The 72,089-nt window shown below is 37.4% G+C and overlaps 1 protein-coding gene and 1 pseudogene across 1 annotated transcript; both read right to left on the reverse strand.

The window, feature by feature from the left end:
- Positions 1–6,352: 6,352 nt before the first annotated feature.
- Positions 6,353–13,653, reverse strand: ABHD12B (abhydrolase domain containing 12B). Its single transcript, XM_019939801.3, is given in 3 exon segments — positions 6,353–7,308; positions 7,311–7,489; positions 13,562–13,653. Coding segments are annotated over 3 exon segments (1,227 nt in total).
- Positions 13,654–15,498: 1,845 nt separating this feature from the next.
- Positions 15,499–45,286, reverse strand: LOC101329492 (uncharacterized; annotated as a pseudogene).
- Positions 45,287–72,089: the final 26,803 nt, after the last annotated feature.

Below are 72,089 nucleotides of genomic sequence, written 5' to 3' on the forward strand. Positions count from 1 at the left end.
TCTCTCTTCACAGATGATATAATCTTATATGTAGAGAGACCCCTCCCTAAAGATTCCACAAAAAATTGATGTTTAAACAAATACAGCAAAGTAGCAGGACACAAAGGCAACACAAAAATCAGTTGCATTTCTGTATACTAACAATGAACAATCCAAAAGGGAAATTAAGAAAACAATTTTATTACAATAGCATCAAAAGAATAAAATACTTAAGAATTATCTTAACCAAGGAGGTGAAAGACTTATACAATGAAAAGTACAATACATTGCTAAAAAATTAAAGACAATATCATGAAGATGTTTATAGATTAGAAGCCTTAATATGGTTAAGATGTCAATTCCTCAGATTAAAAAAAAAATCTCAATGATGTTTTTCGTAGCAGTGGAAAAAGCCACCCTAAAATTCATGTGGAATCTCAAGGGACCCCAGATAGCCAAAACAATCTTGAAAAGGTAAAACAAACCTGGAGGATTCACACTTCCTGATTTTATAACTTGCTGCAAAATTACAGTAATCAAAACTCTGTGGGACTGGTATAAAGACAGACATATATATCAGCTGAATAGAATACAGAGCCCAGAATTAAAGCCTCACACATACGGGCAAATGATTTTCAATAGTGTTGAAAAGTAGAATGAAACCCACAGAATGAGAGAAAATATTTGAAATTTACATATCTGATACAGTAGTGATATACAGAGTATATAAAAAGAATTCCTAAAACTCAGCAGGAAGACCCAAACAACTGGATTCAAAAAGGGGCAAAGTACTTGAAAAGACATTTTTCCAAAGAAGATACACAACTGTCTAACAATTACATCAAAATACGCTTGACATCATTAATCACTAGGGGAATAAAAATCAAAACTGCAATAAGATACCATCTCATACCTATTAGAATTACTACTATAAAAACAAAACAAGGGCTTCCCTGGTGGCACAGTGGTTGAGAGTCCGCCTGCCGATGCAGGGGACACGGGTTCGTGCCCCGGTCCGGGAAGATCCCACATGCTGCGGAGCGGCTGGGCCCATGAGCCATGGCCGCTGAGCCTGCGCGTCTGGAGCTGTGCTCCGCAACGGGAGAGGCCACAACAGTGAGAGGCCCGCGTACCACACGCACACACAAAAAGCCAGAAATTAAGTGTTGGCACAAATGTGGAGAAACTTGTACCCTTGAATACTACTGGTCAGAATCTAAAATGGTAAAACTGATGCAGAAAAGAGTATGGCAGTTCTTCAAAAAATTAAAAATAGACTCACCATATGAACCATCAGTTCCACTTCAGGGTATATACCCAATAGAACTGAAAACAAGGGCTCAAAGAGATATTTGTACCTCCATGTTTATAGCACATTTTCCACAGTAGCCAAAATATGGAAACAATCCAAGTGTCCATCCATAGATGAATGGATAAGCAAAATGTGGTGTATATATACAATGGAATAATATTGTGTAAAAAAGGAAGGAAATTCTGACATATTTTACAACATAGGGGGACCTTGAAGACATTATTCTAAATGAATTAGCCAATTGCAAAAATACAAATACTGTTTGATTCCACTTAAAAAATGTCCCCAGAGTAGTCAAAAATCATAGAGACAGACAAAAGATTGGTGTTGCCAGGGCCTGGGGGAGGGGGAACTAGGAAGTTTTGTTCAATGGGTACAGAGTTTCAGTTTTGCATGATGAAGAGTTCTGAAGATTAATTGGACTTTTTTATTGTACTTTTCAAATCCAGAATTTCAAGTTGATTTCATTTTTATAATTTCTATCTCTTTATTGACATTCTTTACTATATGATACAACATTGTCTTCATACTTTCTTTAATTCTTTAGTCGTGCTTGCTCTCCTTTAGTTCTGTGAACTTACTTATAATTGTTCTTTTGAGGTATTTTTTTCCTATTAAATCTGATGTATGTTCTCATAGGCAGTTGTGTTTTGCTCTTTTTTTGCCAGTGTACGTGTCATACTTATACTTTCATATTTCTTTGCATGATGATAGATAGATAGATAAAGATAGATATAGATAATATTTTTTTAAAAACTGGGCATTTTAGATAATATGTCAAATCTGGTTACTGGTTCCTTCCCCATCCCAGGATCTTGTTATTGTTTGTTTTTTATTGTTGTTGTTGTTTTTTGTTTCTTTTGGGCTTTTTTGGCCATGCTGTGTGGCTTGTGGGGATGTTAGTTCCCCAACCAGGAATCAAACCCAGGCCCCGGTGGTGAAAGAACCAAGTCCTAACCACTGAACCACCAGAGAATTCCCAGGGTCTTGTTATTGTTATTAGCTGGTTTACTTTTTACTAACTGGCTGGATTATTTTAGTGAAGTTTTCCTCCCCATCCCCCTCCATTCCCTACCCCCATCCTGTCCCAGCCCCAGTGTTAAACCTCTGCTGTTGCTTCTCCAGGAAGTGCAGTTTGGTTTATGCCTATCACTCCCCAGCAAGGCAGTGATACTGGTGGGCCTCTCTTTACTGTCTTCCCTGAACACATTCATTTGATGTATTTCTGGCTGATCCTGCTGTTGTTTTCACCAATGTCCCGGAACATTCATTGTTTACAACCTAATCTAATAAAGCTATGGCATATGTGAAGGCATTGTTTCTGAAGTCCAATTCAGTACTTGTTCTGACACCAGAAGGGCTCTTTCCAGCTGTCTTATTCCCCAGTTCTCTTCCTCAGACTATGCAGTCTATATAGTCTAGGCTGTATCTTCATTTAAACAAGGAATCTCCCTTAATTGCCTTTCACCATGACCTCCCCCACTGTTCTTGAGGTTACTCTTAGGTTTGAACTTCTTCATTCTCTCTCATAAATGAAGTCTTTTCCTTTGGGAAGAGAAACAGAGCTGTTTTACACCCTGCTTCTCCACCCCCCCAAGGAAAATCTTTGAGCTAGGGTTTTGGAACTAGCGATGCCATCACGTCAAGCTTCTGCCTGAGTGACACACTCACAAAGAAGATGACACCAGTGGAAGGTCTGCAAGCATGCAAGCAGACGGATGCCCTCTCAGGTTCCCTTTCCCGGGGGGCGGGGGGCACCACCACTGTGCGACATGGGCAAAGGCAATGAGTGCCCCAGTATTCTCAGCTGCTGTGCCCAAGGCAAAGCCTGTCTTGCATGAGTGGAGGGTGGGGGGAGGAAGAAGGCCCCACCTCTTGACCACACTCACCCAGGACTTGACCTTAGGAACAGGTTGCAGGGGGAGGGATAAGAAACACTGAAGTCCAGCTTCCTCCATGTAGAAAGGAGCTGAGGGGCGCAGGTGCCCTGTGCTCTTGCTGTTGCACTCTGGAGCAGAGTCTGCCTTGTAGAGCTGAGATGGGGAAAGAGAGAGTACGCTTGAGTCAAACGCCATACTCTCACTTCTTTTGCTGGAATTTCATAGATTTTCTTGAATTGATGTTTCTTCATCAGCTGTTTGTCCTTAGGATCATTTCAAGAGGATTTAGATGGTTGATTTTCATCCTTTCCACAGTTAAACTGGGGGCAGGTCAGCAGACATCCACAAGCTGCCTCCACAGATGTTGCTCTTTTTTTGCTATGGTTCTGACTTTTGCAGAATGCCATGGAAATGTAATCATACAGTATGTAGTTTTTTCAGAAATGCTCCTTTCACTCAGAAATATGTACTTAAGATTTACTCAAGTCTTGATAGCTCATTTCTTTATATCAGTGGACAATATTCCATTACATGGATAAACTAAAATCTTTTTATCTATTTGTCTATTAAAGATGAATTCTGGTAATTATGAATGAAGCTATAATATACAGTTAGCTACAAGTTTCTATGTGGACATAAGTTTTTAAATCAGTTTAGTAAATACCTAGGAGTATAATTTCTGGATCATATCGTAAGGTTAGTTTTGGCTATTTAAAAAACTACCAAATTGTCTTCCAAAATTGTTGAACCATTTTGCATTTCCACCAAAAATAAATGAGAGTTCCTGTTACTCCATAATCTTGTCATCAGTTGGACTGGCATGGAAAAAGAGAACAAGTAAGATGTATATGTATGTATGTATGTATGTATATTAATAATATATATGTATTTATATATATAATATCTTATATATAAAAGTAAGTTATATATCTTTTATATATATCTTATGTTGATATATATCATATAGATAAAATAAGATATGCCTTATTTTTATATATGTTACCATTTATCAATTACACAATAACAACTGTAATCTTATTACAATAAGGTATATATCTTACATATGTGATATATATATATACATATACATATGTGTGTATATATATATATATATATATATAGAGAGAGAGAGAGAGAGAGAGAGAGAGAGAGAAAGGTTATTTTAAGGAATTAGCTCATAGGTTTGTGAGGGCTCTAAGTCTGAACTCCATAGGGCAAGCAGACAGGTTGGGAATTCAGGTAAGAGTTGATGTTGTGGTCTCATTTCTGAAATGTGCAGAGTTGGCTAGAAAGGTAGGCAGGGTTTCTATGTAGCTCTCTTGAGGCCAAATTTCTTCTTCTTTAGAAAACTGCAGGCTTTGTTTCTAAGGCCTCAAACTGATTGGATGAGTGGAATCCAGTTCCTGGAGGGTAACTTGCCCTATTCAATGTCTACTGATTTAAATGTTCCTCATATGTAAAAACTATCCTCACAGCATCCTTTAGCCTAGGGTTTGACCCAACAACTAGGCAAGTAGCCTAGCCAAGTTGACACGAAGTTAACCATTACATTGGGATTTGATTTTAGCTATTCTAACAAGTGTATAGTGGCACCTCCTTGTTATTTTAACTTGCATTTCTCTAATGACTTCTTTCAGATTCTCTCATAGGGAGTTGTGTGTTGCTCATTTCTTTCCAGTGTATGTGTCATAATTCTACACTCATGTTTCTATGCAGGCTACATATTTTTTTAAGAAACTGGGCATTTTAGACAATATATTGTATCAAATGTGGTTACTGGCTATCACCTTAAAGATAATATTTTGTGCTGGCTTCTATGGTGTGTGCTTTCCATGCAATCACTGTTTTCATTCTCAGAACAATCCTTTGAAACAGGTACACTAATTAGGGTCATATTCCAGAAGACAAAGTGAGGATGAACGTGAAGGAACTTGCTTTGGGCTTCATACATGGTGATCACCCCATGCTCCACAAAGACTCCCACACAAGCCACGGCACCACACGGAAGTGGGAGGGTGGGGCAGGGAGAGAAGGCGAAGAACTTGGTTGTGAACACGCTAAATTTCAGAAAAAAATGTTCCCATAAATGGTTATTAAGAATCTCCCTAAAATAGTGTTTCACTGGACTGCTCAGGTGAAGCTAGGTTTTGCTGTAAGAACCACCCCTCAAATCTCCATGACTAATCCTGCTAGGGTGACTATTCGCTGCTGGTCTGAGCAGTAATCTAGGGCACTGCTGCTGGGGAAGGGGCTGAGCAATACAGCGTCTTTGATGCTGAGGCTCCAGAAGGTCGGTCCATGAACTTCCTTGACACTGTGGGAGGGAAGAGACGCCTGAGTGTCCTGTTCAGCTCTCTTGTTCTCCTGGACATGACACATCACCTTCATCCGTAGCTCACTTTCTAGAATTTGTCACTGGGTTCTGCCCAACCACAGTAGGACTGGGAGGTGCATGAGGACATGTAAAATGCTGGCTCAGCCACCATTCCTGCAACAATGGCAAGGAATACTACTTTTATCTATTTTTTTAAAGAGTAACACATAAGAATTTATGCCCATTTTATACAATAGCTACTTTTTCATCCCTTACTAAGAGTGCTTTTCACTTCGTGTTTCATATTATATCTACACATATGGCCTTTTATGACAAAAGGATCTATGGTGGAAAATTCTAGTGATATCACTCATTGAGATAGGTAAAAAAAAATGTAATAAAATTACAATGCATACGAAGGCACTAAACTGACATCTTTCGTTTCAAATAATATAGAAAACAAGATACTAACGTATTCAGAAGGAACTTGATCCTGGAAAACAACTAAACACTGCATATAACACACTTTTAATTGTACTTATGGGCTTGCACAAAGTTAAGGGGAATCTCCAAGAGGCAAAAAATAATCTGAATGAAAACAAGAGCTGAAAAAAGCAAATGTCAACATGAATCCTATAAACAAGAGTCTAAACATTGGGCCAACAACAAACTGACAGAGGAGAATTGAAATATTTTTATTTATTTATTTATTTCCAGCATCCATGCTTTCTTTTATTAAAAGGCAAGTGTCTTGTAGAAATGTCAGTAACTTCAGTTCATCCAAGCAGCACAGTACAGTTTTACATAAGAAATATACATGACAAGTGGTGTTTGGAGCAAGTCTTTGCTCTCCGTTGTACTCATACCTCATGCCCACTGCTGGCTCAGGAAATCTCTCCTGGTTTTTAACAGTGTGGAGCTTTTACAAAGGAAGTTGTGTTGGAAGCCAGGAGGAAAGATCACTGTCTTCACCCTCTCTTTGTTCCTATATGGATTGTGTGAAATTTCATAGAGCTTTTTTCCAAATTCCAAAGGCACCATTTTGTCATCCTCACCGTGTATGATAAGAAGGGGAGAAGACAGGAATTTAACATTTTCATCATTGAGGGAGACTAGTTCCTCTTTCCTCAGGGCATCCATAACTGTGCTTAAAAATCCTGGAAGTTTCTGGTAAATCTTTAACAAGGGATAATTGATACTTGCAACCCATATGTTGGTAAATGGAGCTTCCAGGATAATAGTATCAACTGGGAATCCTTCCCCTTCTAGAACTTTTGCAGCATTTGTTGTAACTCCTGTTCCCAGAGAGTGGCCCCAGAGACACACGGGGGTGGTACCACTTCTTGCCTTGGTCCACTCGTAGACACAAATAGCATCTGAAGTCAGCCCATCCTCCGTCAGCTTACCCGTCGAGTCCCCAAACCCTCTATAGTCAACAGACGAGACATGAAAACCACCATCACTCAGCACCTTTACTATCTCAAGTCTGTGAGGAGCTGTCCTGTGTTCTGCACTTCCATGAAGATAAACAATAATTGGGTTGCCATCATGGAGAGCTGCTTCATACCAGCTACGGCCCTTCCGCTTAGCATCCTCCCCCCGGCAGCTAGGAACTGTGTGCCAGATACCCAGAATCACCCTAGGTTCAACTTTGATGTAGAAGTTCACTGTGTGAGGAATCTTTAACTCTGGTTTCTTTAAATCCGCAAGAAATGGTGCTCTGAAAAGGTTGAAAACAATCAGCATGTTCATCAGAAGAGGGAAAATATGTTCTTTTAATGATTTACTTGTAAAGCTGGTACACAGAGTGGAAGTTTTTCTTCTGAACAGGAGTATGGGAAAGATCTCAGGCTCTGTGCGACCATGTACCACCACGCGGTCACGCAGCCCTGCTTGTCTGTCTCCACGCCGCATCGCAACCCGATCCACCGCGGCCGCAGCCGCGGGAGCTGCCGCTGTAGCCCGGAGCTGCGCCCGGCCGCCCGCCTCCCCGGCGGGGACGGCCTGGAATATTTGTAGAATAAACTAGAGATTCTGAAAGTTGGCCAGAGTGGTCCCGCTTGGGTAATACTCTGATTCCAGACAGAAGAAAATGCTCCTGGAAGAAAACAGCCACAATTTTTGTCCCTGGATTTCCACAGATTAATTTCAACCACTGGGAGATCAGAATAAAAGATCCTAAACACACAGGAAAAGAAACCACTATAAGAAAGAGTCACCAACAAATAACAGAGTTGGTTATCAGATACAGAATATAAAATAACTCTAACTGAAAATATTTGAAAAGATGTAGCACAAAATACAAATTTGTAAAACTCCAAACTCAAACAGTGCATTAAACATCCATCTCAGAGCTCATGAGAAACCTAGTGGATTGGCAGGTATATGTAAGGAAATAATCCAGAATGTAATAAAAAGTAACGAGATGATGGAAGAAAAGTTAAGAGATGAAACCCTAAGAGAAAGTCACACTGATATTTGAACAGGAGTTCAAGAGAGAGGAGAGCTGTGGCAATAATTGATTAGATGAATGGCTGAGAATTTCCTAGAAATGATTAAAAAGTACAAACTCACAAGTACAGAAAGTACTATGGTATGCCATAAAACAAAGAAAGAAAAGGAAGGAAAGGAAGAAAAAACAAGAAACCAGAAATTCTTTCTTAGACATATTTTAGTGAAACTATAGACAAAATAGCAAAGAAAAGGCAAAGTTAATTGAAGCAGACCATGAGAAATGATAGTTCACTTCCAAAGAAATGCCAGTGTGTCAAGCAACAGATTTACAACTGCAAAAATAGAAGCCAAAACATGGTAGAGTAACATCTCCAAGAGACAGTTAAGGAATATCTGTGAACCTAGAATTCTATATCCAGCAAAATAACTTCTCAAGAGACAAAGTGACATGAGGATATTCTCAGAGGAATACAAATAAACATTTCCTTTTAATTTATTTGTTGAACTTTAAGTTGAACTTTGTTGAACTTAACAAAGAAGAAAAGTGATCCCTAAGAAAAGGCAACACATTAGAGAATCTAAGCAAACATTGTATATAAAGGAACATTGATGATAACAATTAGGGCAGAATTAAGAGGACTGAATTGAAATGTTGTCAGTAGTAACATGTAAGATGTGAGGAGTTAAAATATTATAAGTACCCATTAAAATTTCAAAATTAACCACTAAAACAATAGAAATGAGAAATTGAGTAAATTAGTTCCAAGCCAGCTGATGGAAAATATGTAATAAAGAAAAAAAAATTAAATTGGTTTTTTAAAAGGCAAAAAAGAGGTAATAAAATCATATCAAGGCAAAAAAAAAATTTTATATACATGTCTATATATTATTACATATATAGACATATATGTGTGTGAATGTGTCATTAAAATATTATATAAATGGTCTAACTTGAGGTTTAAAGCAATTTTTCAGATAGGGTGCAGGAAAATTTTATTTCTATAATATTTTTAAGTGACATAATTGAAGCATGAGCACATGGAGCACCCAACGCTACGTACAAGAATATCAGAGCAGCACTGGTTAAACAGTCCAAGTAGAAGCTACGCATACTCCCATTTCCTGAGAATGGATACATAAACTCGGGTAAAAAGAGCAAATGCAATAGCGTTGAGGAATCTCACAAACACAGTGCTCAAGTTCAGTAAACCAGGCACAAAAGAGTACACACTTTGTGATCCCCTTTATGTAAAATTCAATTGCTGGCCAAACTAGAGTGTGAGGTCGTGATGGTAGTCAACCCTGGAGTATGGGTGGTAATTGAAACGGGGCACGGAGTGAATGCCTGGGATGCTGGAAGTGTTCTGTCTGTCTGCTTTTACTCTGTGTGGTGGTTGCTTGGGTGTGTTCAGTTTGTCAGAGTTTATCAAGCTTAAGATTTGACTGTATATGTGTTATACTTCAATAATATGTTTTCAAAAGTCATGAGAGTTTGAAAAATTCTGTGTGTGTATGATCACATCAAAAAATAAAGTCCAGAAAATCTAAGATGTATATTAATATTAAATCTGTATTGTATTGATATTGGACAAAAAGACATAGGACAAAGGCATCATTATGGGATAAACGCATGGAGAGTCTAAAAAAAAATGAAATAATGTAAATATAAAGCAAGTTGTAAGTGAAGCTGACAAACCCACTGTCAAATCAGGAGTGCTCAACTGGTTTTTAAAATATTGAAAGTTCAAAGTGATTAAAGTTTAGTTAGAAAGATACTTTGCATAAAAAAAATTAATGTCTTGATTTATTGGAATAATATAGATAGTACCCTGCACCCATGTGACATTTATAAAATTTAACTTCTTATTAGGCATAGGCAATATGTCAAGTGGCAAAAACTGGAAATATTTTATATTAATTAGTCCATATTATAATTAAATTAGAATTTTATAAAAGAGAGGATAAATGTAAAACCTCCATACAGTAAAAGGAAAACAATGTTTTTAAATACCACATAGATATAAGAAGAAATTACTGTAGAAATGTAAAAACATACTTGTAACTAAAAAGTAATGAAAGTAGAATACACTGGTACTTGTGGAACTCAGCTAAAACGATGCTTAAAGGAAAACAAAAGCATTAAAAACTACATGAGGAAGTAGGAATGAGGGAATGTTTGTGAACTAAGCATAAATTTAAGTTTTAAAAAATAACAGAATAGATATCAAAATAACTGATGATAGGGGAAAAAATGGAGAATGTTAACTAACGAAACAAAAAACTAACCACAAAATCGAAATCAAGAAAACAAAAGACAAACCTCTACCAAGATGGATGGAGATGAAGGATGATGAGGAGGAGATTTAGGAGCAAAAATCACTGCTATGAAGAACGAAAGGTGGGAAATGCATAGGACCATCAGATATTGATATTTTAATGAGATAATAAAAGCCAACACATTTGACAATTTTGTCAGAATAGAAAGATTTCTAGAAAAATATAACATCCTGGAAGTCTTATAATCATTAAAAAGCTGAATCAGTAGCTACAAGTCAACCCATGAAGAAAACATTAGTATCAAATGTTTTAAAACTGAATTCCACTACCTTTCAAGGAACAGATTATTGTAATATTGGTCAACCTCTCCCAATAAATCAAAAAACAGCAATTCACTCCATGAGAGCACTAAAAACTCAGTTGTCAAAGCAGACAAGGTGAGTTAGAGAACAGAGAATTTCAGAATGAATACCATTTATGTTCCTATATTTTTCAAAGTACGTAGAAGAACCCAAATACTATTAATGTTGATATTTATAGATAATCTTTATTGATCACATATTGTGTGCTAACGCCATTCTAAGTGCTTTATAGGCTATGTCATTCGGTGTCACAGCAGTGAATGGGATAGGTGTGGCCCTCAGTTTAGAGACCAGAGGTATGAGGGTCAGGGCAAGTACATGTCCTGCTTCAGGCTACAGGGGGCACAAGTGGAACATGAGTTAGAATGCGGTCTAACTCACAGTCCACACTCAGCATGACACTCCCAGGTGGTTGCTCAACTTTTGTCCTTCTAAAGCAACTTATAGTAACAGATTTTAGAATAGAGCCAGACATTCCCATCATTTATACTGATGGAAAGGAAACATAGCCATGTTTTACCCAAAATAATGAATACATTTTTTAATTCCTTTTTTTTAAACATGCTAGTTTATAGTCACTTGCTGGTTTCTTTATTTTTCAACAGTTTTGTGGTCTTCATTGAGATGGAATGTTATATTAACATATTTTTCCACATAAGATCTGAACAGAGATTGATATAAAAAATTAGATTGCTCTAGAAAGCAGATGCAATGATTACACTAAGGGAATGATTTGCTCATGAATGTGACATTCTTATAGTGGTCTATACACAACCACCATAAGCAAATGTTTGTGCAAATGACTTGAACAGTAAAATCTGATATATCAAACAGTACTCTTTAGACCTTGTAATGCATCTGTCAAATCACTTCATCTATTGTTAGAATATCTTTGATTCTATAAAACTCCAGGAATGGTAATTGAGAGAGAGAGAGAGAGAGAGAGAGAGAGAGAGAGAGAGAGAATCACAGGTAAGGACAATTGGCATTATAACCATGCAGACATATTTGTCCTGTAAAAAGTGGATTTGTACTGATTTCCTATTAGAGCTGTAAAAGTACATGGTTCAATTTTTAAAGATATTTGAATTATGTATTGCCCTCATGCCATTTTCAGGTGATCACACTGAAACAAAATAGAAGGCATTAAGCCTAGCATCTCTTTTCTGTAAAATGGAATTACTTTTCTGAAATCATTGCAATGGTAAAGTCCTTTTTTTCCAATTTTTGGACATTTCATTTTATAGTGAATGTTTCTGTGTGTGTCATGGAATTACTACATTAAAATCCAGTGAACATAGCAAGCAGTGATGAGGAGTCACACCAGTGTATAGTCTGATTTTATACATTTTAAAGGAAGTACGTTTTTCTACCCTCGAGCAATATATGGAGCTAAAGAAGAGGTATGTCCTCATTTGTATCAGTGAAGATGAAGAGCAATTAAACAGTTGTGTCAAATAATATAAGCAGATTTCCGTCAGTTATGTTCACATAGAAACTTAGGGAGTTTTTCATAGACAAAGTTAAATTTTCACTTCCTACTATTTTTGAACAAAATTATCTCCAAGTTTTTATTGTAGTACTTAGTTTTGTACTTGAATGTCAGTGATCAGTAGCTGGTATGTTTTTACTCCTTCCCAAGCTACTAGGAAAATAACAAGTCTTATAAAAGAGAAATGGGAAGAGTTACAGTAGTAGATGATGCTCCTATGATATTCTACTGAAAGTAGCCTGTACAAAGAACTCTGTCCATTTCCAAATGTACAGGCTCAAGCCAGGCTCTTATCTGAAGGTCATCCATAGGACCTGTACTGAATTCTACACTCCTAAAGTATCTCTCATAAATAACCACAAAAAGGATTTATGTTACCTTAAACTCTCTCATCACTGACCACCAAGATATATAAAAACACACATTAATGATTTATGTGCCCCAAATCTCCTTGGCAGGAAAAAAATAAGAGAACAAAAATCAGACAGAAAACTCATACTATTTTCCTTTAGCAGGTATGCTCAATAGACCAGGAAGGGGAAGAGCTACACTTGAAAAGTACTTGTATTAATGTAAGTCAAAACACCTCAGACCTGAGAACTTAAATTTCTGTTTTCTGAATCCCAAACCGAATGTTTTATTTCCGCATTCTAAATCCCATATACTAAATATTTGAGAAAAAGGCGATATCCACTTGATTACAATAGCTTTTTTGCTACACACAATGGGAGAACAATAGAAAATTCTGTTATTCATTCAATAAACAAAACTTTATTTAGTACCATCTCAATGCCAGGCACTATAGACTGTGAAGTTTAATAGTGAGTGAAGGACATTGATAGTTAAAAAGGTGATTGCAATATAGTTGGTTCACAATCTTATCTTAGTTTTCAGGTGCACAGCATAGTGATTCAAGATTTTTATAGATTATACTCCATCTAAAGTTATTATAAAATAATGACTATATCTCCCTGTGCTGCACAGTATACCCTTGTATCTTGTTTATTTTGTACATAGTAGTTTGTGTCTCTTAATCCCCTATCCCATCTTGCCCCTCCCCCCTGCTGCTCACTGGTAACCACCAGTTTGTTCTCTCTATATGTGAGTCTGTTTCTGTTCTGTTATATACATTTATTTTAGTTTTGTAGAATCCACATATAAGTCTGTCTGACTTATTTCATTAAAAAAAGAATGTGATTTGAATAAAGTGTGATGATCACTTTCCCAGACTATATGAACAGAGCACAAAGAAAGGTTGGGCTTAGGCATTGTAGAAAAAGCTTCCAGAAGGTTCTGAGGAAATGGGGATGAGCAGAAGGTAGAACTACCATGCCCCTCCCCACACCAGAGATGGATAATTTTATGTGTCAGCTTGACTGGGCTAAGAGTTGCCCAGATAGCTAGTGAAGCATTTTTTCTGGGTGTGTTTGTGAGAGTGATTCCAGAGGTATTAGCATTTGAATCATTAGGTTGAATAAAGACATCACTCACCAATGCAGGTCGCCAACATCCCATTCATTAAGGGCCTGAAGAGAAGAAAAAGCAGAGGAAAGCCAGATTTGTTCTCTGCATGAGCTGGGCATCCCGCTTCTCCTGTGCTCAGGACAGGAGTGCTCCTGGGTCTTGGGACTTTGGACTGGCACTGGTTCTCAGGCCTTCACGTTTGGGCTTGAACCGCACCACAACCCTTCCGGGCTTCCTGCTTGCAGATGGCAGATTGTGGGACTTAGCCTCCATAGTCATTCATAGCCTTACAATAAGTCCCTTTCTATGTATCTATATATGTCTTATTGGTTTGTTTTCTCCAGAGAACCTTGATCAATACATCCCCAAAGGAGAGCCACCAACTGAGGGCTGTGGGAAAGAGAACACACCAGGAACAGGTAGCTCAAAGGAAACAAATGTGGTCACAGGAAGTGTGAGAGAGGGAGCAGACCCCATCACATGGAGTCTCTTAGCCAAGCTTGGAACTGAGTCTGAGGAAAACCTTTGCCAGTTAAGTGTTTAAACAAGGACACTTATGATCTAGAAGTGTCCCTGTGGCTAAGATTTGGAAAATTAATTAGAGGAGACAAGGAGAGTGACTACAAGTCACGGATATGGGAAGGGCGGGATGGTGAATGCCTAAGGAAGAAGATATGTTTCCAGTTGTGAATGTGTGATTCGGATAAGAGTGAATAAATTGCTGGTGGTCTGTGCTGCATGTGAGGCCCACAGGGGAGTGGGTGGGAGGAGGGTTTGATTAACAAGGACGGATGCTTCCTGAGGGGATGAATCGCTGCATTAGTCAAAGTTCTCCAGAGAAACAAACCAATAGGATATGCATATATGTAGAGAGGTTACTTGTAAGAAATTGACTCAGGTAATTGTGGGGGCTGAAAGGTTCAAATCTGCAGTGTAGGCTGGCAGGCTGGAGACCCAGGAGGGACTCTGATGCAGATGACTTCTGAATGCAGTCTGCAGAGGAATTCCTTGTGCTTGAGGCAGCCAGTGTTTTTGTTCTATTCTGGCCTTCAACTGTCTGGATGATCCCTACACACATTATAGAGAACAATCAGCTCAAGGTTAACAAATTTAAATACATAAATCTCATCCCAAAACACCCTTTCAGTTGACACATAAAATTACCCATCATGAGGCCACACTTTGTCAACTTGGCACTCATATGCATCTCCTTAAACCATACTTAATCTCCAAATAAAGACAATAACAAAGTCATAATTTCAGCTAACATGATACAACTGTCCTGCATACACCTGAAAATGTACTAACACTTTCCCAGAGGAGGACGAAAAGTCCTTGCATGATGTTTATTCTTCTCCTTGATATTTCAAAACTACAATACTACAATGGAAAACTTACAATACTTAAATACTATGATATAAAAATCACTATATCTCATGTTCCTCAATAAAGGGTTAAAGAAGGAAGAAAGCCAAGATGCTTAATACACACACACACTCATAACAAAATAAGGATGAAATACTCATGACAGTTATGGTCCTCATTTCTGAAGCAGGTCATGTGCTGGAGCTGGTATTTATAACTACTTTCCTCTACTAATTCACTTTGCTTCAATAAGCACCTCAGCTGGTCATGGTTCTTTGCCTGGTGGGGTGACCCAAGCCTTCATTCCTGAGGGGACTGGGTCAATAGTAGTCCTGCCTGGATTGGGTTTTTGTAGTTTTCCATTGACCTTAACCACAAGGCATGGTAATACTAAGAAACACCCTAGGGATCTCTTGTATTCCAGACATACTTTTCATTACCTCCATTGTGGAGTAGACCTCCAATTTCCCCTTGGAAGACAGGATCAGTCATCCCATCCAGCAGAGTAACTACTACCTTTTTTGCCTGTTGATTCACAGGCATAAGGAATCCAAGGTGGCTGGAGAGAAGTCTTCACTTGTGGTTCAACTGAGCCTTTATCATGTCTCCTTCCCTTTTGTAACAAAGACATCTAGGCCATCAGAATATAAGGTAATGGGAAGAGGAAGCAATGATTGTTCTAGTAGGTGACCAGGGGTATAGCGAGTGATGCCACTCCCATTTCCACCCCTGGACCCATCAATCCTGGCCATTGGAGAAGTAACACTGTATTTTGGATGCTGATTCAGAGCATATACAGTCTCCTGGAGAAACTTTCCCCATTTATGCAAAGTATTTCCACCAGCTGAGATTGTAAATGAGTCTTCAAAAGGCCAATTTACTTTCTCTCAAGACAGCTCCTTCAGGATAGGGGGAAACATGGTAAGACCAGTGAATTCTAGGAGCAGAGGCTCATTGTTGCTCCTCATTTCCTATGAAGTTAGTTCCTTGATCAGAAACAGTGCAGGGTGGAATATAATGATGGTGGATAGGCATTCTGTAAGTTCACAGACAGTAGTGTTAGCAGAAGCATTGTGTGCAAGGAAGGCAAATTCATATCCAGAGGGTCTATTCCACGAAGAACAAAATGTTGCCTGTTTTTGGATGGAAGTTGTCCAATGTAACCAACTTGCTACCAGGTAGATGGCTGATCACCCCGGGAAATGGCACCATATGGGGGTCTCAGTGTTGGTCTCTGCTGCTGGTAGATTAGGCACCCAGCAGTGGCCATGGCCAGTGCAGCCTTGGTGAGTGGCAGTCCACATTGCTGAGTCTGTGCTTAATCTCCATGTCTGCCACCAGGGCCACTTTGTTCATGAGCCCACTGGGTGATGACAGGGGTGGTTGGGAAAAGAGGAGGCTCATATCCACAAAATGGTCATACCGTTTACTTGATTATTAAAATCCTCCTCTGTTGAGGTCACCCTTTGGTGAACATTGACAGGAAACAAACATCTTTACATTTTTGTCTACTCAGGTCTATCCACATATCTCTTCCCTAGTCTTCCTTGTCACCAATTTTCCAATCATGTTCTTTCCATGGATGTTTCCTTGACTCTTCAGACAAGCTATTGGTCACAGTCCATGAATCAGTATATAACTGTGCATCTGTTCATCTTTCCTTCCAAACAAAATGAACAATCAGTTTCAGTGCTTGATGTCCTGTCCATTGGGAGGGTTTCCCTTCACCACTCTCCTTCAAGATTGTCCCAGGAATTGGTCATAATGCTACAGTTGTCCACTTTCCAGTAGTTCTGGCATGGTATACAGAACCATCTGTAAACCAGGCCTGAGTCTTCTTTTCCTCTGTCAGTGGTCACAGGGAGCTCCCCATGAAGCACTAGGTGCAAGTTGGGAGAGTGAAAGCCGTATAACAGGAGTGGGGTCCATGGGCATTTAGGCCACTTCCTCAGGTAACTTACTTGTGCCTTCAGGCTCTGTTCAAGCCTGATTTCATACACACCACTTCCATTTGGTGATGGAAGGCTGCTATCACCCCCAACTTCATGGCTTTTTGGGTCAGATAACACCCAGCTCGTGGTGGGCAGCTCAGGTCCTGTGGTGACCTGGTGGCTCATGGTTAAGCATTCAGCCTCCACTGAGGCTGAGTAACAGACCCCAAACTGTGTCTTAAAAAGAGGGTAGTTATCTGTGGAGAATGACAGGGATTAGCTCCAAACTCAGAACAACCTGTGCTGTGATTCAGCTACTGGAGACAAAGGCTCCAAACAGCATCCTTACCTGCCACTGACACTCCAGGCACCTTTAGCTCTGCTGATCCTGTGACCCAAGAAGCAGAGAAGCTTGCATGGCAGCCTGGGCCTGCTGCAGAGCCTACTCTTGTTTTGAGCCTTACTCAAAACTAGTAACTTTTACCTAGTGAGATGAAAGAGCTGGGGTAACACACCTAAATGAGAAGTATGTTGCCTCCAAAATCCAAATAGACCCACTAGGTATTATATCTCCTTTTGGCTTCGGAAGGGCCTTTTGAAACAACTACCCCTTTACTTTAAAAGAGGTATTGTGACATGCTCCACCTTAGTTTTGGTACCAAAATCTGATCTGTATTAGTGCAGTTTCTCCAGAGAAACAGAATCAGTGGGATCTAACTCTACCTATCTATCTATCTATCTATCTATCTGGATATATATATGTATATATATATCCAGATAGATAGATAGATAGATAGATAGATAGATAGGTATAGATATATAGATAGATAGATAGATAGATCTATATCACTATATCTTTCTATATCTCTATCTCTATATCTGTCTCTAGATAGATAAATAGTGAGAATAAGAAATTGGCTTGCACAGTTATGGGGTCTGGAGAATCCAAAAAATGTAGTATGTTCCATCAGGCTGGAAACCCAGGAAAGCTCATAGTACAATTCCAGTCTGAAGACCAACAGGCTGGTGACCTAGGAAAGCAGATGGTGTAGGTGAAGTGTGAAGGTACACTACTGGAGATCTCCCTCTGTTTAAGAAACCCAGACCTTTTGTGCTCCTCAGGCCTTCAACTGACTGGATGAAGCCCACCCACATTAAAAAGGCAATCTGCATTACTCAACATTCATTGATTTAAATGTAAATCTCATTGAAAAATACCCTATAAGTTGACACATAAGTATAACTATCTTAATAGTCAACCTTCATGATGAATTTTAGGGATTCAGAAAATTCCATTTATTAAGATAGAATTATGTATTTTATGTGAAAATCTCAAACTTGTAATGCTGGAAATATTCCTTCTGGTGAATTCCTATAACAATATTAAACATTATTTGAGTGAAAATTTTTTCATTATTTAAATTTTATGTCTAGTTCTTCAGTTGTTTCTAACAAATGTCAGGCCTTTATAAGCCATAAAAATGTATTAATTATATGTTTGTTTTCTTTCATTTTCCTCTTCCTTCCTTCCTTCCTTTCTTCCTTCCTTCCTTCCTTCCTTCCTTCCTTCCTTCCTTCATTTCTTTCTTTCTTTCTTTCTTTCTTTCTTTCTTTCTTTCTTTCTTTCTTTCTTTCTTTCTTTCTTTCTTTCTTTCTTTCTTTCTTTCTTTTCCTGAAAGTATTCTTAAAGATAATTTACATCCTTACTAATTAAAGTGACACTCTTGGCCCTGAAGCACTAGCATTTTCTGAGAACTTGTTAGAAATGCAAAATCTCAAGCCCCTCCCCAGACTGAATGTATAGAGTCTGCATTTTAATAAGATTCCCCAGGAGATTTATGTACAACTTAAAATTTGAAAAAAAAATCACTGGATTAGTTTAGTAGTTCTAAAGAATGCCTATCTCTGGGTTCTGGGCAAGACCCAAATGAAGCAGAGTAGAAGGGGAATGATTGATAGACATTGTTTTGTTTTGTTTTAGTTTTAATAAATTTAAAGTTTCCCAGGTGATGCCACTAGGATTGAGAACCAGTGATGTAGTAAATTCTTCATTATAGAGACGAAGAAACAGAATTTGTGACTTTTCAAAATATTCACTGGTATTTATGTCAAAACCAGAACTAGGCATAATTCAACCTGTTGTAGGTAAATTCAGACTGATTGAGAGAGAAAAGGAAAGGTGGAGAGAGAGAGAGAGAGAGAGAGAGAGAGAGAGAGAGAGAGAGAGAGATTTAAGTGAAATAAGACCAGGATGAGAAGTTCTATGAAAACAGAGAATTAAAATTGAAAATTATTTTACAAGTACCCAGAATGACATCATGATATCCAAACAAAATTCAGTTCCTACTGTACTAGAGACAAAGATGAGTAATTAGGTCAAGAATCCCCGCACAAAAAGGGTTTTATATATTTTGAATTCTTATAACTACATGCAAAATTAAGGTATCATAGAATTGCCTTGTCCATTCATAAGGTTATATATACAATGGAACTTCAGCATTGGATAAGTATCTTATAGGTAAAACATATATCTAATATCAACTAAATAGATAGTTTTGCTCCTTTAGTTTTGAAGCCAAGGGTTCTGAAGGAGGAATCATCCCTTCTACACTTGTACTTTGCCTTAAATTTCATTCTAAACCCATTTATTACCTCAGTTGATATAATTCATGTCAACATAAATGTTTCTGGTTTCATTTTATGTAGCTCAACAGCACAATATAATTTCTTGATCTTTATTTCATTTTAGAAGAGACTGAGGAGGGGATTTATATGTACATATTTTTAGAAAGAGTGCTTCAGAGGCTGAACACCCCTCTTTCTCCATGTGAGGCTCCTGTATGAATAGAAGAGTGGTCACACAGCAACACATACAGAGCTTTATTTTCTTGTTTCTCATAAGTGATGTATTGTCCACAGGCGCATTTCCAAGCATTATTCTTTCATCAGCGGAATGACTTATTTTTATAACAAGCCCTTTTCTCTTGCAAAAGTTGAATAAAAACACATGTTATTCCTTTTAGCAGAAGTGCCTTCTTCCCCACTGCCTGCAGAATGTAAATTATTACTAATGCAACTTTCCCACCAGATAAATATTGCCTTGGGTGTATGAAAGATCATCATTTGAAAATTAAAATCCACACAGATATGCTAGAGCTAAATAACCTAGAGTCTAGATTTAAGTCAAGAAAGGATTGTGTTTAAATAATGGTTTTAAAATTTTCAACTATTTCTTTAGTAGGCATTTTGCCAGGATTATAACAAACCACTTCAAGGAGCTTATATGAGACTAGAGCTTAAGCAAGTGAATGTTGGAAGATTCAGTTATCCACATTAAACTAATCCTGTTGCTCTGCGCAAACACTTGTAACATAATTTTAGATCTAGATTACATTATTGGATACATAAACTAACACTTTCAAATGTACATCATTCATAAACTAGATAAACAAGTCATGACTTTTTCATCCTGTAATTTGAACACATCTCACATTAGTTTACAGTTTTTGAGAAAGGAAGAAAGGAAGTAAAGAAAGAGGATAAAAGACAGGCCTTGAAATCAGACAGAACTGGATGTAAACCTTGCTTTTGCCTCTTATTTGCTGAGTGATCTTACACGTTAGTTTATTGCTTTGAGCCTCTATTTCCACAATTGCCAAATATTGTAATAACAGCTGTGATCTAATGGTGTAGCAAGTCTAGAGAACCTGGATTGCCATAGGTGCATAATAAGTGATAACTTGTTGATTCTTAATAAAGTGCACTGAAATGCTGAAAGCTATAGGAAACAATCATATGTGAGAGAAGGAACAAAATAGGGAAGAATATGATGATTCTGTATGCCTGATAAGAAGGCAGAGTAAAGAAAAGTGGGTATAGAGTTTATAGAAAATATTGAGGGGTTCAAAAGATTTTTGGTCTATTTTACCATTTGTGGTAAAAAATGGTAAAATGACTGAGTATTTCTCAACCTTACTTCTCTTCATATTTACCTAGAGATTTTAAAAAAGTGAAGGTGCCTATACCTCCACGTTAACCTGCTAAATCCTGAGTTTTGATGTTGGCAAGAGGTAGCAACATTCAAGTAAATAGATACATATTGACACCGTATAGTAACATCTCAGAACACTGGACTTAGAAAGATATTAAAAGTTCCGGAGAGAGAGGGAGGGAGACGTAAGAGGGAAGAGATATGGGAACATATGTATATGTATAACTGATTCACTTTGTTATGAAGCAGAAACTAACACACCATTGTATTGCAATTATACTCCAATAAAGATGTAAAAAAAAAAAGTTCTGGAGAGAAAGAAAGATCAAATAAAAGGCTCAGGGAACAGAATGCATCAGATTTCTAGCAGCAACCTTGGAAACCAGAAGTCAGTGGAGCAGTACCTTCAAATATAGACAGAAAATGATTTACAACTTAGATTCCTAGTCAAACTCAGCCACGTGTGAGCATAGAATAAGGGTGCTGTCCAATATGTAAGATCTCTAAACATTTCCTTCCCCTCCTTCCTTCCTTTTCTAGAAAGCTACTTGAGATGTTTTCCCCCAAAGGAAGGAATGTACCAGGAAAGAGGAAGACTTGCTGCACCAAAAAAAATAGGTACTCAACACAGGAGATAAGCAAAGGGAATGTTGGGAAAACAATGAGAAAGGAGCATGAGAGGTAACTTTGCACCAGGCAGAGGGGACCTTCAGTCCAGCTTACAGCAGTTAGTTCAGGAGAAAGGGTGAGGCCTGTCATCACCACAACCTCTGTCCTTGGATGATCATTGTGACTTGATGAAACTACTGGAGGATACGCTCCACCCAAACTAAAACAAGAAAGGAGAAAACTTCATGTACAAGAAATAAGGTATGCAACGTAGAGTGACAGTAGTCAAGGGAACTCAAACGTAGATAGCTGGGAGCAAACCTAGAGAACACAGGAGAAGAAAGGTCTCCAGGAGGAAGACCTCCAAGGAAAGTTTGTAATTCACGGTTTCTTGAATTTTATTATTTTGGGAAAACTGTACTGAGAGGATAATAGAAGATGTTGGAAGATGTAATATGTACAAAGAAGCCTAAGCAAATAAAACAGATAAACAAGGAAATACTTAACTTCAGGACAAATTGAAAACAAGGTAAATGTGATCTTTTTATGACACAATGGCAAGTTTTAATAATATAAACACTGAACACTGCTTTAACCCCCAGATTTAATGGAATTATAATAGGAGAAGGAGGGAGGCAGATAAAGGTTTTGGCAATGCAAGAGAGCTAATCCTTCATTTACCCTAACAGGGCATCAGTAGATAATAACATCTAAAATTAATAAATCCAATGAGACAGTAATTTATTTATAACACATATAATTATGAGGACTAAACAACCAGAGTTGAGCTGAGAGGTGACTTTTGGAGAGGAAGACATAGGGGCAGGAAGTGATGCAGTAGAGAACCCTTTAGCTATAGCCCATTATGTTTACTAATTTAACTTTGTAAGTTACTGTTTACATGTACTGCTTTGATGAAATAAAATTCAGTGAAAATATCCATAATGCAGATTTTAAGCCTCTTAGATGTTATTGGGCTGGCTTCTCTGAGTAATGACAATCTGTTTCAGTGATGCCCAGTTGTGTTTGTACTTTGACCCTTGTGCAGCAATGTGACCCTCACAAATAGGGCTGGTATTTACCGCGCATGAAATCCTGCTGCTTGGCAGCCCTGTCCCACCACATAAATTCAGATGGAAACACAGAGGATGAGGCATTGTTGAATTCATCTGTAGATAAAGACATTCTTTCTTTGTTCTGCAAACAGGAGGCTGCCTAGCAACCATTATCCTGCACGCTGAGGAGAGGCTAGACCCCATATTTCCCTTTTTGAACCTAGTATGAAATCCAGCGTAACAAAAATTAGAATCTATATCCCTGTTTAGTTTGGAATTATTTTACTCCTATCAAATCCGACTTTCTTACAAATCAAAGCTACAGGAAAAAAAGAAAAATACATGTAAGGAGAAACAAGTGCATTAAATTACCTGCAGTGTGTAAACATTATTTTTCTTTCTAACTGGTTTAAGCATTTCAAAATAATATGTGCAAATCCAGTGCTAAACAATAAGCCAATGATGGAAAGCATGCATGATTTTGGAAGTTGAAGTTCAGTGAATTCCATTATGTTTCATTGCATTTTGCTTCACTGCATTATCCTTTCCACTTGAGTAAACGTACTGTACTCCATTTGGACTTAGTCATGCTGCAGTTTGCCTGTCAGAAAATTTGCATTTCTGTGATCAAAATGAAAGATGTGTCTGAGATTTATTGGAAAAGTGGTTGTAGAAAAGGCTTTACGTGCTTCTGAGATCATTTCTCTTTTATGATGATTTGTAAAGAGCTTTGGAAACAAGGTACAAAGCTGCTAGGAGGGTCAGCAGCAAACCACTAGTCCTGGTGGGTGCAAAATTCACTCTCAATTACCCAGACTCCATTAACTCTTTACCCAGAATGAGTCATGACTGCTTCTCTTTAGTCTAAAAATTAAGGTTAACAAAAACAAGAATCTTTTCTTTTTTTCTCTGTCTGAACTTTGGGCATCTGACAACTAATAAAAATTCATTAAAGTATTAAACCTCGTCAACTCTTTTTCTTAATTTATGGAAGTCAATAGTCATTTATATATCAAATGGAGACCCCCTGCTGCTGTAATAAAGCAGATTGGAATGAGTTCAAGGAATAAATATCAAATGCTTTGTGACTTGCCTACCTAAGTCTGTGGGTAGATATTTTCCTGAAGCAACCTGGCTTCTTTCATGGGAACTCAGCAGTCTTGTTATGTGTTCTTGATTGTTCTACAAACCAGGCTCCCTCCAGTGAATCCAAAGCACTCCAATGTGTCACTCTGCCTCTAGAAAATGTCCTGGTTTGGGCAGGAGTTAACTCTTATTTTGCATTAAAAAAAATCTTCTATCTCCTATCATCACCATCAAAGTTCTCTTTGTAATGAACTGTGAAAATGATATAAGACCTAATATAATAGCACACACTGTGGGGTACTGTAAACATTCATTGTTAATGACAGCATGAGCTCTGAAAGCCACTTCTTTCTTCTGGACCTAAGGACAATCTTTGATCTTTTGATCTTCTGGATAAGAATCTTTACAGCAAATCAACACCGTGCCTGGGAAAATGTGGAGATGTGACCTTTTGTCAGAAAAAGAACAGAAACTAGTAATGCAAGTCCTGTTCTACTTAACTGATTGACTGTTCAGACCACGGGTGAAAGTCATCCCCCCAGAGGGAGGAAAACATATACCAGCTGGAATATTTAGGACTTGCCCTAACTTTTCATTTCCAATAAAGGGATACAATTACTTTTCAGGTGGCAGAATGACATTCTCAAGCTGGTTATTGCTAGAGGGTGTTCCCCCCTAGATTCCTTCATGCTTTTGTGCATTAAGCAACAGGCTCTGTATTAAACTGGGAGCCTGAGTCTGAGAGCAGTAAGAGAGCTTCCCTAGAAGCCCTACACTTACCCCCAAATTCTGCTCACCTCAGTGGGGATTCACCATCATAAATCAGTGTGTGCTCAGGATTTCCAGGGTGAACAATGAATCATAATAATTCTCCTACCATTCAGAGAGCTCTCAATTCTTAGGAGATCTGCAATCACGTTTAAAAAGCAAAGGTGTTAATGAGGTTTATAAATTAAGTGAAAGCAGGATAGTTATGTCCTATCTGGTGATAAAGGCTGGGATGGCTAATATCATTAAGGGAAATTAAATACTTTCTTAGCTTGTAAAGACAAATTGAATAAAAATATTACTGTAAACAAGGGCTCTTTTGTTATAATGCCCATTAATTATGGGGAGGACCCTCGAATGCTGCCTGGGCTTACCCTGAGCCTATCCTTGGCTCTGAGTTTTGAAAGGAGTGAGGATCTGTGGGCAGCTGTGGGCAGTAGGCCATGGAGAAGGGGGCAGTGTTTACCCTAGTGTTTCCTGAGCAGCCTCTGCTATAGCACCTGGATCCTAGTCTATGAAATTATACTACTCTCCTCTTGCCCAGTCACTACACCTGCATCTTTTTGAGATGAGACTGTTAACATGTTAGATTTCTTATTGGACTCTTTACCCATGACCATATGACACACACATTCTGGCATGCCAATAAGTGAGGTAAATTTAGGAAAATATTGAAAGAAATAAAAAGAGGTTTATAGGTGCTTTATCCCCAGTGATGATTCATTCACTGTAACTATGTTATAAATGGCTGAGACAACAAAATTCTCCACAATATCTCATAATGTGGATATATTTATAAAGTATAGAGAGAGGATGTTTAATAGAATGATTAAAAGTACAGACTTAATCAAATTTGCCTAGAATTCAAATCTGATCTCCCTTATAACTAAAATCTTGGGGAAATTATTTCATCTCAGTCTCCATTTCTTCATAGGTAAATTAGGTATAATTTTGGGACTTCATAAGATTGTGTGGAAATTAAATAGATTGACAGGTGTAAGGCACTGAGAAGGGTGTAGACAGGCAACTTTTATATAAGATGAGATGTTTTAATTTTAGAGAATGCTACAAGATCATTTGCTTCTGGTACACGTCTGAAGAATAGTAAGACTTTTCCTTAAATGATAATTTTCTTCTTAGTATTTTATTTTCTTCTCTCTTTTTATTGGCTACTAAATATTAGGGCCAAATTTGTGGTGCATTCAGATGAGGTGCTTAGGCCCATCCATGAGGGCACCTGACAACAATATTTACCACATGACTGATGAACAAGACAGCTGTGACTCACTGGGCTGTGACTGGAGGCACCCGTAACTTGTTTATTTATTCATTGTGTCCCTTTGGAATTTACATACGAAACTGAAGTTAATAAATATTGAGAAGTATGCATCAGTTAATCACTATCATAGTGAGTGATCTTACAAAGGGTCTAGCAAGAGCAGGTATACATGCAGCTCTGCAAACACTGTAAGGAAATGTTTTATAAGGTTTCTGGAGCATATTCTCTACAGCAGTGACTGGCTAGATAGATGCTCAACAGGTCCACCTCCTCTTCACAGGCACACAGCTGAACTACATTACCCAGATTCCCCTGCACCTAGATTGAGTCATGTGACTGGAATTCACCAATGGAGTGAGAGTGGATGTCAGATGTGGGTTAAGAGTTTCAGCCTGTGGGGGAGGGTGTGCCCTCTCACTGTTCTCCTTTACACCCATGGGGGGCCAGAGGGGCTCTTGGCTAGATAAAGGGGATAGAATCTCCAACAGATTCAGTCCCTGAATAACTGTGCGGACCTGAGCTTCCTGACCTATCTAAATAAGTATATATCTTTAATGAAAAACAAAATTATATTCCCTTATTGAGAACTAGAGATCTGTTACAAGACTTAGCTTATCTTTGTGAATATATTCTCTACTCTCTATGCTATTACATTTAGTTTAACAAAATAAAATTTCATTTATATCTGTTTACTGACACAACAAAATACAATCTGCCGAGCACTGTGCTAGGTCCATGCAACTTCATCACCCACTAGTCCTATCTAGGATAAGGGTAATGATTCACAGTATACTGGGGGCTGTGAGAAACATCACACAGAATCCAAATGTCAATTAACACAAATACCAATTTGTAGTTTCTGGTATTTATGATTCAAACTAAATTCTAGAATGTGTATATCTTTTCCTGCCTCTTGGCTACTTATGGAAAATCAGCTCCCAATCTCTAGATTCCCCACTCAGGCCCAGGGCTCTGGTTAGTAGAAGTTAGGATGTAGAGGATCTAGACAAAACAATTAAACGGAGTCATCATCATTCAAATTCCCTGTTCCTCCTGCTGGTACAAAAGTGCACTCAACATTTTATTGCTCTTTGATCTGCTTTTTCTTGCCCTCGTCCTTATATACTAAACAATCTGAAATCAAAGAGAAAGAGGAAAGAAGACAGCTTCAGTGAATTTTAGTTTATGCAACAGGAGGTGGTGGTGGAGAAGCATTTCTCCACTTAAGTATAATTGAGCTGGGAGTTCTTCCGAAGCTTGAAGCAAATATCTTAACTCATATTAAAAAGTGTGTCCTTCCCTAGCTGTGCCTTCAGTTCTTTGACTTTCCTCAGGTAACTGGTGTAGGGAATGGATGATATAAGACTGAATGTTGGTTTCTTGGAAGTTATGTTCTCGTCAGATTTTATGATCTCTATTTCCTGATGTTTACTGCCATTCTTCTTAAGTGCTGATTTGACGTTATCCTCATTATTCCCTGTTTCCATTTGAGTACTTCTATTTCTTCTGATAATTTTTTAATCTCATGCCAAATCCAAAAGACTTAATACACTTAAGACACATCTCCAGATATAAATGAAATCTCTTTTAAAGAGCATTATCAGGTTGTAGGTTTACATTAGCAAAGTGTTTGACCAAGTTAGTTCATTTTCTCTTGCCTAAAATGAGAATCTCTGAGGTAGAAGGTAGTCTCTGAAGAGTGCTACAGGGCTCTGTTTTTAGCTCTGTTGAAGTCAGTACTTTAATTAAATTCTAGGGCCATAATGATCAGATTAAAGGCCATCACTAAAGTTTAAGATGACAATTTCAGAAACATATAATCTTGACATACAGATACAATGAGACAGATCTGACAAGATGAACATTATGTGTTATAAACTATGTTAAGGGGTTGATGGCAGCCACATTCATAATTCCATTTCAGTGGTTAAAACAAATTAACTTTTCCTCTTTATACAGGCTCACAAGGAAGTATGAAGAGGAATTGTGAGCCCATGATACCATCCCAGGTCATTGGGATAAGACTCCCTCACACAAAGATGGGGGACTTAATTCTGTAATACTCATAGACTAATATAATTGGAAGGTAGTATTCAAAATAAGAAAAGGGATGATCATCTTCTACTTGACACTGGCCATAGCATTTCTAGAGCATGTAGATATCCTCTAGCCAAAGACTATCAGAAACACATCTGTAGTTGAACAACTGGGTTTGATATTTGTTGCAATGAGAGATATCGTACATCACAGGACACCATTAGGCTTTGGTTGGGCAAGAGCCTAAGAAAGTGGGAACTTGCTCTAGAATCATCCTGTCAGAAAGACAGGGCAATTTGATGATTGAATGTCTCAATAAACTTTACCTATTGGAAGGGTAAACTAGTAGGAGGATAAATTTGTAATTGGTAAAGAAATGGTAGTCATTTAATGAGAGAGTAATCTCAGAATAACTTCAAAATCGTATGGATTTGAGTTCAAAGCCTTTCTCTGTAACTTTCTAGCTGTACTATCTTGGAAAATTTACTTTACTGCTCTGATTCCAATTGATTTCTTTGAAAAAAATAATAAAACAGTTTTTCTTAGACTCTATGTATTTAAAAAGAAAAATGGAATCATCATCATCATCATTATTACTACCACTATCACCATCATTATCACCATGATCATCATTACCATTATCAATCCCCTTTAATAGAATCTAGGCTAGACCTGGAAATTAAATACTACTTTAAAGAAAATAGTAACAGAAATTCATGATATCCTGAAACATTTGGAGACAACTAAGTAGAGATGGCAAGTATGTAGTTGGATTTATGAGCCCAGAGTTCAAAATAGAGGTCTGATATATATATATATATATATATATATATATATATATATATATATATACACATACATATATATATATGATGATAGATGTGCTCATACATTTAGTATGTATATCCAACGCTCAACCATTATCAGTAATTGTAATATCCTTAATAAACACTTAATACAAACAGTCTCATCAATGTGAGTCCCTAGCTGTTTTCATTAGTAAAATCATAAATATCAGAGCTGTGAGGAAATTTAGATGGCATCCAGTCAGTAAAACTATGATCCAAAATAGACTCCTTTCTCTGACTGTCCCCTCCCTGAAACAGTTAATTAACCCATTCTACTCTCTCTTAATTCACCCTGTAGAAATATCTAGCATCACACATTTCACTGCAGTGTCTTGCATTTCATATAAATCCATCCCTTTCACTAATTGTGAAACCCTTCAGGGCATGAACATAATGTATGTATTCCCAGCACCTTGTATAGTTTCTGACACACTGGGAAAGAAATGTTTTTTCTGAGGTTAATGAGTGAATGATGTTTTCTTCATTGCTGTGATATTTTCCCCTGAAGCCAAAGGTGATTATTTGTGTTTATTGTTGTTAAAAATAATTTGTACGATATTGCCCTTTCCTTCAAATTATTTATCTAATTTAAAATCCTACACAATCCATCATAACAGGATCAATCTCCAACTGTTATCAACTCCAATTGTTTTGGGCCATTTCACCCTTATGCAAATAAAAATAAATATATCCTAGCAGTATAAACCAAGGATAAAATCCCAAAGCACACAAACTTTTTCTCACTAGTTGCTATTAGTCATATAATTAGTAATATTGATTTTAAGCTTACATATCTCTACCTGAGTTATCTATCTCTAACAAAATTGAAAGATTATTTGCCAAAAGTAAAAATAATCTATGTATTTGGCAGCATCCTTCTATTCCACTAATACTACTCTCTTTTTAAAATATGAGATTTTCCTTGCAGAATGTTATTTTTTAATAAATACTGGCTCCTAGGATAAACTGCTATCATTAGTACTCAAACCCCCATTTCACAGTCCATTCTGGTTACCATGACAGCATGAGCTGAGGCCCATTGTCTTTTGCTTCCCCCATCCAGTTCAGATTCCAGATACAACCTTAAACTTCAAACTAGAGAACAGTGCAGTCATGGTCAAGAAATAGGGAAGATTTCTGAGAGAGGCATCTGAGCAAAGCTGATGAGATAAAAATGAAAATAATGGCCAGCAATTACTGCTCACTTAGGTGTGATGGGTAATGTATTTAGAAATTTCAGAAGAATACTTTGGTCTTACTTGCAGAAACTCCTTGTCCACTGGCTGAGAAGACATAGTTTGGTGGAATGCAGACATCTCAGACCTTGTAATTTGAGGGACTGAGGAGTTGAGTAAGATACTGAGAAAAAAAATATAAATTCCTTTAGCTTTTGCAGTCTCTACCAGTTTAGAGCAGTGGCTCTGGGAAGTTGTTGATGCTACACAGAAAACCATGAAAAGATTACAGCCCAGATGTGGCAGAGCTATTCCTAGATGTAACAGACTTTTTTCTATAGTATGCAGGGATGTATCGATGGAGACCAGGCATAATCATGCTATCCTCTTTCCATGGATGATGAGCAAAGCCAATGCTGAATTAAAGAAAAAACAAAACAAAACTGTTTAACCTCTAAAGCAGCCATTTCAACCACAGACAGGAAGGCTGGGGAAGATGAAATTGTCCTGTCATGAGTGTCCACATTATTTTCTCTATCCAGGTTGCCTGGATGAGGAAGGAACCAAGAAAATTACAGCCACCAGCTTTCTAAGTGAGAGCACCCGACAGCAATCAGGCAGATCTCCTCAGTCTATTCATGGGAAACGAACTTATGTCTGGCAAAGGTGGTTAAACAGAAAAGAATGAATAAACAAATCCAATGGGGGCTTAGGAAAAAATCCTAAAACATAAAAGGGGAAACACTTAAAATATGAATGTGTTAAACGGCAGTAATATTTGAGCACATTTGCTTTATTCTGCCCTTAATCACATTACAGAAAACACACACAATTGAGATTTCCACCAGCCCTCCAGCCTCTTGAATCAGCCCCTATCTGATATCAAAATAATGTTGATGTCAATATTTCCTGCCCTTTCCCACCACTTCATCATCCCAGAAGTTTGCAGACTAAATTCTTCTTGGTGATTCATGTAGTAACTTAAACAATTTCTGTTACTTGTGGAGTTACACTATAAAAACACAAAAGTTTAATACTTATAGTGTCTAAACTCTCAAGATAAACAATTAAAATTTGAGCCAAGAGAGATTGGCCAGTGGAAAACTATATGAATGTTGTCTTTTTGGTTGCTGTTTATTTGCTTTACTACAGGATAATAGAGTCTAGAGATGTTCTTTAATTCTTTGTTAACAATCAGACAATAAACTTGTGCCCAATATTACATACACACGTATGCAAATACACACACACACACATACACTACGCCTACAGGGTTCATAAAGTGAAAATATGAAACCAAACAACAGAGAAAAGCACAAAAATAAAATATACATAATGGTGATAGGAAAAAGAGACTGCATTAACAAATTTTAAAATACCACTATATACTAGTTGCAAAAGACACATGTAAATTTTTTTAAAAAAGAGCCATATGCAAAATAAAGTAAATAAGCAAGGCAGGTACAGCAAACCAGGGAAATGCAGAAGAAATGAGAAAGTGAAGAAAGATTAATATTACAGTGAAACCCAAGGCAAAAAGCAACATACAGAAAAAATAACGTGTGTTGAGACCCGTAACACTTTAGACACTTGATGATACAGTGGACATAAATCTTTATGCTGCATAAGCATCTGCACCAATACTTATTAACCAAAACTCTATAAGATTGTCAGAAATGGCCATCAGCTTTTGAGCTGGGACAGAAAGTCTTTAGGCTACAGGGGCGTCTGCTGCTGTCGGTCCAGTAGCCCATCCATTTCATTTCCTTTTTGTTCTCCCCAAGGTCAGCTCTGTGACAGCAGGAACTTTTTTCTTTTTTCTTTACTTTCCTATGCCCAGAATCTGGAAGCATGGCTGGCAACGTAAAGAAAGGTCCATGATTATTGCTTGAGAACGATAGAAGAGCAAACCTCTCCACAATTCTTTTCTCTTCCTGCTCAACGGATTCACCCCAAATCACTCCCATCCCTTTCTGCCTTCCTGCACTTGAAGAGAGCAATCCTACACTTGAAAAGGCTCAGCCCCTCCTGTCCCCTGCATAATAAACCCCTGGTGTTGTGACTCTCTATCCTAGAGTCTGGATTCGAATCATGTTAAAATCTCTTCTCTACCTTTTCCTGTGCTTCCCTTGGCATTGACCCAGACATGAGGACAGATATGACAAGATCAACACACAATAGAGAAATTGGTGAATGTAGGTACCAAATATATAGGAATATCAAATATAAATTTCACTCTGACCATTATGTAAATTTTATTTAACAATGTATTTAAATATAGATAAATATATATTTTTTAGCTATTCATGATTACCAACTTTAAAAACTGATCTGGGGAATTCCCTAGTGGCTCAGTGGTTGAGAATCCACCTGTCAATGCAGGGGACACGGGTCTGAGCTCTGGTCTGGGAAGATCCCACATGCTGTGGAGCAACTAAGCCCGCTAGCCACAACTACTGAGCCTGCGTACAGCTAGAGCACGCATGGCTGAAACCCATGTGCCCTAGAGCTCACACGCCGCAACTGCTGAGCTCATGTGTTACAAGTACTGAAGCCCGCGAACCTAGAGCCTGTGCTCTGCAACAAGGGAAGCCACTGCAATAAGAAGCCCGCTCACCACAACAAAGAGTAGCCCCCCTTTGCCACAACTAGAGAAAGCCCATGTGCAACAACGAAGACCCAACACAGCCAAAAATAAATAAATAAATAAAAATAAAAATGGACTGATCCAGATTACAAAAGGATTGTTTTTCTTTATCATTAACCCCCTGTTACAAGCTCTTGGAGTCTCCAATTTCAGGCCCTCTCACACTCTATTTTTCATGATTTGTATAACAAGCATTGTATCTTCTTTTCTCTTTTAATATTTCAAACATAAGACCACATTGGTCTTATTGTACACATTTTATGAATAGTGACATAACCAGTATCTACAGTCATTTTAATTCCTTACAATGCCTGGTGTTACTACTCCAGTCCTCCTACAGCTGATAGGCTTCTCATTCTAGAGGCAAGTAAAGAGACCCTTACAACAAATACATTTCACTTAAAAAATATGTGAGAGCAGATGACGTTTAACCAAATAGTGGGATATGAGACAGATCACCCATCTCAACTTGCAGCGGATGCAAAATGGACATTCACCACACTGATCTCTTATTGCCTCTTTCTGAAGTTTTATTTGTTGGTAGCCTAAGGTGATTCGCTTGCTGATGTTTTTATTACTCACTTCAATCAACAACCTGTTTCATTACACAGTATGTGTGTCTCAAATTGCATCTCAGATCTGGAGCCGTGAACATGACTGCTCATGCTGCAAAGGGGGCCAGGTCCCCTGAGTGACTCCTGGAAGGTCTGGGCCTTGGACATGGGTGGCCTCTCAGGGATCAGCAGCATGGCAGTTGCCTTGGGAAGTTGCACATTTTCATACAAGCTGCAGAGGTTTTGTGGAAGCATCTCGAACAGTGAGATATAGCACTGGACTGCATGCTTTCTCCCTCACTTCTGGAAATAAGAACCCTAATCTAGGGGGAGCCTCTGCACATGGTCATGCCCACCCTCCTGTGGCCTTCATGCCCAGACTTGCAGGGCAGGTGGCAAGGGGCACTTCCCTCTCCATACAAGGTTCAGAGGGACTCTACATAATGCCAACACATGTCATTTTTACTGAATCAAATTCTGGGGCTTCCTTGGTGGCTCAGTGGTTGAGAGTCCGCCTGCTGATGCAGGGGACATGGGTTTGTGCCCCAGTCCGGGAAGATCCCACATGCCATGGAGCGGCTGGGCCCGTGAGCCATGGCCGCTGAGCTTGCAGGTCCGGAGCCTGTGCTCTGCAATGGGAGAGGCCACAACAGTGAGAGGCCTGCGTACACCCCTCCATGCCCCCCCCCCAAAAAAAAAAAAAAACTCTAATGATTACATCTGCAACTTAATTAAGGCAGACTTATTTTTAGAGTTTTCACTGAAAGCCTGGGAGGAAAATAGGCAAATGCTTCCTCTCACCACCCCAGAAAAAACAACAAATCAAAGTCTGAAAGTTACTAAAAGAATGGCATATAGGTAAATCATCCCAGAATTAAATATAGCAACACATTTCACTCTGATTTGTGCCGTTTGGAGAAAGGGTGACATAACATTTTTCATGTTTACTTTTTTGGAGCTCCTGGAAGGCAGGATGTAGCCTCTGCTCAACCCTGGGAAACCTGGTAGGAGCATGGGCCTGCCACCACCTTGAAGAGGGCAAAGCTTCCTACTTTCTGCAAAAGCTCTTCCTTTCCCTGTTTAGAAGCCGGGCTTTTGCCCCACTGTCCACTCTTTCTCTGACTTGGTAAAAACTCAAGACTCCAGTAGGTTTTACATACAAATCTTTTTTTTTTTTTTTTTCATTTTAAGAACTACTCTCCATAAAGCACAAGACTTGTCCTTTTTTTAAAAGGCAACTTATCAAATCACACAAGACTTGTCCTTTTTTAAAAGGCAACTTATCAAATCAGAGAAAAGATTTGGGTAGAGATCATATCTGGAAGTCTTGCAATGAAAACGATTAGGCACAACCTGTTCTTCTGATTAATTGTCTAAACGGTGATTGGGCTGGCCTGAGAGAAAACCAAAAGGTGAGAGTGAAAAATGTGGCCATCTAAGTTACCTACAGGAGGTCATTTGTTTGGAAAATGTAAACAAATGTATGTTTCCACACCATTTCAATACACCTATCTTTAGTTTGCATGACTGGGGTTGCCAAATGGAAGAAAAAGCATCAACCCACACTTCCATGCCTTTGGTCTCCCACCCCTGCTCCATTCTGTTGATGGAGATGACTTTAAAGGTGAACAATCTCTAAATTAGCTTTTTGTAGTGATGAGATTAGACACCTATTTCACTTTGGGTTTCTAGAAACTGTTAGTCTACTAAATATCTATGGTGATAAAAGAACCTTTCCCGTTGGGCACGATTTAGATGAATAAAATACTTAATTCTTCATACTGTCCCAATGAAACATGGATTCAAGGGAAAGTTTTTGAAAAGTTCGAGTTTAAATGATGTCTAAGTTGGGATGTGTGGCAGGAGGCAGGTAGAAAATAATTTATTTAACATGACCTTGTGGGGAGTCTACACTGTGCTGGGCACCTCCACAGTGGTGGACAAAACCAACGTGTGCTCCGAAGGACGTTCCAGAGGGGTTGCCGAGAAGACAGAAATTTGTCCATAATGGAAAAAAAAAATGTTGTTACTAATCCAGTGCCAAGGTGACAGTTAGAGCCAGACTTTTAACTGGAACATAGGCTTCCTTAACTCAATTATATTAGTATGCCCCAAATTGAAGCCAGCCTTCTCTATGGCTTCTCCCACCATACAAAGTACAACAAAAGCACTACCCCCCACGCATCCTCAGCTCCCTCTCTGAGGGATGGCGCCGTAATGCATGTAGGTGGACACGCCACAGAAGAGGCATTTTCTTTGATGTTCCCTGGACTCCTTTTACCCCACATCAAATCTATCCCTTTTTATCTTTTCATACTGTCTCCATTGTTTTATGTATCTATGCTACTCCTCTCCATTTCAATCTCACCTCCCTAAGTTAACATGCCATCTTTTTTTCCCCCCTGGATTCCTTTTATAAGCTCCACAGTAGATCCATGCTCCATTTTTGGCTACACAGTTGTTCTCTGTTGAAAATCATCCCTGTGTTTGTAGAGTTTCCTGATGATATGAGTCCTGACTTCCCTCTAGGAGAATTCAGGAACTAAGTTTTCAGACTCTTTGCTGCTGGGATACATGCTGGGTTCTGCCAATCCGATACAAAGGAATGTGAGATTTCAATTCAAATCAAGGGATATAGAGATGAAAGCATATTCTGGGATCACCTCTATCACATCAAGACAGAGAGGCGTGCCACTGCCAGGGACAGTAGTGGGTAAGGGTTCCTGACAGTAGAACCAGATGCCCAGCTGAGTTGATAAGTGACCTTCAGTGGCTACAGTGATGTCCCCACTTGAACATTGTCCCTTTGAGCGTTACTGCTCCATATTGAGATATGTGCAGAAACTGAAAGGAAACATTGAGAAACCATTACAGCAACTTGACATCAGCACAACATCCAAGGGTTTGATTAATTGAACAGAATCGTAATCAGGGTTTTGTCAAATTCACCGGGTGAGTTGCTCGGGGTGAGAGCTGTAGGCTTGTCATGCTTTGCAGAACAATGTTGAATGTTGGTGACATTTCAAGGTAAATTTGTAAACTGTGACTGAGAAATGGCTTACAAACTGAGAAAATATACATGTTATGAATGTCCCTCAGCTGGGCTTTATCTGATATTTTTCACATGATTAGACTGGAATTGTGAGTTTTGACAGGAAGACTACAGAGGTAAAGAACCATCACATTAGATCATATTAAGGTTACATACTATCAATATGTCTTATCACTGTTGACTTTGACCTTGATCACCTGGCTGAGATAGTGTCAGATTTCTCTACTGTAAGGTGACTGCTCTTTAGAAAGTCTTCACTATACCCAGTGCACATTTAAGGTTGGGGAGTAATGCTCTACTTCTTGAGGGGACAGTAATCTGCATAAATTATGTGTCATTCTTCTGCATGAGAGAGTTGACACTTATCCCCCATTTATTAATTTACTACAGCATTTATTTATATCAGTACGGGCCATGAATTTTTATTTATACTTAGTATTGTAATCTAGTATTACATTATTTATTTATTGCTCAAACTATTCAATCTTTCATCATAGCAAACTTTTTCATATGGCTCCTGGGTCCCTATGTCATTCCCTAACGCTGTGTTTTGCACTATTTGCTAGTTTTGAAAACTTCCTTGTTTTTGGCATTGTGCAATGCTCCAGGCTCATCATGTGTATACCATGCTCCATCCTGAGAATCAGCCATTTCTCCAAGGAGCCCTGGCTCCTTTCACTGAAGAATGGTATTTGGAAACCAATCTCTGGGTGCTGGGGTGCTTGCTGTCACTGGGGTGTTATTGTTTGTAGTCTCTTCCAGCTGACAGTACAAGAACATATTTGTAGTCATACTAACCCATGTATACACACATATCTGTAAGTATTTCTGCATGGATCAGTCTCTATCTATATTAAACTAACCAAACATAAGTTCATCCTGATGTCTCTAACTCTCATCCATTAACTCATTGATTATTTTACACTTCTCTCTGTAATCTTTCACTCCAACAGTGAGAAACTTGGTTCCCAAAAACTGTCATCATTTACTTAGTGGCTTGATTCCAGTACACTCCTGTTAGAAGTGCTAATCCACACCCTCTTGGGAAACAATTTTATCTACCAGAATAGAGACTATGTGCAGTTCATTTTGTTATAAGGCTTACATTCTCTACCAATTTCCAGAATTCCTTAGGTCGAGAAAGGTTTCCTCCTATTCCCTCCAATGAGGTTATTCCAGGTATTTATAATGCAGTTATAGTCTTTGTCACAGTCTACATTCATCCTAGGCTTGCCCAATCTCCTAAATATTTTTTTAGATAATTCATACCTTCAGACTTATTCATTCTGATGGAAGGTTCTATGGGGCTTGAGAAATGTATAGTGTCATATATCCACCACTAGAGTGTCACACAGAATAGTTTCACCACCCTAAAAAATTCCCTGTGCTTCACCTATTAACCTTGGCAAACGCTGGCACTATTGGTCTTTTTACTGTTTTCCCTTTTCCAGAATGTCATATAAATGGAATCATACAGTATATGACTTTTCTAACATGGCTTCTTTTATTTGGCAATATGCATTTAAGATTCACTCACAATTTTGCACAGCTTGACATCTCATTCTTTTTTTTTTTTATTTATTTTTTGCAGTACGTGGCCTCTCCCGTTGTGGAGCACAGGCTCTGAACGTGCAGGCTCAGCGGCCATGGCTCACGGGCTCAGCCGCTCCACAGCATGTGGGATCTTCCCAGACCGGGACACGAACCCGTGTCCCCTGCATCGGCAGGTGGACTGTCAATCACTGCGCCACCAGGGAAGCCCCTTCAGCTCATTCTTTTTAATCGTTGAATAGTATTCCCTTTTACTCATGCACCACAATTTGTTTATCCATTCACCTATTGAAAAGTATCCAGTATCCAGGTTGCTTCCAGTTTTTGACAACTATCAATAAAGCTACTATAATCTGTGTGCAGGTCTTTGAGCAGCAGAAACGATGAAATCAGTTAGTGAAATATGCAGGAGCGCCTGTGTTGGCTCTTATGGAAAGAGTGTATTCAGTTTTGAAAACAACTGTCAAACCTAAATGACTAAATCACTTTGCATGAACACCAATATTAAATGAGAATTCCTATGGTTCTGCGACCTCGTCAGCGTTTGGTAGTGTCAGTTTGAATTTTAGCCATTTTAATAGTTATATAATGAAAACTCACTTTTATTTTAATTGCATGTCCCTCATAAAAATGGTGTGGATCATCTTCCCATATGGTTACTTGCTTCCTGTATATTTTATTTGGTGAAATGTCTATATAAATTTTGTCTATTTTAAATTATTCATTTTCTTATTTTTGAATTCTTGAGTCTTTAATGTTCTTCATTGTGCATATTTTGGGTACAAATCTTTTATCATACATGTACTTTACAAGCATTTTCATGTAGATGAAATGGTAGATGGTCTTTTCATTCTCCTAAGAGTGACTTTCACACAGCAGGTTTTTCTTTGCTTTGTTTTGTTTTGTTTCCAATGTTAGCAAAGTCCAACTTATCTATTTTTCCTTTCATGAGTCACACTTTGGTCTTGTACAAGTCTCCTCAGCAAATCTAAGGCAGCAGAGGTGTTCTCCTAGAAGTTGTATAGGTTTGCATCTTACATTTAAATCTATAGTTCATTTTGAGTTATTTGTTGTGTAAGGTGTAAAGTCTGTGTCTATGCTCAGTTTTGCATATAGATGCCTAGTTGTTCTGGAAATATTTGTTAAAAATACAATATCTCTATTGAATTGGCTTGCTCCTTTGTTAAACATCAGTGTCTATATTTGTATAGGTTGAATTCTTGGCTCTCTATACAGTTCTATTGCTCTATGTATGTGTTCTTTTCCCAATACTGCACTGTCTTCATTATAGAATCTTTGCACAAAATCTTGAAATTGAGCAGTTTGAGTCCTCCAACTTTGTTTTTTCATATTGTTTTTTCTATTCTGTCCTTTGACTTTCAGTATAAATTTTAGAATTGGTTTCACACACAAAAAATAGACACAGATATATTAAAATAACTTGGATTTTTTATTAGCATTATATTAAATCTATAGATCAAGTTCAGAAAAATTAACAGTGTATTTTCAAATCCCTGAATGTGAAATAACTCTCCATTTACAGTAGATCCTTTTGATTTCTTTAATCAGAGTTTTTAGTTTTCAATATATAGATCATATACATTCATAAATCAATCTATGTATTTTGTCATATTAACAGATAAAAAAAACAATAAGATCATATCAATAAATGGAGAAAAAGCAGTTGACAAAATTCAACACTGATTATGGTAAAAGAAATCTCAAAAATGGAAGTAGAAGGAAAGTTCCTTAGCAAAATAAAGAACATATATGAAAAAACTACAATTAATAACATGCTTAATTAGTGGTGAGAGGAGATCAACTCTTCCTTTATAGGATAGAGAACAAGGCAAGAATGCCCTCTCTTTCCATTCTCATTCAATATCAAACTGAAAGTTCTATCTAGTGCAATAAGACAAGATAACAAAACAAATTAATATATAGATTGAAAGAAATTAATAAAACTGTCCTTAATTGAAGATGACATGATTGTTTAGGTAGGAAAGCACAAAGAATCAAATAAAATCTCCTAGAAATAATAATCAATCATACCAAGTAACAAGATATGAGATTAATATGCTTTTCCATATATCAACAAGGGACAATTGTAATATAAAAATTTTATAAAATAACATTTTAAGTAGTAACAAAAAACTGAAGTATTTATGCATAAATCCCTTAACTTTTTTTGGGACTTTCACCGTTGTGGCCTCTCCTGTTGCAGAGCACAGGCTCCGGACGCACAGGCCCAGCAGCCATGGCTAGCCGCTCTGCAGTATGTGGGATCCTCCCGGACCGGGGCACGAACCTGTGTCCCTTGCATCAGCAGGCGGACTCTCAACCACTGTGCCACCAGGGAAGCCCCTTAACCTTTTATTTCTAGTTATAGCTTCCATGAATATCTCTTTCATGTATTTTTTACATGGAACTTTGAATATGTTTAGGATACATTCATTTAAGTAGATTTACAAGTGTCACCCTAGAATGCATATGTTTAAAACTCTGTTACATATTACTAAATCAAACTGTAGAAAATTTTGTAATTTGCACTCTCTCACCAATGTAGAAATACCTCTGATTACTAGACTTACTTATTTTATTAGGTGATTTCACAATAGATTAATATGCTTCACAGATACAATGCCATACACAAAAAGAAATATACCAATAAGATTATTGGCAAAAGGCATGGACTGTCAATTCATTAAAGAACCAGAATATTCTCTTAACTTACAAAAAATGGTTACAACTAGTAATTCAAGAAACTGACATACAAATAAAACAATACTCTGCACCTATAAAATAATGGGTAAAGAATAAAATGATATAAAATGATCTGTTTGGCAAAGCCATGTGGAGACAAGCTCTCTTAAGCACTACTAATGAGAGCAAAAAGTGGCTCAGCATTTCAAAAGAAAATAGTAATTTCTATCAAAATATGAAGTGTATGTTACTTTGCTCAAGACATTTCAGTTTTTTGAATTTATCCTAAATGCATAATCAGAGAAGTTCACAAAGATGCATGCATGAAGATGTTCAACAAAGCATAGTTTGAGCATACAAAATCTTTAAACAATTTTAATGTAATTTTATTTATGACTATTTGAGAAAATTAGTATATATTCAAACTATAGAATTATTTGCACTGAAAAGGATCTTATAGGTTTATGTGTTTCTATGTGAAAATATGTTCAAATTTGTATATATATATACATATGTGTATATATATATGTATATACATACATATGTATATAAGCTGCATGTATGATCCCATTTATTTAAAATTGTATGGCCATGTATATGTGTGTGTGTGCATGTGTGTGTGTGTGTGTGTGTCTAGAAATAGAAAGAAGAAAAGACAGAATGAAACTCACTAAAATGTGTGGTTTTATGCTTTCAAGTGTTTATATATTCTGTAGTATTTTAAAAATTTATGAGCGTGCATTATTTTATTTTATATTTTGTGGTACGCGGGCCTCTCACTGTTGTGGCCTCTCCCATTGTGGAGCACAGGCTCTGGATGCGCAGGCTCAGTGGCCATGGCTCATGGGCTCAGCCGCTCCGCGGCATGTGGGATCTTCCCGGACTGGGACACGAACCCGTGTCCCCTGCATCAGCAGGTGGACTCTCAACCACTGCGCCATCAGGGAAGCCCGGCATGCATTATTTTATTAGCAAAAAATTATAAAGCTATTTAAAAAACATATTTATTTATTTGGTTGCACCAAATATTAGTTGTGGAAGCCAGGCTCCTTACTTGCAGCAAGCAGTCTCCCTAGTTGTGGCATGCAAACTCTTAGTTGCAGCATGTGTGTGGGATCTAGTTCCCTGACCAGGGACTGAACCCAGGCCCCCTGCATTAAGAGTGTGGAGTCTTATCCGCTGTGCCACCAGGGAAGTCCCATAAAAAGCTATTTTTTAGTTAAGAAAAAAGCATGCTTGTTAACTCCTTGAAAGGCAAAACTAGTAAAAAAAAAAAAAAATCATTATTGTACTTTTTTCTATCCATCTCTTACTTGCAGTTATTTAATGTTGAAATTTAAATTTATTTATCTAACTTATTTTTACTCAAGAGTTATTATTTTTCAGAATGATGTGTAAAACAAAATAGTAGGCCTAATTCTCCTTTTGATTGTTTCTAATACTCATTATCTATCTTTTGCAAGAACTATTTCTCCATTCTTAACACGTTTGAAATGTTGAAAGGACTCAGGGAGAATGCAGCTGCCTTGTGTTTATGCAAAACCTGTTCTGAAATGAATTTCTCTTTATCCAAAGCAATAAACAACAATAATGTGGGCTTGTGAAAATATTCTCTAATATATGAAAGAATGAAACACTGCACTCACAGTGTGGAGGGAGGATATATTTGTGGGGGAATCCTTTTTTAAGGGAAAAAAAGTCATTTTAATCACTACTTGCCTGATGAATTCAAATCAATTTTAGTAAACAGAGACTCCTGAAAAAAGTTTTTAATGTGATGAATAGTTGACATATTGAAACAAAAGGAAGTTGGCTAAGAAACAGTAGCAGAATGGGCTTCACTGCACTGGAAAACAGAAAGCAGATCAATATGTTGAGAATGTTATGAGCAATTTGGAAGACATAACTCCTAACATTCAGAAGAAAATAACAGTATGGAAAAATGAGAAACATAGAGGAAAAACACTGATAACCAGAGTCCCCAAAGACAGGAGAACAATAGAACAGCATGAATTATGGCAGAAGAGCCCACCTTCTTCCTGCCGTAAACCTAAGCCATGTCTGAAAATAGAAATAACCTCCAGAGCCCCAAGAAACTTCTCTTGTGTGGGTTGTGTATGTATCCATGTACAAACACTTCCACTGCCCCTCAAGATCTTGCTAAGTGATGTCCTCTTATATTAAACTGAAATTTTATCTTTGTTAATTTTAACAGGAAGAATTATAATGAATTTTGTCACTACTGTGATAAAATTTTATCAATTAAAGAATGGAGAAAACTTTACAAAAGTGATAGCCATTCAAAGGAACATGCAACCAATTTGTTACGTAGGGACCATTTCTTGAACTTGTCAAACTAGAAAGAAGAATGTTGATGGTATGTGGTCTCTGGTGGAGGGAGTGCAAAGAAGTTGAAGAAGAGTGGGTGATCCACTTTTAGCTTCAGCTCAAAGCTGTGTTTGATGATCATTTTTTTGGTGGGGAATGGGAAGCCGGCAATTTACACTAGCAGAAGTTCCTTATATCTTTAAAAGAATTGGAAACTTAGGATCAAAGAAAAAAACAAAAGCAACATCAAAGTTTTCTTGCCCTAATCTGTGCTCACATTCCATTTAAGAAGGCCACAGCAGATGTGTAAGCATTTTGGACTCATTATTCAATGATTTTAAGGTCTGTGGTCATCTTGTATTCAAGCTGCACTTAAAGGAAACAAAATTGTGTATAATACAGAAAAATGTCTTTTTCTGTAGGCAAAGTAAAGGCTAAACATGAAAAAGCCTATATACATGTGGAAATAATACATCCCTACAACACACTGAAGATCCCAGAAACACAGCTTCTCTATCCCCCTTTCTCTGTTGTCAATATGCAAAACAAAATATTTAGGTTCATCTAGATATGGAACATATTTCAGTTTTTTCCACACAATAATCTCTCACTAACAGGAAACTTAGTTATGTTGTGTCTTTGTCTGAAATCATAATGTTCAAATATCACTCTCTATATGTATATATTTAACATGTCTTGGAATGAAAAAGTCATTATATGTCAAAAACCAGCAATTAGAAAATGATATAACTTTTCAACAGTTGTCAAAAAATGTTAATTAAACTGTTGTTTTCTTCAAGAAAAATATAATAGGCTTTATATTTAATTTTCATATTTAACTTGTGTAATAGTAAATGTCCCTTAAGATAAATTCTATGGTACTAATTTGTCCTTTAGATTTTAAATGTTGAAGTGTCAGTTCTGAGAGTTTGGACACAAACACCACACTGTCTGGACTAGAAGCCCTGGTCACATCCTTTCCTTGTACTGTCTTTAGATGAAGCAGTGACACTGTGAGTCTTTGTTATTCTCTCCTTGTACTTTCTGCCTATTTCCTAGACCCTGAACTGCTTTTGGCAAACTGTAAGCAAAATGTATACTACATAATGGCATCTTCAGCCAATTTTCAGCTCAAATGCAAGTTTTTGCCCTCACACTATAACTTCAGTGATTCAAATAAGGAGCTTAGACACGTTTAAACACCCAGATCGAAGCTGCCATTTTCCTAGTTTTCCTTTTTTTTTTTTTTTTAATAATCTGGGGGTGTCAAGAATATTTGCTTTGGTGATCACTTCTTCATTTCAATATTTAGAAAGAGTCATGAAGAGAATATTAAAGAAGAATCTGCATTGATGAGTAATCAAAACCAAAAAACATGGAGTTTGGCAGGGAAGCAGGAAATGGATACAGGTGGATGTCAGAATATTTTAGTAGATTATGGCAATCAGCAGTTTTGAAAAAGTAGGTTTCATGTAGCAAGAAAGACATGGGCAGCAAAAAATGACTTTAGAAATTGCCAGCTGTGATAAGTGTAATTAGCATTGACACAGTCTTGTTATAACATCTGTGACATGTATATTAACCAAAAAAAAAAAAAAAAGATCTTTGGAACACAGAGTTCTAAACATCTATACGTGATTGTATTTCAAGCTGACAGGCAATAAGCAATTTAAAGTGATTTGTTTAATAATAAACAAGAATAAACAACATTTATTTAAAATTACAGATAATTCAATTTTTAAAAAAATCAACTGATGCATAACATAGAAAATTAAATACAGAATAAGGGAAAGTGTCACCAACTTAATAGGGCATTCTTTTTTAATGTTATAATAATCACTTTATATATTTTTAAAATTAGTGTTAATTGTTTTGATTAAACATTTACTATGCATCATTTACTTGAAGCATTGGAGACCTATGAACAGTCTCTGTTACGCTGAAGGTGCCACTTTTGGTTTGTGAAATGGAGCAATTTTAACATTTTCAAAATGATAAAATAAAAAGTAGTGTGTTTACTAAAGGGAATTGCTTTCCTATCATAAATAAAAATGTTCACACAATTTCTTTCAAGAAAACAATAAAAGCATAACATCCAAAAGCAAAACCAGACATTTCAGTAGCAAAATTCTCTTAATATAGAATCAATGGAATAATTGTGCTTAAGTGGATGATATATATGATTCTGGCAGGATATTTTTCAATAAAATGTAAGGTCGATTCTTGGTTCTAGGTGGGGAGTGGGCTTAAAAGAGATCAGTAAGTTAATAATAAAGACTCTGGTTGTTAGACTTGGACCAAATTCCACATAAAGAAAAACTGGGAATGACAGGTGGGTCCTTCCCCAGATGGGGAAAACTGTGTGCTGTGTCCATGGAATAAGTGGGGGAACATAGGTAAGGTGGTCGATGAAGAAACTCACGGATACTGTTGATTAAAGCTGAAACAAACAGGAAGGTCAAGTCCATGTTGTGTCCGGGAGGTAGAAGAGTGGAGATCAGAGAGATAAAAAGATCACTTAGCGTCAGCACCGGATTAAAGATTGGTTCAGCTGAAAGTGCAACCTTTACTTCCATAAAGGGTAAGCAGTCTTCCTCTTTTGTGCTGTCTTCTGGAGCCCAGAAACCAGCGACGGGCAGGATTTAACAAATGACTGAGTTAAAGTGGACTGAAGAAAGCTTTCCAGCGACAGCTTGGATTTCACATCGGTGGCCATTGTGATTGTTGAAGATGATAGCAGTGATTCTCCGTCCTTTATCCCAGTGCTGTCCATGTTTCTTCAACAAATTCCTCATTGTTGGCTCCCAGTGTAGATTTGCTGGAGGATATATTGCAGTCATTGAAAGTAATTGCCCAAATTGCTTGCTAATTACATAGCGCTTCGTATATAATATGTTGACGCTGTAGTTGATATTTCAATCTCTGGCTTGCGGGATTGATCTAGAGGAGACATATCACATCTGGTTGCATGGCAATCAAGAGTTTATGCAAGGCTGAGCCCACATCTTTTGATGTTATGAAACCAGCTTACATCTGAGAAAGCCCACACCTAAAGATCAAGCATTATTAACTCAAGACAGTTGTGATTTTACATCTGGTTTCTCACAAAGATTCTACCATGTATAATACCACAGATTTCCCCACTAATGATATGAAAGATATTATGGTAAGACACTAAGCCACTCATGTGAAGAAATAAGTTGATTGAAAAGGTGATTTATTTACAGAACAGTAGTATTAAGAGCCACAGGATGATTTCCCTTTATTTTAATTCAGTGTTCACTTATTGTGTGCCTACTCTGAAAAACACTGTGTTAGTCACTGAGATAGCATAATATGCTATGAAAAGAAGTCACAATAAAATGGGAGAAGTGGACAGACTTAAAAACTAATGATAAATTACAAATGATATTTTGTTATAGCAACAAAAACTACCATCCTAGACACCATGCATTTGCTCAGTATCAGGGAAACAGTAGGCCTTTTAGTATTTGCAAGAAACGGGGGTGATATTTAAAGTATCTAACAACTCATAGGGCAGAGGCACCACCAATCAGAAGGCTACAATGTGGACATCCCTAAAGCCCACGCCAGCTGTTAACACTTTAGTTGCCATTGTAGCTTGTATATAGGGGTCCTGGGTAACCAGAGTGGCAGAGACCCTCAGGCAGAACTATTCAATGTGTTAACAGCTGATATGCCTGACTATCAGCCTGGCTGATACATGATTCATTATTTTCCCCATTTTTCATTTTTCATACGATGAGGACTCGGGGCTTAAGGAAATTGTTATTTCTCCATGGTCACAGAGCTGGGAAGTGTTGGAGCTGGAATTTAAATAACACTCTTTGATTCCCAAATCTACCCTCTGAATCTCTGGTCCATATGTGATACAATAATTGAACAAACACTCTTAGGATTACAGGGAGGAGGAAATCAGCTTGTCTGACTGAAGGGATTTGAGGCAGCTGCAGAGAAGCAAGACTTTGTCTGAGCCTTAAAGGGGGCATCAGATTTCAGCACACATTTATATCCATGATGTAATTGATGGGAGATATGTAAGCTCACTCATTTTCCACGAGTTTAATCACTCAAATCTTTGGGTGAGTCATCTATTCTTTTATTTATGCCTCTGCCATGATTGAAAGAATTTCTCTTTAGTACTTAATCCTGAATTAGATATTCCTAAACTCAGTTTCTCAATTTTCAAGGGACAATTAATTTGATACTTTGACTTAAACTCCTTTAATCTGTTAACCTCAATCTTTACAATATTTGGAAGTAGCTTCTCAGATGCCCGAATGTCTGAAAAAGCATAAAACAGATCTTTTCCATTAAATGCAAGTAAACTCCAGAATGCTGGGACTGGGGAGGGGATGGGCAAGGAGGTGTTGGCCTCAGGGATGAATCTGATTCATCTTTGACTCTGCTGTGCCTAAGACATGGCTCTTCCCACCCCCTGGCTCTTCCCACCTCCCTATCTGAGTTCTTTGAATTTGTCATGCCCCAAGCCAGCTTGCAGGTCTAACCCCACAACGCTCTTGGGTTGTTGAACTACTTTCTGCAATTAAAATACTTTTTATTTGTCCATTTTGCTTCTTTCTGTTCCCAGCATTATCAGGGTCCATGGTGCTCTGTGGGCTGTAATGTGAGGTCTTCCAAAGGCACAAAACAAATCTGTAATGACATGGATGATAACACCAAGTGTTATTGATGGTGATTCTTTATTTGTATTAAATTGAAAAGTGATTAAATCCCCTCTGTGTTCCGGAGACCTCATAAACAAGGAGGAAGTTTAAGGGATTTGTGAGACCTTGAATGGAGGGACTTATAAGACAACTCACTTCCAGTGGGATTCCTCATTAGATGAAGACGTTTGGGAGCTGCCCGCATGTGGGTTGGCACTAGCATGTCCCTTAAGCCTAGCCATGACCATTTCAGCACCATCATTGGGCTTCCTGGTGACTTCTGCAGAGTAGCTCTAGTAGAAATTTGATTTCCAAGGTATCAGGGGAATTCCACCTCCAACACTTGAGTCTTCCATTCAACCTTAAGGCATATTTCACTGATGCCCCTGTGTTCTCAAGAACAAAGCCCAAATAAAGACTCTCCATCTAATGTGGACTGAGATGGAGTCAAATGTGGATTTGCTGTAGAAATCAGTAGTGAAAGGAAGAAAAAGTTAGTATAAGATTTATTTGGCAGAAAAAGTGAAGGAGTAGCTTAAAAAGATCAAAAGTATGCTCAGTAAATATGTTGGTGTCAAAAATTATATCTTATTTTATCTTTGTATTCCCTGATTCATTCACAACCATAAGGTCTGCTATATAGATACCACTCAGTAACTGCATGCTAAATGAAAATGATAATATTTGCATGAATTAGTACATGCAAAAGAAATGCCAGCAGAGCAAGAAAAACTAAAGAGTCAGGAGAGAGATAAAATGAATTTGGCAGTAAAAGGATATTAATTAAATGTTCATGGCCAGAAAGAATAAACAAGCCACTGATAAGAAAACCGTGGAGAAGTGAGTGAAATGAAATGGAATCAGAATTTCTATGTACCTAGACAAACATGATTTTACTTACACCCCTCCCGGCACTGCACTCTGTATCTTAGGAGTGACAGGAGAAGACGGCTGTGGGAACATGAATCAGAATAAAAAACATTGAGGGATGGCATAATGTTTTGCAAGTGGTTTACCCAAAATGTGTAAAGTATGTCTTCTGCATAGTTCTCTGTGGATTTTGCATTCTACCTCGCAGCCAACAGTCTCAATCCCTGAGTTACCTTCTCTACCTGCTCTAAACTGACTTTCTTATCGACAGAACCACCACTTTTCCAGCCACTAGGGACTAAGCATAAGAGGAGCATAATTGCATTTGATCTTTTTGATAGTCACATAAGTAGGACATCATCAGCCTTTCACAGATAAGGCATTTGAAATTTACGGACGTTTAAGATGTACAGTTTCATGCTTGGTTCCACTGGGCCCCAAGGCCATGCCATTAACGGCTGCATTGCAATTGTTTCTCTGCTGTGATCCAAAGAAATTTGCTTGTACCTAATTCTTAGTATGCCTTTGATTTTGCTTGAGTTGTCAGTTACTTGTACCTTCCTCGCTTTTATTATTGCAAGTTTCTTGAGGGGAGAAAAATGGCTGCATACTAATTATCTTTGAAAATCCTTAGCAATGGGGATTAGAACAGGGTGATTGGTATATATTAGGCACCCACGATTACTGATGGATGAACAAGGTAGACATATTTTCGTAAGAATTATAGTAGACTTTCTTACTTGACAACAACAGAAAACCAGATTTGTCTAAATATGTCAGACACAATGGTCAATAAAACTGAATAGAATGGACAATTAAAATTTAGAGATTACCTAGTGACTAGTACTTAATCCCATTCATTTTTTTTTTCAAATTAGAGACCAGAGAGGCTGTTGCCTGCCTAATAGATGCACTCTCAATTGGCAATGAAGTCTAACTGACAAAATAAGTAGGATATAAAGCCCCCATATTTTCTCACTGCCCCTCACAATCCAGGGCTCCAGAGGAGTTTGTATAGAAGGGAAATTTATTTCTGGCCATGAACATTTAATTAATACCCTTTTACTGTCAAATTCATTTTATGTCTCCCCTGACTCTTTAGTTTTTCCTGAGGATACTCCTACCTTAACCAGTTACTTTGGATTATCAAGGGAGCAAAGATATACTTACATTTTCCTCTGTCCAAAGACTAAAAGTAGTCTTCCTAACTTGTTTTTCCAGCCCTACAAAGTGATCATGATCATCAGTTTCTGACACTTGCAATCATAAAAGAGGTATTAAAAGTAGGTAAATAGATAGACAGATACTAGATGAATGATAGATGATGGATAGATCAGATAGATACATATTTTATATATATATATATATGTGTGTGTGTATATATGTATACCAGTGTGTATTTTTAAAAAAGCAATAAAAACAAATTGGTCTGATATTGTCTAATTATTTTATCCCCACAAAGCACTCTCCCTAGGGCCCTGACTCAATTCTGTTCTCAACAATCCCATAACAACAGAGTCATCCTTATACTTTGAGAAATTGGGAGAAGCTTAGACCACCATCAGCAGTTGGACATTGTAGACAATAAGTAGCATTTGGGGAAAAATAAGAACTCTCATTTTTATGTTTGTAAAGATTCACTGACTGTTTAGTAGATGGAAGTAGCTGTTTCTTCCAGTTGCAGTGATCATATGCCACTATTGGCTTATCATTTGCATGGCCTTTTCACATCTCAAATCTGTCAGTTCTTATGTAACACTCTTAGGTAGTATGTAAAATACCCATTAGACCACTGATGGGTTGCTTTTTAGCATCATGCCTCATATAAATGCAGACTGGGCTTAGGTAAAAACACCCCACAGTGCTGGACACAGTCGACTATAAAATGTACATGGGAGCCTGGCTATCCTAGATCTCATGGGCACTTGCAGTCCTAATCAGTTTGGATATATGGGGTTGTAGCACATGACGTAAACTATTCAAACTGCTTTGGTTTCCAAAAACAGGACATTTTAGTTCTACAAATACCCATAAATCAGGCCCCATGTCAGTATCCTAGCAATTACATTAATTGAATATTGACCTTTAAAGTAAATCCTTTTAGTGATTCTACTCATTTATAACAGTTCTTCCTGATGTAGTTTTATCTTTGCTTGAAAGAGATGCTACCTTCAGATATTATCATTATTTCTACAAATATTGCTTTCCACATTTACAAAGATAATTCCCTCTTTAAGCTAATTTTATTTTTTAAATATGGAAACTTGCCCTCCATTAACCCATTTTTTATGGTTCATTTTTTTCTGCTGTGCTCTTTGCATGGTTTTGCTCCATATCACTGTTGGAAGGACAGTGTTTTGTTTGTATCTTAATTTGTCTAATTCTTTCCCTGTGTAATTTCTCCTTTCTTTAGGGGAGGATTACATTTAAACAAGTAACATCATAAAAAAATGGTCTTTCTGATGTATGGAGACTGCCAGTTAAGATCTCTTCTGTATAAAATGAGTAGAAGAAGCAGTTAATATGTCTTTTGAGAATAAACAGAATATAAGAAATTTGAGACCAGAAACCAGCCCCACAGATATTATTCTTGCCTGAATTTTTGTAACCTTGAATATTTCTACCATTCAACAAAATATGTGCTGTTATAAAGTGTATCTAAAGCCTTTGAATATTACCTAGCTCCCATTTAAACCAAAATATGCTTGAAAATGTTGCTGATGCTGTTACAAGGCCGGCTTCCCCTAATCAGCTTCACCTTGATGAAGCAAGGTCACCTCTCTGTGTTTCACTTTATTCATATGTTATCTACACTGATTGCTGGAGATAATGTCCAATTTCCACTTCCACTTTAGAAATACTCAATGTTGAGTAAAATACATGAACACACTTTGGAAAAATATTTCAATTTCTAAAGATCTCCTTAAGTAAGTCTCTTTGTTTAGTTGTTTTAAGCCTTTTCACTACACTTGTCTCCCTTTCCACTCCAAGGACACATAATTATCATCTGTCATATTAATTTTCTCTATAGGTTCTTGCAATTGTAGCTTTGCAATTTCCCTTTTACCATTCACCTATTTATTAGTCATACTTTCTACCTCATTCTGGATCCAGTTTTTGTTTTTGTTTTGCTTTTGTTCCTTTCTTCTCTATATAGGTCAACTCCAATATTTTTGGTTCCAGTCAAAATTAGTTACTTCTGTGAATTACTTGACTGAAACTCTCTCTTTTTACATTATAAAAAGTAATAGCAATAGGAAGAAAGAAAAGCCATTTTGGAAAGTGCACAAGATTGTAAAACAAAGAACAAGAGGAAGACGTTCAAGATCTAAGGGCTTGGCTTTGCCACAGCATTGGGCATGGTTTAGATTAATCATTGAACTTTGACTGAATGTTAAAACCCCAGTTTCTATATAACTTCTAAAATTTATCTCTGATTAAAGGTATACAACTTAAATTATTTGAAATAATATACTCAAGTCTTTGTCAAAGAAACTGGCACTAAGTGAGGTAAGAGACAACAATGGTGAGAAGGAGAATCCAGTAGCCCTTCTGCTGGGTTCCCTTCAATCATTAGAGCAAGAGGGAGCAATTATTAACCTCAGTTTTAGTGAGCTGCTCCTTGAAAATAGGTTTGAGGATTAAGTAAGAGAAAAAACATAAAAGAGACTCTTTGTTTTCATTCTCTTATTCTATGAGCTCAACTGACTCAGAGGTGTTGAACTGTTATCACAGTAGTTTCTCTTAATTCATTTGGTTTGCCAAACATATTTGGAGGTGATCTCTTATACGTATGAAAGTTTAAGGTAAAATATAAGTTTTCAATCAAAACTTCTTGGAAAATATGCAACTGTAAGAAAGATCCCAACCTTAAGGAACTTTCATACACAAGCACAAAATGTTACTATGAAGAATGACCAAAAAGTGACATCAGCAAAATGACAGAGTAGGGAGCTCCTGTCTCCCCACAAAAACATCATAAAACAAGCAAAAATCATCAAAACCAACTTTGTCAAAGCCCTAGAAAATAATGAAATGCCTACAGAAATCAAATGAATGATGAATTCAGGAAAATTCCTTTGCCTTTGCCATACACCGCTCCTTGTCTGGTCAGCTGTCTTGAAGTTAGCAGCTTATGTTCCCACTTTGAGATGGTGGAACATTAGTCCCTGATACCAGAGGGAGCAGAGCAAATCTTATTCGCAAATTATGGTGTAGGTTTGTTTAACCTGTTTGGGGTCAGTTCAAGATCAACGGCAGGAAAAAGCCAATGTCCCAGTTCCAAGGCAGGCTATCAGAAGGAACACTCCCTTACTTGTAGGAGGGTTACCTTTTTTTGTTCTATTCAGGTCTCCAACTCCACATTAGGGAGGACAATCTACTTTACTCAGTCTATGATTTGAATGTTAATTTTATCCAAAATGACCCTCACAGAAACACCCAGAATAATGCATGACACTCTTCCCTATCAGCAATTAATATATTGGATTTAACTCCTCAATCAAAAGACATAGTTTGGCAGAACAGATATAAAAACAGGACTCAACTATATACTATCCACAAAAGAGTCATTTTAGATGTAAGCACACACATAGGTTGAATGTGAAACACGGAAAAGATATTCCGTGCAGCCACCAAAAGACAGCAGCCATCGCTATACTAATATTAGACAAAAATTTTAAGTCAAAATAGTTATAAGAAACAAAGGAGTAAATTATATAATGTTAAAAGGGTCAACATCAGAGCTCCTAAATATGTGAAGCAAACATTGGCAGGATTAAAGACAGAAATAGCTCTACAATAATGGTAGAAGACTTCAATAACCCACTTTCACTAGTGAATAGACTAGGCAGACAGCAAATCAGTAAGGAGATAGAGTACCTGAGCAACACAATAGGCCAGTGAGACCTAACAGACATATACAGAACACTTCACTCAAAAACAACACTCAAATACACAGTTTTCTCAAGTGGAGAAATGTCCCATAATATCCACTATGTTAGGTCACAAAACAAGTTAATAAATTTTAAAATATATAAATCATACAAAGTACTGTTTCAGTCACAATGGAAGGAAACTAGAAATCAATAGCAGAAGAAAAACTGGAAAGTCTACAAATTAGTTGAAGTTAAACAACACACACTTATAAAAACAATGAGTCAAAAGAAATCCCAAGGGAAGTTGGAAAATATTTTGAGACAAAAGAAAATGAAAGCACAAAGCATCAAAATTTATGGGACATGGTGAAAGCAATGCTAATAGGGAAATTTATAGCTATAAATGCTTACTTTAAAAAAGAAGAAAGATCTCAAATTGACAATCTAAATTTATATCTTCATGAACTAGAAATAAAAGAACAAACTAAAAAGAAAAACCCAGCAGAAGTAAAAACCATGATAAAGATTAGAACAGAGATAAATAAAGTTAAAAATTAAAAAAAATAGAAATAATCAACAAAACCAAGAGTTGGTTCTTGGAAAAGATCAACAAAATTGACAAACCATTAATCAATCTAAGAAAAAAGGACTGAAGACTCACATAGTTAATATCAAAAATGAAAGAGGGAACATTACCATCAAATTTATAGAAATAAAAAGGATTAGAAGAGATTATATGAACAATTTTACAATAAAAACTTGGATCACCTAAAATATCCTAAAAACACACAACTTACTGATTGAATTATCAATAAATAGAAATTTTTAACAAAACTGTAACTGGTAAGGAAATTGAATCAGTAATCAAAAACCTCCCAACAAAGAAAAGCCCAGGACCTGATAGTTTTACTGGTAAATTTTACCAAACATTTAAAAAAGAATCAACACCAATCCTTCCCAAATTCTTCAACAAATTGAAGAGGATGAAGTAACTCTGAACTCATTCTAAGAGGCCAGAACTTTCTTAATACCAAAACCAGACAAGGTACTGCAAGAAAACTACAAGCTGGTATCCCTGAGGAATATTTATGCAAAAATTCAGAGTAAAATAGTAGCAAACATAATTCAACAGCATATTAAAAGGATTATGTACCATGCCCAATTTAGATTTATTCTTAGAATGCAAAGAATGTTCAACATGTGAAAATACATCACATTAACAGAATGAAGAGAAAAAAAAATACATGATCATTTCAGTTGATACAGAAAAACTTTTGACATAATTCAATACATATTCATGATAAAAACACTCAACAAACTATGAATAGTGGCAAAAGACTTTAACATAATAAGGTCCAAATGTGAATAAAACACCACTAACATGACACTCAGTAGTGAAAGACTGAAAGTTTTTTCTCTTAGGTCAGGGCCAAGACAAAGATGTTTGTTCTTACCACTTCTATTTAACATAGTACTGAAAGTCCTAGCCAGAACAATTAAGCAAGAAAAAGAAATAATAATATCTAAATATTAGGAAAGAGATAAAATTACCTCTGTTCACAGATGACATGATCTTATATGCATAAAATTTAATGTTTCCACAAATATAAAGTGTTAGAACTACTGAAAATTATAATGGTATCAAAAAGAATAAACACTCTGGGATGAGCTTAACCAAGGAGGCAAAAACAAACAAACAAACAAAAAAATGTACAGCAAAACCATAAAACATTGCTTTCTGAATGAAATTAAAGGATATACAAATTGATGGAAAAATAGTTCTTCCTCATGGACTGGAAGATTAATATTGTTAAAATGTCAATAATACCCACAGAAGCCTACAGATTCAATAGAGTCTCTATCAAAATCCTGATGGCATTTTTTGCAGAAATAGAAAATCTAATCTAAAATTCATATGGAATCGCCAAAACAATCTTGAAAATATACAAACCCCCCCAAAGAAACAAAATTGGAGGCCTCATACTTCATGATTCCAAACATATTACAAAGCTATTGTAAACAAATCAGTGTGGTGCTGTAATAAAATTAGACACATAGATCGATGGAATATAATAGAGAACCCAGAATTAAAACCTCACATGTTTGGTCAAATGATTCTCAACAAGAACATTTTTTTTTCAAGAATGGTGTTTTGAAACCATAAAGAATGGAGTTGAACCCTTACTTTCACAATTTAAAAAAAATTAACTCAAGGGAGGAACTATCCCAAACTCATTCTACGAGGCCACCATCACCCTCATACCAAAAACATACAGAGATGTCACAAAAAAAGAAAACTACAGACCAACATCACTGAAGAACATAGATGCAAAAATCCTCAACAAAATACTAGCAAACAGAACCTAACAACACATTAAAAGGATCATACATCATGATCAAGTGGGGTTTATCCCAGGAATGCAAGGATTCCTCAATATATGCAAATCAATCAATGTGATACACCATATTAACAAATTGAAGGGGAAAAACCATATGATCATCTCAATAGATGAAGAAAAAGCTTTTGACAAAATTCAACACCCATTTATGATAAAACCCTCCAGAAAGTAGGCATAGCGAGAACTTACCTCAACATAATAAAGGCCATATATGACAAACCCACAGTCAACCTCATCCTCAATGGTGAAAAAATAAAACCATTTCCACTAAGATCAGGAACAAGACAAGTTTGCCCACTCTCACCAATATTATTCAACATAGTTTTGGAAGTTTTAGCTACAGCAATCAGAGAAGAAAAAGAAATAAATGGAGTCCAAATTGCAAAAGAAGAAGTAAAGCTGTCACTGTTTGCAGATGACATGATACTATACATAGAGAATCCTAAAGATGCTACCAGAAAACTACTAGGGCTAATCAATGCATTTGATAAAGTACAAGGATAAAAAATTAATGCACAGAAATCTCTTGCATTCCTATACATTAATGATGAAAAATCTGAAAGTGAAATTAAGAAAACACTTCCATTTATGACTGCAACAAAAAGAATAAAATATCTAGGAATAAACCTACCTAAGGAGACAAAAACATGTATGCAGGAAATTATAAGACACTGATGAAAGACACTGGATTGGAAGAATCAACATTGTGGAAATGACTATACTACCCAAAGCAATCTACAGATTCAGTTCAATCCCTATAAAACTACCATTGGTATTCTTCACAGAACTAGAACAAAATATTTCACAATTTGTATGGAAACACAAAAGACCCCAGATAGTCAAAGCAATCTTGAGAAAGAAAAACAGAGCTGTAGGAGTCAGCCTCCCAGACTTCAGACTATACTACAAAGCTGCAGTAATCAAGACAGGATGGTACTGGCACAAAAATGGAAATATAGATCAATGGAACAGGATAGAAAACCCAGAGATAAACCCACCACATATGGTCAACTTATTTTTGATAAAGGAGGCAAGAATATACAATGGATAAAAGACAGCCTCTTCAATAAGTGGTGCTGGGAAAACTGGACAGCTACATGTAAAAGAATGAAATTAGAACACTCCCTAACACCATACATAAAAATAAACTCAAAATGGATTAAAGACCTAAATGTAAGGCCAGACACTATAAAACTGTCAGAGGAAAACATAGGCAGAACACTCTATGACATAAACCACAGCAAGATCCTTTTTGACCAACCTCCTAGATAAATGGAAATAAAAACAAAAATAAACAAATGGGAGCTAATGAAACTTACAAGCTTTTGCACAGCAAAGGAAACCATCAGCAAGATGAAAGGACAACCCTCAGAATGGGAGAAAACATTTGTAAATGAAGCAATTGACAAAAGATTAATCTCCAAAATTTACAAGCAGCTCATGCAGCTCCATAGCAAAAAAAACCAAACAACCCAAACCAAAAACAGGCAGAAGACCTAAATGGACATTTCTCCAAAGAAGAAATACAGATTGCCCACAAACACATGAAAGAATGCTCAACATCATTAATCATTAGAGAAATGCAAATCAAAACTACAATGAGATATCTTCTCACACTGGTCAGAATGGCCATCATCAAAAACTCTACAAACAATAAATGCTGGAGAGTGTGTGGAGAAAAGAGAACCCTCTTGCACTGTTGGTGGGAATGTAAATTGATATATCCACTATGGAGAACAGTATGGACATTCCTTAAAAAACTAAAAATAGAACTACCATACGACCCAGCAATCCCACTACTGGACATATACCCTGAGAAAACCGTAATTCAAAAAGAGTCATGTACCACAATGTTCATTGCAGCTCTATTTATAATAGCCAGAATCTGGAAACAACCTAAGTGTCCATTGACAGATGAATGGATAAAGAAGATGCGGCACATATCTACAATGGAATATTACTGAGCCATATAAAGAAAGGAAATTGAGTTATTTGTAGTGAGGTGGATGGACCTAGAATCTGTCATACAGAGTGAAGTAAGTCAGAAAGAGAAAAACAAATACTGTATGCTAACACATATATACAGAATCAAAAAAAAAAAAAAAGGTCATGAAGAACCTAGTGGCAAGATGGGAATAAAGACTCAGACCTACTAGAGACTGACTTGAGGATATGGAGAGAGGGAAGGGTAAGCTGGGACAAAGGAGAGGGTGGCATGGACATATATACACTAACAAATGTAAAATAGATAGCTAGTGGGAAGCAGTTGCATAGCACAGAAGATCAGCTCAGTGCTTTGTGACCAGCTAGAAGGGTGGGATAGGGAGGGTGGGAGGGAGGGAGAACCAAGAGGGAAGAGATATGGGGATATATGTATATGTATAACTGATTCACTTTGTTATAAAGCAGAAACTAACACACCATTGTTAAGCGATTATACTCCAATAAAAACGTTAAAAAAAAGAAGTCTTTCTCCTTCTCTTGACTCCATACCTGAAATTCCAACATTTTTTTGTTAAAATAATGTACAATTACTTGTGAAATGCTTCTCAAAATACTGGAACAGGCTATAAGAGTAAATTACAAATGAGAAAACACAAATTACCAATAAACCTATGAAAAGATAAAAAAAAAAAAAATTAACTCAGAATGGATCCCTGACCTAATTGTAAGTCTTAAAGCTGTAGAATGCTTAGAAGAAAATGTGGGAAAGCTGCATGACTTTGGATTAGGCAACAATTTCTTGAATATGAGACTAAAAGCACAGGCAACAACGACAACAAAATAGATAAACTGAACTACATGAAAATTTAAAACTTCTTTTCATCCAAGGATCCAATTAACAGAGGGAAAAGGCAACTCATGGAATGGAAGAAAACATTTGCAAATAATATATCTTACAAGAGGTTAATATCCAGAATATTTAAATAACGCCTGCAACTGAACAACAACATTAAAATAACCTGATTAAAAATGGGCAAAGGACTTGAAAGAACATTTCTCCAAAGAAGATATGCAAATGATGAATAAACACATGACAAGATGCTGAGCATCATTAATTATTAGGAAAAAATATAAATCAAACCCACAGTGAGACACTGTCTCACACCCATTATGATTGTTACTACCAAAAAAAAGAAAGAAAAGAAAAGAAAAACAGAAAATACGTTTGGGTAGGGATGTGGAGAAACTGTAACCCTTGTTTTCTGTTAGTGGGAAAGTAAATAGTACAGCAATTATTGAAAACAGTATGAAAAACAGTTCCTCAAAAAGTTAAAAATAGAATTACTTCTGGGTATATATCATAAAGAATTGAAAGTAGGGACTTGAAGAGATATATGTTTATTACTGCATTACTGACAATAAGCAAAAGGTGGAAGCAATTTACCTATGTGCATTGATGGATAATTGGATAAACAAAATATGATAAATATGTACAATGAAATATTATTTAATCTCAAAAGTAAGGAAATTCTGATACATGTTATAGCATGGGTGAAACCTGAGGACATTAACATACTAAGTTAAATAAGCCTATCACAAAAGTACAAATATCATTTGATTCCATGTAAATGAGGTACATAGACTGGTCAAATTCATAGAGAAAGTGGAAGGGTGGTTTCTAGGGGCTAGGGGAGGAGAGGATGAGGTGTTATTATGTAATGGGTACATTATACTTCTTTGCAGTTTATAAGTGTTTTTGCAAACCTTTTCTTTCTTCAAGTGTGAAACATATTACAACCACATTTTTTAATGATCCTTGTATCTTTTGTAATATTTAGCTGCAAGCAATATAAACTTTTACAAGATATTTAAGCAAAATATAAATGTACTAAGTGACTGTTAGATAATCATAGCTAATATTTACATAGGATGTAATGTGTGTCAGCAAAGACCTACAAGATAGGAGTTACTATCTCTATTCTACTGGTGAGAAACTGAGAGATTAGCAATTGAACTATGTGCAAAATATCACACATACATGTATAAAAATTAGGTGGTAGAAATTTGAATGCTGCAGATCCAGTCTCAAACCTGTGCTCTTGGACCAGATGTTCTCAAACTTGAAGCTTCATTAGAATAGTTTGGAGGACAGGTTAAATTATAGCTTGCTTCCCTCCTTATTCCCCACCTCCAAAGTCGCTGATTTGGAAGAAACGTTAGAATAAGCATATACTGAGATCAATCTTCTGTCCTTTCCACAGTGGAACACTGACACCACTGACAGCATTACTCCTAGGGTTCTCCTGAGACATCACTTTTCCTGCAATAGCACTGCCTGAAATGCTGTTTTGCTGTGGTCTCTGCCTCTTTGCATCCCACAACCCTGATTCAGGGTTAGAAGTTGGGTACATATGATTGAGCAGGGCTTGGATCACATTCCTTTATCCTGTTATAAGAAGGTGCTCAAGGCTTATCTCTGGAACTTTCAGATTCTATAGTGATTTGGGGGCGGACGGGTTGTTTCGCTGAACAAGATGTATAAGCCAGGAAGTTCAGAAACTAGGCAAACAAGAGACTGACAAATGTCCACCGTGATTCTCTTACTTAAATGGCAGGTAGATTAAAATATTATTCATTTTACAAATCTTTATTGAGCAAAAATTCTGTGCATGAACCATAAGGCATTTTGAATACAAACTTTCACTGTAAATGGCCCTGCCTTTGTTATCCCTACTCAAGGGAAAAAAGAGCAATGTGCATATATGACTTTCTGGAGGCCAACTGTGTAGCAAGGGTCTGAGTAGAAATCAGACTTCTGGTTGTATTCCTGCAAATTCTAGTCCCCTGGAAGTTGCTTTTGTCACAGTGTGTCTACCTACTTTTCATAGAACACTGTTACTCTATTTCAATTATTTCTGGAAACCTGAATCTACTCTCAGCCATTTCAGAAGGAATGAATGCGTACCTCAAGTATCACTTATAATTTTCATTCAGTGCAACAGAATCCAATTCTAGTTAATTTAAGAGAACAGTGTATGGGAGGAAATGGGTACTTGATAAATCCAACACAGGTCCAGAAGGAACAGAAGCCAGAAAGCCCTAAAGCACAGTCTTTTAAGGGTACCATTGTTAGAATCAAATGTTCCAACTATTTTGAGTACTATATTTCACTTTTCTCAAGTTTTAAATGTAAACAGAAGAGATTCCCACTGTCCTGGCTGCCACCAGACAAGAGAGAGCCAGCCCTGGATTAAGAATCAAAACAGGATTGTGTAAAAAAGCAAAAAATTGGCTTCTCACGGGAAGATCTGGATGCTGTTACCAGAAGGAGATGCACACTGCCTCCCTAACCCTCTGTCTTTTATTCCTGAGTGTAATACACATCACCAATCAAACAAAAGATCACAAAAGATCAGTGTGTTAAACTTAAAAGTATTTCTTTGTAACAGTTATTTTTCAGAAATTTTCCTCTTGGGCTTGCTTTAACTGGAAAGACTTGATTGGTCAGGATGGCCCTATAAGTTTTTATGAACAAAATATTTCAAAGACTAATATGCCCTTAATGATATTTGCTACTAGTATAAATTTCTTCAAAAGTGATTAACATAAAATTCTCATTTCTATAGTTCACAAAGTATTTATCAGTATTTTATGGTTAGTTCAGCCTTTGTATTTAGATTCTTTTGTTCGCCTTCCTTTTCACTAATGGAATTAGTATTTGTTTTACACTAACATTTTATGACAATAATTAAACACATTTATTCTTATTAGACAATATAATTGAGCACATTAAAAATTGTGAGGCAAAATATTTGACCAGATCACAAAAATGTATAATAAAAGTTATATCCATTATACCCATATTCTAAAACCTGTATTGAAAATACCTATCACTGATAATGCAATTATTATTTTTGGACCCTAAAGGAAAATTTTTTCTAGAGGGTAAATCATTATTCATTAATATTCCTAGTTGATACATCTCTGACTCTAAGAGTGGAAAAAAATGATTAGAATTTTAATTGTTTTAAAGCAATCATTGAAATGAGATAATACCACTACTAGCGATGTTCTACCTTTCGGTGCCTTCTCCAACTTTGTCAGGGAGGCAGAGGAATCAGAATACAAATGCAAGTGCTGTGTAGCATACCAACCAAAATGGTACATTTACTAGGATTTGTGTTGAAATATTTAACCAAATATATTTATTTTGTCAGTGACTTGTACTAGACTATCAATTGGTAGTTGTTTACTCATGATAATTTAAGCTCAAATAAGAATAAATTAAACAATATACTCTCTACATGTTGTAAAAAAACATGAGAAAAACAAACATCTAACCATTTATTATTCATATAATGTTTGGAATCATCTTTATGGTAATTTCTTTTCATATACAATCTATTAACTTGACATATTTTTTACTAAACTTAAAAGTTTTCTTGTGACTCGGAAAACAGCAAAATAAGAATACACCAATAAGTTAAAACTTAGAACCCTCACAGTTTAGAAATAAAGATTCCTTTAAAGCGAATATGTAAGTAAATTTCCATAAAATTTGTCAATATAAACTTGGCCTTGACTAACTTGGACTTAGAAAATTAGAGGACCTTCAACTATAGGTAATGATTGAACCACAAAGATGTCCCCCAAGAAAGCTCCAAAGCAGTTTAAATAATTATGTCAAACTGGGAAAAGGAAACCTGTGTTCATATGTGTTGATGTCCTTAGCCAAGAGGAGAGGATTTATAGGAGGAGAATGGAGTGGTGGTTGTTCTGAGGTCAGCAGTATCTTGGTGAAAGAACGTGTGTGTGTGTGTGTGTGTGTGTGTGTGTGTGTGTGCGCGCCTGTGTGTGTCTGTGTCTGCTCGTCTGTGTGTGTATGTGGGGGCTGATGGGGATGTCCACCTGGGTTGAAACAGAAATCCAGCCTGTAGCCAGACAGAGAAGGACAAGTGTCAACTCCTCAAAAGAAAGAGGGCAGGTCACCCTGCTAACCCTGCTCCTCAGCCATGGGGAAATCCTTTCTCAGGTCAAGCTGAACTGAGACTTCAATCAGGAGCCAGAGATGAAGCTCCTCCTGTCCCAACAACATGGACACAGAGCCTAGTTTATGAAAAGAGATTTAGGAGCTCACCTTGCATATTTCTGGCCTTGGGCAATAGAATAATTCCAAAATTTCATCTTCTAGTCAAGATCTTACTATATAGCACCATTTATTTTCTCAGTGACTCAGACTATAGTTTGTCAAGAACCCATATAAATGAAGGTTCCTGCAGTTAGAAAGACTGAGGTCAGAAAGGGCTGATAAAAGGCAAGAAGTAAATTGATGCACTCTCTTATCTATGAATTAGATTTGGAGATTTATAGGAAAAAGTGAAGGCAACATTTGTGTGTGCTTTCTCGCCAAATCCATCATCTTCTCACAATTATCCTCCTCCCATTGTGTTTGATTAATGGTAACACCAGGCACTAATTCATCTACGCTGGAGATCTGGGTGATCTAGTGGACTTCCATTTCTTCTAATTACTCAAATCCAGCTACTCCCTAAATCTTGTTAACTCCATTTCCTTCAGACCTCAAACACTTGTCTGCTCTTTTTTCTCCATTTCCATTGTCAAAAACTCAACCCAAGCTGTCATTGGAGGGTTACTGGTATACTCTGAGACATGAAGTCTCACTGAAATCTGATTTAGGTATTATTTAGATGAGACATTAGGCTTTAGTGTTGGTGCTGGGATGAGTTAAGGTCTTCGAGACTGTTGGGATGGGATGTATCTTGCATGTGAGAAAGACATGAATTCTGGGAGACCATGGGGGAATGCTGTGGATTGAATGGTATCCTCCAAAATTCATATGCTGAAGCCTTAACGCACAATGTGACTGTATTTAGAGATAAGACCTATAAGGAGGTAATAAAGATTAAATGAGGTCATAAGGGTGGAACCTCAATTCAATAGGATTAGTGTCCTTATAAGAAGAGGAATCAAAGTGCCCTGTACACAAAGGGTCATGTGAGCATGATGAGATAGGAGCACCCTAAAAGCCTCAGAAGAAGAGGCCTCAAAAGCAACCCTGACTTTGGACTCCTAGCTTCCAGAACTGTGAGAAAATTAAATTATTTTGTTTAAATAGTCCAACCTGTGGTAACTTGTTATGACAGCCTGACCTGATTAATACAGATTTTGGAGGACATCCGTTTCCTAAGTCCCCACCCTTACCTATTACCATATCCTTGTATTTATACTATTCTTCCACATACTAGATTGCTCACCAATTTTCAGATTAAGGTTTTCTTCCCCCATAACTTTGTATTTCAACTACTCTTTTTCTTCTGGAACTAGTCTTTTTCATTTTGCTCTCTTTATAAATAATTGCTAAACCAGGGATAAATTAGAGGGATAAATTAGGAGTTTGGGATTAACATATACACACTACTAGATATAAAATAGGTAACCAACAAGGACCTACTGTATAGCACAGGGAACTATACTCAATATTTTGTAATAGCCTATAAGGACAAATAATCTGAGAACAATAGATATATGTATGTACAACCAAATCTCTTTGCTGTACACTGAAACTAACACAACATTGTAAATCAACTATATTTCAATAAAAAACTTTTTAAAAGAAATTGCTAAGCTAAAACTTCTCCTGCCACTATAAAGCAAGTTGAACACTCTCTCCTTGTATTTTATAACTAAATCTACTAAGCATTTAAAGATGGAATTATTTATTTACAGGCTTCTTTTCTTTCCATTAGACTATGAGCTAATTGTCACAGAGTGCTTTGGAATTGAACAGACCTATGTTTGAATCCTAATTCTATAACTGATTATCCTTCTAAGTTAAACTATCCAAGTAAATTGAATAAGATAACTAGCTTATTATGCTAATATACATTTTGAGATCACATGTTCATGTTGACATATTTGATGTTAATAATGTTATCATTTTTCATTTATTAGTAAAACACAGGTTTTGACACAGATTGAGCTGGCAATACTTGTTTATTGCAAAAATCACATTGCAATAATGAACAAATGAGCAAATAAATTAATGGAGAATTGGAAACTGTGGTAAAAGCACCTAAAAAAAAAGGAAGAAAGAAAATCAATACAAACAAGAAAGTATAAGTGACCCTAAAGAGTAATATGGTACATAATCTCAGAGGTTGTGATGGTTAGTAGATGATCTTCGAAGTAACTTTTCACACTTTGCCTTGAAACATTTGGCCCCTTTTTTGCCCCAAAGTTGAATATGAGTGGTAGCTTTTGCAACAAATGTAACTTGTTATTATTGCATTTTATGCCCTTCCTTGGGTGTATCATATGTTCCTGAACCTTGTTTTCCTTCACTAATTAGAAAAGCAGTCAAGATTTGAGGGTGCAAGGAAATGGATTAGATTTTGCAATTAAAAACAGTTGAGCAACATTTCAAGAAAATGCAGTGGAGGCAAATTTTGGCTGATAGAACAGATATATTAGAAACTATAGTCTTTATCTTTCTTTAAAAAAAAATATGGTGAAAGACCTTGAACCAACAGAGTTCTCCACTTACCACTTAAACTCTCGGTAATAGGAGATTAGTTTACAAATCTAGGCATGATGGAACATTTTCCAGTCCTTCCTTTCATGTTTTTGAAAAATGTTTAACAATTGTTCCTTCTTCCTGAAACGATTAACTAACATCTTAACTAGCTTACTTTCCCTGTACATTTATTTGTCACATGGCATTTATCACGCTGCATCTCAATGCATGATTAGGTGTTGATCTTGACTGCTGAACTGCATTTCCCACTGTTCCCTTCTCTGTGTGTTGTTGGTTAGCATGGGCCACACAGACTCTGAAGCCAGGTTTGAAGAATGCAAGCACAACAGCAGCTACTCTGTCATTCGCACACACAGTTACGGACCCTCAGGTGCCCCTCATTGCAGGGATCATTGCCCAGGCCTGCAATAGTGCCTTCCCTTGGGGATCCTCACTCAGCTTCTCCAGCTCCTGGACAATTGTGTGCAATTCAACTCCATGAGAAGGGCCTCCGGTTCTGCAGAAGAGCCATCCCACTAAAGTCAGGGGAGACAAGAACTTGCTTGAGAACAGCTCATCCTCTTGGGCTCCACTTCACTTTCCTGAGTCCCAGCTAGCTCTTTCTCTCCTACCTTACACCTTCAGAGCCATCTTCTCATCCTAACTGCCTGCCCTAAGGGCTTCAAGCTCCAGCATCAGATGTGAAGGCAGTGGCCTCAGACAAGATGCTTAACCAACTGCCACAATTGCACAAGGCCAACTCTCTGTACCAGATCCCTTCACAGATATATATATGTACACACACATATATATTATCAAATGAGAGTTCGTGTGACCGATGCACAGTGAGGTCAAACAAACTGAAAAGTTGGAGTTTGGAGAGAGAAAAGTTTATTGCAGGGTCAAGGAAGGAGAACGAGTGGCTCATGCCCTCAAAACCCCAAACTCCCCGAAGGGTTTCAGAAAGGCATTTTTAAAGTCAAGGTGAGGGAGAGACGTGGTTAGTTGTTGCAGACTTCTTGGTGTTGGAATCCTTTGTTCTTTCATCTGTTCAGGTAGGTCAGGTCACGATGTTCCTGTAAACCTCCAACAAGACCAATGTTATTCTCTGTTATGCAAATTTTTATCTTTATATGAATGGACTCTTAAAAGCCAGAGCCCTGAGAATGGGCTCTCCTGTATATTTCAGGCTACAGGCAACATTCTTTTACAAAAGGTGCATAGCCAGCATGACTAAGCACAGGCAACAGAGCACAAAGGTTAAAGTAAAAGGAACAGATCTAATATGGAGTGAGATTTGTTCTTCCCAATGACATAGATACATATGTACACATACATATATACATGTAAACATATGTAATGTGCATTTATCAAAAAAGCAGAACTGTATAAGTGTATAGTTATATGTCTGCATAGGTCAGCACTATAGATATCTCCATCTATCTGTATCTGTAGTAGTTCTGCTTCTCTGATAGAACTCAGCATTAGCCATGGTCACAAGTGTTGCTGTGTAGGGACTGTTACAAACCACTGTATCATCAGGGACAGGCACATCGTCTAACACATAGTAGATGCTACCTATAATAAAACGTAACAGAATATTTCGTTTCAAAACAGAATACAGTTCAAAATATATTTTGAAACAAAAAACTAAATAAATGAATGAGAAAATTCCCCAGGCAAGTTTCTCACAAAATAATGCAAAGTTATATAAGCAGGATATAAAAACACAGTTTAATATTGAAGTATTTGTAGGGCAATTGCTTGTTTAGGTCGTGTTTGAATACCTGGAGCTTGCCTTTAAAAGAGAATCAGGGGCTTCCCTGGTGGCACAGTGGTTGGGAGTCCGCCTGCCGATGCAGGGGACGCGGGTTTGTGCCCCGGTCCGGGAGGATCCCACGTGCCGCGGAGCGGCTGGGCCCGTGAGCCATGGCCGCTGAACCTGCGGGTCCGGAGTCTGTGCTCCGCAGCGGTGAGAGGCCCACGTACCGCAAAAAAAAAAAAAAAAAAAAAAAAAAAAAAGAGAAAATCAGGACCAATGTGCAGATGTATAAATCATTAGAACACAGATGGTCATGGAAGCTATGGACACAAATAAAAATTTATACAGTGAGAATAACAGCATTAGGGTCTGAAACTTGGGGATAATCAATTTTTAGGGAAAGACAGAGGAAAACAATCCCAAAGGAAGACTGAGAATGAGAATCAGAGAGGCTGTAGGAGAATTAAGTTAAAGATAATTGTGCAATAGGGAGAGCGTGCTAAGAATGTAGGTGTGGTTAATAGGGTAAATAAGGCAGAAAAAAAGGAGTGAAATAAACCCAGAGGGGTTTCCATTCCACACACTTTCAGGCACTGAAAGGAGCATGTCAGCGGGATGGAGACAGCAGAAGCCAGATTACATGAGTTTATGGAATGAATTAGTGATGAATCATTGAAGACTCCATGTAGACTAGCTCTTCAAGAAATATGTTTTTTTTTAAAGGAAGGAAAGAGATGAATGAGGTGGCATGCCACAGTCAGTGAAATTTATTGTTGGTATTTTCAAGCATGAAAACAGTTCAGAAAATCTATTTATGTGCTAAGTGAAGGTAAAGAAATAAGAGGAAGGTGTTAAAGACAATGAAAAGCAGAGATAGCTACATGTCTCAGAAGAGGCAGGGGTTTCAGGAATTGAAATAAGAAAATCTATCTCTTACTTTGGTATCACTACCTGAAGCAAATGATTAGGCTTAGCTGCTCAAAATCTTCTTAAATGTAAAAACTGACATTATGTACATTTTGATGTGATTCAATAACAAATATTCAACACTGCTATGTGGTATTCTTGGCTAAAATGGCTTAATGTAAGGTAAACGTCAAAAAATACAGAAGGTTTTACAAGGCAACTGGCCTGCACTTTTCATAACAGTGTCATGAAAAACAATATGACTTTCTAAAACTAACAAAATAAATAAACGTAAAAGGACTGTTCTCCACTAAAAAAAGCTGAGAAACATGACCATATCCAGTGTGTAAACATTGATTGTGTTCTAGAATAAACATGTTATTTAAAAGACTGTTGGGGCCGAGGTGCCCCCAAATTTGCCTCAATGGCATATTGATTATTTTGAATTAAAGTTAATTGAGAAACAGCTGGTGGAAAAAAGTGATGTAATAATAATAAAATACTCTGATACCCCTCTTTCCCCCTAAAAGCTGGAAGTAAATCTCCCATGTGAAAGTACCCTTCTATATCAGGAGGATAGAAAGCATTCTTATGACCAGACAGGGAATTCAAAGCATAGAAATCAGTATAAACAAACTTTGTCGTTTCTTCATTAGTCTGCTATCCCAAGCATGAACCCTTTTGATTTATTAAATCTTAAAAAAATAAATAAATGACTCGGGCTTCCCTGGTGGCGCAGTGGTTGAGAGTCCGCCTACCGATGCAGGGGACATGGGTTCGTGCCCCCATCTGGGAAGATCCCACATGCCGCAGAGCGGCTGGGCCCGTGAGCCATGGCCATTGAGCCTGCACGTCCGGAGCTCGTGCTCCGCAATAGGAGAGGCCACAACAATGAGAGGCCCACATACCACAAAAAATGAATAAATAAATAACACTTTTGATTTATTAAATCTTTAAAAATAAGATTCTTTTTCTAAAAATCATACATAAATAACCTGCTTTGAGGGCTCCCATTTCTATAAGACCTCTGTAATATATTTTTTTCTCCTGTTAATCTGCCTTGTGTCAATTTAATTATTAGATCAGCCAAAAGAACTCAAGAGGGTTAGGGATGAAATCTCCCCCTCCCTTATGAGACTGTGATATATATTTTAAAACAACTGCATACATTTGAATATGAATTGTATGTCGATTAGATGCCACAATAAAATGTTATTTTTTTTGACCCAATCATGGCATTGCAGTTTGTGGGAGAACATACCTCCCTTTAGAAAAAGCATGCTGAGTACTTGGGGGATGAAATGTCCTGATAAAGAGGTGGGCAAAGGGACCTCAGCAGGGTGACAAAATGTTAACACATGGTAAATGTTGCTGAAAAGTGTTCGCTGTAGTATTTGTTTAACTTTTCTGTAAATGCTTAAGTTTTCAAAATAAATCAATGCAGAAAAATAAAATCCCTCTCTTCTTTTCCCTTTCTGTTTTTGATACGAAGGGAGGAAGATGTGTGGGCAATAGATTTATTGACATACAGTTTATACTCACCATTTACATTGTGTATTTACAAATTCACATACTTGCCGAAAGTTCTTTGTAACCTCAGAATCAATACCTGTGACATTTTCCTGGTCATTTACTCACAGGCACAGAGCAGTAAAAGTGTGAGTCACCAAGTGGGCATGTTCTCATTTGCGGCTGAACAAGAGAGGCTTCTGCCTTCTTGTTTCAGTTCTCACACGTTTTTTCACATTTTGTGCTTTTTGTTGGTGATGTTGCTGTTTAAACACCCCCAAGCATAGTGCTAAGTGCTGTTTAGGATTCCTAAGCACACGGATGCTGTGATGTGCTTTAGGGAGAAGCTGCGTTAGAGAAGCTTTATTCAGACACGAGTTAGGCTGCTGCCCATCAGGTCAAGGTCAATGAATCAACCATACCTATCAAATTAGGTGTCCTTACACAGAAACCACATAAAACAGGGTTATGAGGTTATCAGTTGACCACTTGTGACCCGAGGCTTGCAGGAACCCAACCCTGTATTTCCACCAGGAGCAATGGCCAGAATCTAGTAATTCAGTGTTTGCAGTGACTTTAGAGAACATACTTACCATGAACAACAAGAATCATCTGTATATGCAAATAAGCATGGTTGTAGACTTGGGCTTACCCTTCACCAGAATTAGATGTTTTATCCATGCATTTACTTTACCTCCACTTCCACCCCATCTCCAATAAATAAAGAGGAAAATATGACCACAAACTGACCACAGAGCACGGAGCAAACCAGGACAGGCTTCCCCAGTGAATCTGCGAGGTAGGGGGTGAGGGGGGTGTTTCTCCAGCTGACGCCCTTCCTGAGGGGAAGGCAGGTCAAGAGTAGGCAGTGGTTTCCCCTTAACCCAATGTCTGGGAAGAGGGGCATTTCTTCAGTGAAAGGGAGACTGTGATGGGCTATACCATGGCTATAAACCCATAATTAACCTGGTGCTTTTAATGCCAATTGAAGAGAATAAGTGGGCACAGCTGCAGGTGGCAGGCCATAGGCACTGCTAACTTGTAGACAGCCACTACCAGCCTGGACCCTTTCTGAACCTCAGTGATGTGCTGGAAAGACAGAAGCAGACTAAGGGAATGACCCACCCTGCGCTGGCTGCAGCCCAGAGACCCCACGAGATCCTGCAGCATCCACGTGGATGCATTTGAGGTCAGGAGACCTGGGAGCTTCTGCTTGAATCCTGGGTTTCCTCTGTGAGACCAGAGACGTGGTCCTCCAGGACTTGGAGGGTGGGCCAGGCAGAGGGGATGTATCTGCTTTGAAGAGTGGAGAGAAGCACTGAATCCACGAAGGATGTGCACTGGACAGGAGGTAGGTGACCAGCTCCTGTGTTTGTGCTGGGTAATAATTAGTCTTCAGGATCAGTCAGATAGTAACAGATGGCAACTCTAGGCATAGGATATTCCTTGATATGGGAATTTTTGAGAATTTCTTCAGAACGTGCTTTCCCTGGGTCTTCCCTCCCCATTTCAATTTGTATCTCTAGGTGTTGTGGTATATACCCATTCATCAAATGTGCAAGCCATAGTTATGCATTCCAGAGTGGAAAGAAACAGAAGGCTGGGATTCAAAAATATTAGCATAAATCACCTTCTGTAAAAGAACTTTAAAGTGTATTTGATGTCACAGACAGGACTAGCTGCCTAAACAATGCCATCCTCCCCTGATCTCACTCCATTACCTTTACCTTATAATAAAGGCATGTGGAGATGACCAGGACTGACATAAACATTCCCCTTGTAGGCCTTCAGTCCCGCAGGTAACCCTCCCTGGTTCACAGCCTTGAGAGGTCTGCTGAGGAGGTTCTAGGAACAATTTTCTATTCTTTTTTGGTTTTTTGATGTGGACCATTTTTAAAGTCTTTATTGACTTTGTTACAATTTTGCTTCTGTTTTATGTTTTGGCTTTTTTTTTTTTTTTTTTTTTTTTTTGGCTGCGAGGCATGTGAGATCTTAGCTCCCCAACCACGGATCGAACCTGCACCCCCTGCGTTGGAAGGCGAAGTCCCAACGACTGGACTGACAGGGAAGTCCCTGGGAATGATTTTCTTCCTTAAGAAAAGAGTTGCCTGTCCTTTCCAGGTACCGTTTTTGTGCCAGGATCTGCCATACATCTCTGCGGCCATGAGGAAGACACCCCCAAATTAGGATGTGGAGGATGGGAAGCAGCTGGCTTCCGAATTTGTCAGCTCTGGAGCTCCCCACTTCTGGATCTGGGGAACTCTTGCTACTACCCTGCTCGCGATGGGCTGGGGGCAGAGGGGATATTCTGGCACTTGCAGCTGCATTGTACAGTGCAGGCTTATCTTTTGTGAGGAACAATAAAAGGAAAGCAGGTGTGAACAGACAACTGATTTCATTTGCATACTTGTCTAATTCCACTGATAATGCTTAGTTTAATGAGACACTAGCTCAGTTAACAGCAAGAATGCATTCCATGTATAAAATTCTTGGTTAGAAGCTTTCCACTAGAGTCACCCTCACATATCTTGTAAAGGTGATCCCATGCAATGCTTTGATCATAAATGTTAAAAATCTATTCTAGTGGTAGGTTGACTAAAGAAGAACTAATCATTCCATCACAAAGTGTGTGTGCCTGTGTGTGTGTGTAAAACAAAGATAGCAGAAATATTTACACAAGGTAGATGACAGTCACATCTAAAGAGGGAAAAGTGTGCAGAAAAATAATGCTGATCATACAGGAGAAAATATCTTTCAACCACATAGTTGAATAAAAGCTATTCACAGAAGCATTTATGTAACTAAGTTTCACAGAAAAATTTAAGATTTTTAAAAGTAGCTTTTTTAAAATAAAAAAAATGTTGAATGCCTGCAATATTACTACACTGTCCAGAGATCATCATTATTTTTTGTGTTAATTCTTTCAACTTGCATTATTTCTGTTTCACTTTCTTTTAATTCTTCCAATTTCCTGGATGTTTTAAAATATTTTACCATTCTTTCGTTTCCTCAAATGTAATGATTCCTTTCATGTTTAGGATCTGTCTTTCAGGAACTTTTTCTTCTTTTTCTTGTTTTCCTTTCTCT

Source organism: Tursiops truncatus, chromosome 9 (assembly GCF_011762595.2).
Source record: "Tursiops truncatus isolate mTurTru1 chromosome 9, mTurTru1.mat.Y, whole genome shotgun sequence".
Lineage (NCBI taxonomy): Eukaryota > Metazoa > Chordata > Mammalia > Artiodactyla > Delphinidae > Tursiops > Tursiops truncatus.